This window comes from Euphorbia lathyris, chromosome 1 (assembly GCF_963576675.1).
Source record: "Euphorbia lathyris chromosome 1, ddEupLath1.1, whole genome shotgun sequence".
Classification (NCBI taxonomy): domain Eukaryota; kingdom Viridiplantae; phylum Streptophyta; class Magnoliopsida; order Malpighiales; family Euphorbiaceae; genus Euphorbia; species Euphorbia lathyris.
In genome coordinates this window covers 114,045,335-114,116,564 of record NC_088910.1, presented here as the reverse complement: position 1 = coordinate 114,116,564, position 71,230 = coordinate 114,045,335, and the positions used below count along the sequence as shown (strand labels likewise).

Sequence of the window (71,230 nt, the reverse complement as noted above, 5' to 3'; positions counted from 1 at the left end):
CAAGTCTTGCTTTGTTTCTGACCACGTTCCCTTGTTCATCCAGTTTGTTGCGGAAGACCCATCTTGTTCCTATGGTCTTCTGGCTTCTTGGTTTTGGCACTAGATCCCATACTTCATTTCGTCTGAACTGATCAAGTTCTTCTTGCATTGCATTCATCCAGAATTCATCATACTCAGCTTCAGCCAAATTCTTTGGCTCCTGGATAGAGATGAATGCTACGTTGCTGAGGTATCTCCTGAGTTGATTCCTCATCATCAGGGTATTCTCAGCGGCATCAAGAATGTCAATCTCTGAGTGACCTCTTGGTATCCTAATCTCCTTTGGTAGATTGATGTCTTGCGCTGGTTGTGTTTCAACAATCTCTGCAGGTGTAGATTGGTCAGTGAAAGTAATTTGAGTTTCACTTTTACCTTTGGTCAGCCCTTGAGGAAATGACTCAGCGGTAGTTTCTTGGTCAGCGGGTGCTGAGTGTGGATCATCCTCGGTCAGCGGCTGGTATCTTCCTGTAGGGTTAGTTTCATCGAACTCAACATGTACTGACTCTTCTAAGACTTGAGTTCGTTTATTGAAAACTCTGTATGCTTTGCTTTTTGTTGAGTAGCCTAAAAAGATAGCCTCATCAGCTTTTGAGTCAAACTTAGCTAGGCTGTCTTTAGTATTTAAGATAAAGCATTTACAACCAAAGGCACGAAAGTATCCAATGTTGGGCTTTCGTCCTTTCCAAAGTTCGTAGGGGGTTTTCTTTAGTATAGGTCTAACTAGAGCCCTGTTAAGAATATAGCACGCTGTGTTGATAGCTTCTCCCCAAAAGTACTTTGGAAGCCTATGCTCACTCAGCATTGTCCTGGCTATTTCAACCACGGTTCTGTTTTTCCTTTCAACAACCCCATTTTGTTGAGGCGTTCTAGGAGCAGAGAAATTATGGTCAATGCCGTTGGTTTCACAGAATTCAACAAACTGTTGGTTCTTGAATTCTCCACCATTATCACTTCGGATGTGAGCTAACTTAAGGTCTTTATCATTTTCAAGTTTTCTTACTAAATTTGATAACGTCTCAAAGGTTTCATCCTTGCTACTCAGCAAGATGATCCAAGTGTACCAAGAAAAGTCATCTACAATGACCAAGGAAAATCTTCTTCCACCCAAGCTCAGCGGCTGGACTGGACCGAAGAGATCCAAGTGTAGTAACTCTAATGGACGCTTAGTTGAGATAATGTTTTTACTATGAAAAGATTGTTTGGTTTGTTTTCCAGCTTGGCAAGCGTGGCATAATTGATCTTTTTCAAACTTAAGTTCTGGCAGTCCCTCAACCAATTGCTTTCTTGCTAATTTGGCCAGGAGGTCCATGCTTACATGACCAAGTCTCCTGTGCCATAGCCAGGAATTTTCTTCCTTTGACACTAAGCATACAGTTTTTGAAAACTTCTTTTCTAAGTTCAGCATAAAGACATTATCAATACGAGGGGCAGTTAAAATTAACTCATTTGTTTTACCCTCGAATATTTTATATCCAGTGTCATCAAATATAACTTTTCTCCCATTGTCACATAGCTGAGCTACGCTGAGTAAGTTATATTTGAGTCCGCTGACTAGGGAGACTGACTCAATAGTAGGATTACCACCAATGGTTCCTGACCCTACTATCTTACCCTTTTTGTTGTCTCCAAAACTTACACTTCCTCCTTGTTTACGCACAAACGTGATGAACTGAGTTTCATCACCAGTCATATGCCTCGAGCATGCGCTCTTAATGTACCACATCTTTGACTTCTCAGCACACCTCAGGCTTACCTGCAATATAGCTAGTTGCTTTTAGGTACCCAATTATTTTTGGGTCCTTTCTTGTTAGGTTCAACAGGTAAAGCATCATATTTCATTTTATGACGACATACTTGGACAGTGTGTCCATTCTTTCCACAGAAGTCACAGCTGACCTTCGGTTTAGGATGTCTCACTGACTGGTCAGCACCCCAGTGCTGAGCATGCCAGCACACCTTTGTGGTGTGTCCTTTCTTCCCACAGAAGTCACACTAGACATTCCGCTGAGGATTCCATCTCTGCTGACTAGTACTTCAGTACACAATGTTCAGAGGAATATTTCTTTTATTCGGAACCTTAAGTTGGTTCTGAATTGATGTGACATCCTTTCTCAGTTTCTTAGAATTTGATTGGACCTCAAAGACAAACTTTTGCATAATTTCCACATTACTATGCAAAATTGAAGTGTCCTGGAGAATATATCGAAGGTCACTCAGTTTGACCTCCTCAACCTCGTCACATCGCCTGCTGAGTGCTCTAACCTTTTTATTACACTTTTTGACAAGTGTGTAGAGGTCACTCAGGGCATTAACCATTTCATTTCTGAGCAAGGGTAGTGACATTACCTCAGTTGAGTGTTCCTCATCGTCAGATGCAATGGAGGGGTCATCATGCTCAGAAACACATGGCTCAGCAAGTTCGTCAGCCATGAAACAAATCTTTGCTGACTCAGTGGCATCAGCTTCTGATGATGAAGACTCATCACTGTCGCTCCAAGTCGCCACCATTGCATTCTTGCTGTTCTTTCTTTCTTTCCTCAGCGTGGGACAACTTGACTTGATATGGCCAGTTTGATGACATTCAAAGCATGTAATGGGCTTTGAGCTGTCCTTCTTGTACTTGCTGTCGATGGACTCAGCTTTGTACTTATCAAACTTCTTGTAAGGCTTCTTAGAATATTTGTCATTCTTTCTGAACAGCCTCTTCATCTTTCTAGTGAACATAGCCATTTCTTCATCGTCTGTTGAGCTCCCATAAGTGGAGTTAGCTTTCATGATGAGAGACTTTTGCTTATTGTCTTCAGACTTCTCCTTCACCTCGAAGTTCTTCATTGATATCTCGTGGGTCAGCAGCGAGCCAATGACTTCATCATACTTGTAGGTGGTTAAGTCTTGAGCTTCCTCAATATCAGTTTTCTTTACTTGCCAGCTTTTAGGAAGACTCCTAAGAATCTTCTTGACTTGCTCTTCCTCAGTGAAGATCTTTCCAAGTCTCTTGAGCTCGTTGATGATGTTTGTGAACCTTGCATTCATGTCAGAGATTCCTTCATCATCATTCATTTCAAACAGCTCGTACAACCTCATGTGTTGGTTGACCTTGGATTCCTTCACCTTGTTGGTTCCTTCATAGGTGACCTCCAGCTTCTTCCAAATCTCCTGCGCTGACTCACAACCTGAAATCTTGTTGTATTCTGCAGCATCTAAAGCACAGTGAAGCATGTTTATAGCCGAAGCATGATTTTGTAGCTTCTTGAGATCATCCTCTGTCCATCTAGTCTCAGCTTTGATAATCGTTTGGCAATCAATAGTTTCAACAGGAACAAATGGGCCTTGGACTATAGATAGCCATGCACTCATATTTGTTGCCTGAATGAAATTTTTCATTCTATTCTTCCAAAATGTATAGTTAGACCCGAAGAATAGAGGAGGCCGAGTTATGGACAGACCCTCAGGCAAAATCTGAGTTGTCAGATTTCCTGGGAGAAACCGAGTGCTGTTCTCAGCCATAGTGGGGATCAGCTCAAGGTAGTTAAACCTTGCACAGTGAGCTTTTAAGCTCTGATACCACTTGTTGGTCCCTTATAACGTGACAAGTTAGTTCCAAGGGGGGGGATAGGAACTATTTAAAAATTTGTCCATTGAGGCTGACTTCTTTTCTTATGAAAAGGTTTACACAGCGTCACTAAGTAGATTCAAGACACAAGCTTAGTCAACTTGTGACTAAGTCTGCTTCTTTACTTGAGTCGGGAAATAGCACTTAGAGTCTATTCTTGAACTCAGCTTTTTAGTAAACTTAACTCAGCGTGAGTTCTTTACTTAGTCAGTTTTATAGCAAGCAAAATATATTAAAGGAGTTTAAGGGTTAGAAAGATGTTACTCAGCAGACTTATCCTGGTTCGGCCTCTCCGTCTACGTCCAGTCCCCGGAACTCGTTCTGAGCTTTTTGAATTCTCTACTGAGCTCTTTAATGGTAGAGCATGAAACCTTTTACAGATAGAAGCTGAGTATAACAAGAGTACCTTCCTCTATACCTCTACTCACTCCTATATCTACGCTGAGTACTATAACCGAGTACTCAGCCTCTCCTTTCTATTCTTCTAGAAATGATAAAATGTTTGTCCTAAACAACGATTGCTAAGACACTTTAGATGATTGAAAATCACTCTAGACTTTTACACAAAGATTAAGAATTGGTGTAAGGTATTTGCTTTGCTTTTCTCACAGAAACTTCAAGTATGAATTTGGTCAGCGTTTCGACTAATTGAAGATCTGCATCGATTGAAGCAAATAAACCCCTGTGAAACCCACATTACTTGGGATATTCTCTGATAAAATTTGCTCACATGCTTGAGACTCGCATACTTGAGACTGATTAGGTGACATTGGCATAGGACGAGGCTGCCCTTGATTGTGAACTTGAGGCTGGATATTATAAGATGCTGTTCAGGATAGACAAAAACAGAAACTATGTGAGAAAATTATAGACAGACAACGAATTCAAAAATAAAAAACTTTAGATTCCAAATTCAGCGTCTCTCTCCTCTGTTTATATTGTACCTTTCTGCTCAAGATTTAACATTCCAAATTCAGCGACAGATAGCAAGATAGGAGATATATAGTCACTTTAGATTCTCCAGTAACATAGAAGTTACAGACTACAATTGTTTTAATGTTTTGTGGCCTTTATATAGTGACACTTGAGGCACCTGGTTATTTCGAATTTCGAAAAAACCGTTGGAGGGAAACGGCTTCCTGTCGTTTTCACTCTGGGCGTGCTCAGCGTCGTTGGCCAATAGGATTCTTGCATCTTCTGTCTTCGTCAGTGTTCGGCAGAATGTTTCGACATTTAAGGAAAAGTCCACAAGACAGATTCCTGCGCCTTCTGAACTTTTCCCAAAGTAGAAATACTTTGTCTAGAAGTTGAACATTGTCTGCCACTGTCCAGACTGTATTGTCGTCCAACTCAGCATCTTCCACTTGAATCTTTTGCCTCGAAGGTTTCTCGATCCTTCTCTTGCTGAGTCATCGTTTTGCTTGATACGGCTTCGTTTTGAACTTTTGGGCCGAATGATCTTGATGTGTTGATTTGGGCTTGACTTCCACTTTATGGGCCTTTGGGCTTTTTAATCTTAATGTCTTATAAACAATTAAACTCAACATTGAACAAACACATTAGTGTAATAAACCAAAGCATTTAAATTTAATGTGTTAGAATATTTTTATCATCACTTAAATAATTTTGTCAAATCAAAATCATGTGGAAAGGTGTTTCAACAGTTATATCTTTGAGTAGTGAGTTATTTAGCTCTGATACCACTTGTTGGTCCCGTGTGATTAGTTCCAAGGGGGGGTTAGGAACTAATGTAACTTTTTTCTTTTTAATTGTGCTGACTTAATCAATTCCTTAATTTACTTAACTTGGTTCAGGTCAGCACGGCCGAGAGATGTAAGACAACTTTAGTCAGATGCTGACTAGAACTGTTTTACTTGTGAGTTGGGAATTAACAATTGAGGTCAGCTTCCAACTCAGCACCAAGATTACTTAGTGTCAGCTTTTACAATTTATATTATGAGCAATTTAATCAAGCAACACATAAATAGACATATTGAGAGAGAGTTAGAAATTACTCAGCACGACTTATCCTGGTTCGGCCTCTACGCCTACGTCCAGTCCCCAGAGTCCCTCCGGGCTTTTTTAATCCAATACTAAGCTCTTTAAAGGTAGAGCACAAACCGTTTACAAGGCAGTTGAATATGCAAGAGTACCATCCTCTATTCGTCTACTCAACTCCTACTAAGTGTTATGACCGAACAGCTAGATTTCTCTACCACTGAGTACTTAAAACCGAGTACTCAGCACCACTCTCTCAATATTACAATTGGTACAAACTTGTTCTTTTCTAGATGAAGAACACTTTAGATGATTATAAAAATCAATCTAGCTTTTACACAGAATTGGAAATTTGGTGTAAGATCTTTTTCTTGTTTGAATGTGCTTTTGTATGTTTCTCTTTTTCTCTTTTTGTTTCAGCAATCGGCCAAGGATCCAAGAATGAACTTGTCCTTTTATAGTTGAAGTCTGAAGCTTCTAATGATTTGAATCTGGAATTATCCGTTGGATTCAAACGAATTTATTGCGTCATTGTTCAGGTCAGCTTTAGATTTGCAGGCCAATCCTGTCGTCTGAAATTAGCAGGCGCCAGGCTTGTTTTATTCCCGTAGGTGCATCTTCTAGTGCCAGTTCGTCTTTTAGCTAACGGATAGTTGACCCATGCATCTCAAAATTGACTCTGTGTGTAATTCCAAGGCTTCTGTTATTGGTGCAGACAGATGTCGGATCTTGTCTTTTAACAAACAGATCAATCATGCTGTCCTGACAAATACTCAGCTTGACTTTATTGACGTTGTTTTTGTTCTTTGTGTCTGAGTCATATTCTTACCCAGCTTCCGTGGTCAGCTTCGTCTGCAAGCTTTAGTTTGAAGGAAGACTTTTCTGAGTTGCGTTCCACTCAGCTTCTTTGGTTAGCTTTATCTTTAAGCGTTTGTTCTGAAGACGACTTTCCCTCTGTTATGCTGAGTTGCACTCCACTCAGCTTGTGCTGTGTTCTTATGCTGACTTCGTCATGTCTTACTTTTTATTTCTGTTTGCATTTATATTTATACTCAACATTGAACAAACATATTAGTACAATTAAATCAAAGCACTTAAATTTAATTGCCTCTTAATCATGGTTTAATTTAAATCATTTTGTCAAATCAAAATCATGTGGAAAGGTGTTTCAACAAACTCCCCCATTTTGATGTTGGCAAAATATTGAATTATGGAACTCAGCATTGAGATTCCCCATGATTGAAATTCTTTTTATACTTCTGAAGTTACTCCCCCATGATTTGATGAGTGTCATGACATCTTTTGTATCTCACCAGCCCAAGCAAGAGTCAATAGTGAAGCTGGCTGAACTCCAGCTGATGATGGTGAACCATATGAACTCCATCCAATGTCAACTCAATGCCTTATCAGCTGTGAACTCAACATATGCAACCTCTGCTGAGGTTACTCAACACTTCTCCCAACTGACCTCTGAGCTGATCGGAGCTCGTGACCTTATCTCCTCCTCCTCTCAGTGCTCCATCGAACAGATTGGTGAAGCTATTCGCCTACTCAACCTAAGTAAAGAGGAAATGGACACTGACCAAGTGAAGACCAATGAGATTCTGTAATGCACTCAATCCACCCTTGCACAGGTCCGGCACACAAATGCTCAACGTCAAGCATACGACACTGCCCTGCTCAGGATGTATCATCAATCCTATGCCCGGATGACAGAATCGATAACTTGGATCGGGAAATCTTAAGAGTATCTACTAAGTATGCTCAGTGCCAACATTAAAATCCCCGCTTCAAGTATAGACGAGGGTATGCAGGTCTTCCAAGGTCTCCGAGAGAGTACGAGTCAACTATAACTATACTCATCCAAACTGACTCGTGCTATTCAACATGGCATCTTCTATGCTCCTTCTCCTCCATCTCATGATGCTGGCAAAATGGGGGAGAAAGAGCGAAAAAAGCAAGCTGCTGGAACTCAGCAGAAAATAGGGGAGATATCTAAGCCAGCCGTCGGAACTCAGCAGAAGCCTGGTTCAACTTCTGCTGACCCGAGCACTCAGACTCAGCAACAACGAACTGTCCAAACCAAACCCAAGTCAAATCAAGTTCAAGCCAACATTAGGAAATAGTGCTAGCAATAATCTATAGTGCTTGTAACTTATATTGTATGGCGTGTTCTTATTAAGCTGAGTTATATAATTTATGAGCATCTTTTATTCAAACTGATCTTATATATGTGATGCTTACTTGTTGTGCTTATATGCTGATCTGTCATACTTAACTACTCATTGAACAACAAATTAAATCTTGTGAACATAAGAAATATACAAGTAAAATATACTTAGAATACAACTCTGATACCTATAAGTGACGCTGAGTAATAATTATATGTTCCAAATATTGACCAACTTCTGAAAACTGACCTAGGCTCATCTGAATTAGATCTTGGAAGGTCTAGAATTGAACTAAGTCAGTAAAAGCATGTCTTAGTTTCACTCAATTAAATCTTAGAAGGTTTAGAGTTAATTTAAGTCAATAGATGCAACCCTTACGGGGGAGTAACTTCAGAAGTATAAAAGGTAAAACAATCATGGGGAACTTCAATGCTGAGTTCCACAATTAAATACTTTTGCCAACATCAAAATGGGGGAGTTTGTTGAAACACCTTTCCACATTATTTTGATTTGACAAAATTATTTAAGTTAATCCCATGATTAAGACAATTAAATTTAAGTTCTTTGATTTAATTGTACTAATGTGTTTGTTCAATGTTGAGTAATATTAATAAATGAGAATAGAAATAAAAAATAAGACAGAATGAAGTCAGCATGAGCCACAGAAGCTGAGTGGAACACAACTCAGCATCATAGAAGAAAAGTCTTCTTCAGAACAAATGCTTGAAGACGAAGCTGACCAAAGAAGCTGAGTAGAACATAACTCAGCCTCGTCAAAAGAGATCTTAAAGGCAACGTCAATTAAGTCAAGCTGAGTGTTCGTTAGGACAACACCAATGATCCATTAACTAAAAGACAAAGCCCGAAAAAGGTCTGCTCTAATTCAGAAGCCTCGGAATTACGCCAAGAGACCTTTTTGAGACGCATGGATCAACTGGCATTTTGCAAGAAGACAAACCTAGCGCTAGAAGACGAATCCTGACGCTAGAAGACGAAACTGGCAAGCCTGACGCCTGCTAAATTCAGACGACACGATTGGGCTGCAAATCTGAATGCTGACCAAATGAATGACGCAAGAAGACCGTTTGAATTCAACAGATATGTCCGAATTCAAATCATTGAAGCTTCAGAGTTTGCTATAAAAGGACAAGTTCATCACTTGGATCCTTTGCCGAATTACAAAAAGAAAGAGACAAGCAAAATCTTCACAAGAGTGAAAATCCAAAAGAGAAGCTGTCCAATTAGAAAAAGCAAGTTCTTACACCCAAATCCAATCTCTGTGTAAAAGTCTAGAGTGAATTTGTAGTCATCTAAAGTGTTCTTCATCTAGAAAGAACAAATTTGTATCAATTGTAAAGATTGAGAGAGTGGTGCTGAGCACTCGGTTTTAGTACTCAGCGGTAGAGAAAATCTGAGTGTTCGGTCATAGCGCTCAGTAGGATTGAGTAGACGAATAAAGGACGGTACTCTTGCATACTCAATTGCTTTGTAAATGGTTTGTGCTCTACCTTTAAAGAGCTCAGTAGTGGATTGAAAAAGCCCGGAAGGATTCTAGGGACTGGACGTAGGCGGTGAGGCCGAACCAGGATAAGACTGCTGAGTAATCTCTAACCTTTCTCTTGATATATATATATGTATGTGTTGCTTAAATTACTCAGTATATAATTTGTATAAGCCGACGCTGAGTAATCAGAGTGTTGAGTTGGAAGCTGACCTTAAGTGTTATTTCCCAACCAACAAGTAAAACAGTTCTAGTTAGCCTCTGACTAAAGCTGTCTTACATCACGCTCAGCCTTGCTGACCAAAACTGAGTGAAGTTATTTAAAGAATTAAATTAAGTCAGCATAATTAAGCAAAAAAGTTACATTAGTTCCTAACCCCCCCCCCCCCCCCCCCCCCTTGGAACTAATCCTATTACATTACACGGGACCAACATCTCTAACTAAGCTCCAGTCTCTTACTATAAAGTTTGATACCTACAAGAAGAAAGTCGATCACTCAATGAGGAAGCATTTAAGAGAAATGTCCAACATGATCAGTTCCCTCGATGAAGGAGGTCACAAACTGACTGATGAGCAGAAAGCTCAAGTTGTTATTCGCTCATTGCCAAATAGTTGGGAGCATATGAAGATGCACTTGACTCATTCCACATCGGTTAAAACCTTTGAGGATGTAAGTTGCCACTTTAAGCTGAAAAATGACCGGTTATCTGCTGTCATCAGAGTAAATTTTGAAGCTAATCATATCGGTTCTCATTCCAAAGGGAATGTCCCTAAAGCTCAAGGAACAAATCGTAAGAGTTTCTATGGCAAGGGCAAAGAGAAAAAAAAGAGCCCAAAGAAAAGGGGAAGAACAAAAAGAACAAATGCAAAGTTAACATTTCACGTGTGAAATGTTACAACTATCATCAAAGAGGACACTATGAGTTTGAATGCAAAGTTCCTAAGGTACATGTTTCTAAAAGGATTGTTATTCATATTTATGTATCTTATACTGTTCTTTTGATTGAATTAGATCCTTTCTGGATAATTGATTCAAGTGCCACAGATCATGTGACGAAGGATCGTGAAGCTTTCATAGATTTTAGGCATTTTCCAGAGGGATCAAAGTCGCTATATGTAAGAAACGACTCGAAGGTTGAAGTTCGAGGGATTAGTACTTGTAGGTTGGTTCTACGAGGTGGTCGGACTCTCTTCCTACATGATGTTCTATTTGCCCCTGATATTCATCAAAATCTCATTTGTATTTTAACGATAACAACTTGAAGTTGTGTTTGCTAGATACCTTTTATGGATCTGGTTATTTTACGATTGGTTTAATTTCCATGGATGTTGAGTTAAGTACTTATAACAATTCCATTTCCTTTAATATTGTTTCTTCTTCTTCTATTTATAAAGATGCAGTATTATGGCATGCTCATTTGAATCACATATGCGAAGATCGTACAAATCGATTAGCTAAAGAAGGCCTTTTAAGTAGTTTGAACTAGGGGTGAGCAAAATAACCGGTAACCGATTACCAAACCGAAGTTTTAGTTTGGTTCGGTTATTTTAACATTCTGGTTCGGTTCGGTTTTAATTTTAGCTTAGTTTGGTAATCGGTTATCGGTTCAGTTAATGAAAAAAATATATCGGTATAACCGATAACCGAACCGATCTTATTATATAAATATAAAAAATATAATTTTATATGTATAAATAACTTATAAAATATAAAATCCAACCCCTAAAAAATATACTTTTATCTTTATATATATAAATTTTAGTTCATTAGTCTTTAATTTCTTCAATTATAACTTTTATACAATAGTGTTATTTGAAAACCAATTAAACAAAAATATATAAAAATTAAATATTATGAGTTTTCGGTTATTCGGTTGGTAACCGAATCGAACCAAAAATTTCTGGTTAAATAAAATTCGGTTACCAATCTTATTCGGTTCGGTTATGAAAATAGCAACAACTTTGGTTCGGTTAACCAAAAGTTCGGTTCAGTTAGTAATCGAACCGAACCGATGCTCACCCTAGTTTGAACCAAGTAGAATTAGGGTAAATTACATAACTGTTATGATTTGGTAGACTATTTACAACTTTCTAAAAGTCTGAAAAGAATTTATTAAAATGTCAAATATTTTGAAAAAAATTGGTTTTATCATTAAATCGTTGCAAGTTGCAACTGCTGTTTTTTTCTTCTTTTTTTTTCTAAAATAACTGAAATATGACAAAAACATGAATAAAAAATGATAAAATGATAAAAATCCAAAAAGAAATCAGAAAATGATAAAAAACAGTAAAAAGGGTTATCAAACTGTAAAATAAAAATGAAAATTGATTTTCTATGTAATTTTCTCATAGAATTACCACTATATGAGACTTGCCTAAAAGGAAAGACGTCTTGAAAACTATTCGTAAAGGCTAAACGAGCAGACTACCTTTTACTAGGGGTGCACACAAAAATCCGAAAAATCGGAAAACCAAACTGAAACCAAACCGAAAATAAGATTAACCGAAACCAGTGGACTAGTGTACGGTTTTTAATTTTAAAAATAATGGTTAATGGTTACTGTTACAGTTTCTTTATTCCAAAAAATACGTTAACCGAAACCGACTGAATCTCAATTAAATATAAAAATAAATTTATTTATATGGGTAAACAATTATTTAGTCCTTATAGTTTTTCATAACTCATTAATCAATCCACTATTTAATTATAAGGTCTCTAATTTTTTTCACTTTTAATGGTTTAGTCATTCTATCAAATATTAACATCAAATGAGACGAAAATATATAAATAACTCTCAGTTAATTTGTTATTGTCTCTCTAATTTTAGTTTATGCATTTTTTTTCTTTTATATTTTTGGATGTAGAAACAATGATAACATTTTATTACTTGTTTTTCAAAACTTTAAAGCCAGAAGTTTTATTAGGGGCATTTTGCCTTTTTTTTTATCCGTTTAATTGTTCTTTAACACATTTTCAGACGAAGATTTGATATAGGGACTAAACAATTAAACAGAATTAAAACTGAAGGATCATAATGCACGTACATCTTCGTCTCCGCAGTTAATCTCTTCAACTCGTCATTGACCCGCCGTCTCACTCACAATAAAAATTAGAATTCTTTTATTATTTTTATTTACTAGAAACCGAAATAATTGGTTAACCGATTAGTGGTTAACCGAATTTAATGGATTAGTGTATGGTTAGTGTTTTTAAAAAAAACCGATTAAATGGTTAACCGATCGAATTATCCTTAATGAACTGGTTAATCGATCACGTTCACCCCTACCCTTTGCAATTAATCCATTCAGATGTTTGTGATTCAGTGAATGTGAGGGCAAGGCACGGGGCCTACTATTTCATGACTTTTATTGACGACTATACGAGATATGGTCACACCTATCTTATGTCTCATAAATCTGAGGCATTAAGCTGTTTCAAAAAGTTCATGAACTTAGCCGAGAATTAGTTGGACAGAAAAGTCAAAGCTTTGAGAACTGGCCGAGGTCGAGAACATCTTTCAGATGAATTCAATGCTTTATCTGATGAAAAAGGAATTGAACATCAGTTGACAATTTGATACACTTCGCAACAAAATGGTGTTACCGAGAGGAGGAATAAAACTCTTCTTGATATGGTTAGGTCGATGATGGCTGAGGCCAACTTACCCATTTCATTTTAGGGAGATGCGTTGCTCATGGCAACCTACCTCCTAAACCGAGTGCCCTCCAAATCTACAAATTCCACTCTATATGAGCTATGGACTAGTCGCAAGACCGTTTTAAACTGTTTAAAACCTTAGAGTTGCACGGCTTTCTCCTACGACACCTCAAGCAAGTTTGGGAAACTATGGCCAAGGGGTAAGAAATTTATCTTTATAAGATACCCATAACTATCAAAAGGATATGCTCTAGTGGGAGAAAAGGAAGATGGAAGAGTCACAGAATTTGAATCATGAGATGTCATTTTTCTGGAAAATGAGTTTCCAAAATCAGATGATGTCGACCAAGATAGAACTCTGTATGAGGAATTAGAGCCTAACAGAACTCTCGATTCGAGTGGAAGAATTTTTTAGGAACCTGATAATGTTCAAATCACTCAGGAATTCGAGGAACAAGATCATGTCAATATACTTCAGAATGTTATGAATACTCTAGATCTGGATGAAAGTGGGAGTGTTATTCTCCATTATTATGAAAATATGGAACTTGGTCTCAGTGAGAACATACCATATTATGATGAATATATGAAATTCGTCTATCAGGACTCGGAACTGTTGGGGTTTGGTGTCCTATAGTCAATTGTTGCAGGATACAAACTTAATGTAAATGAATTGTTCTTTATATCATTTGTTTTAACGAGATATATGTTTTATAACTATATAAAGGCAATCCCTTTTAAGCACTATATAAAGTCTAATAAAAGGAAATCCGTAAGTTTGTTTAAAGCGATTATAAAGTGTTCATACAAGCATGAAGTGAGACAAAACTTTATAATAAACTAATAAACTTAAAACCACCCCAAGCCAAGTGATATGTTTAGGATTGATATATCACTGTTGAGACTTGTATGTAACAATGTCTTCTGTCCGACAGAAAGCTGATCTCACAAGCTTCATATATATAGATATCTGGACAGTTACATAGATCCGATGAAACGTCGTTCATTAGGATTGGGGATCCGATTTGAGATAACAAGATGGGTAGATTCATCCTTGTCACCTGTTCATCTCATTGGTATTAATAGGTATAAGTAATCCTCAGACTCAAATGAATGTTAATTGGTCATCCTGAATTACTGAATGTGAGACTTTGATCATGTGGTCCCACGATCCTTAACAGAGATGACTCTGGGGTGTGAACTGCAAAGGTTGGGCGTCACAGGAAGTAATGTCAGGGTAGTTATACATTGGATTGAGCATTTATCACTCCCGATTAATGGGAGATATATCCAAGGATCGCTTGTGGAAGACTCGACTCTAAATCCTTGCAAGGTGATAGCTTAAGAGTAGAAATATAGATTTCACTTAACCTGTCTATTTGAGTTGACTCGGCCTGTACAAGTAAAACGAACGTCTCGCTATATGTGACTTGACATCACCCATAGTCATAAGATTCAGTTCAAGGATATAGTTGATAAAGGATCGAATTATACTGTAACTAATACGGAAGGGTTAACGACAGAATCAACCTGTCTTCTTAACGGACTCTGGGGGAATGATTACAGACTTGCCTATAACATACTCAGTACATCATTCCGTTATGCAAGGATTAAATATAATTCTTGAAGAAATTAATTTAATAGTTGCATACGGCCAGAAGTAGTAAGAACCTAATGGATCACACATAAGACTTGGAACCAAAAGAGAGATGGATATGATTAATAGATGGAAGCCCAATTGAGCCCAGTAAGGCCCATTTATATAGAGGGGGCCGAAATTTATATATAGTAAATAAGGAATTATTTTAATTCCATTAATCCTAATTTGATTAGGTTTGTGAATTAAATTAATTAAGAGATAATTAACTTAGGAGTTTTAATTAGATTAATATACTCCTATTATTATCCAATTAGGTTATTTATTATTATCCTAAATGTATTTGATATATTATAAGATAATAATTAGGAATCCTATTCCGAATGGAATTCCTATTAAGTAACCTATTCCTATCTAACTAGGGTTTAGATACAAGCGACTATATATACCCCCTCCCTATGAGAATTTCGACCAAGCTAATCCCCTCCCCTTATTGTGATTTTCGAAACCTACATTAAGTAAGAGAGAGTGAATTCGCATCCCCTAGTTCGTGGACAAGAATTCATACGGCTTCCGTCAATTGATTAATCTCATCCATCTCTTTTTTCTCTTTGATCTTGTGTTGGTTAATTAGAGGCAATCTAATTTGGTTGCATCTCATAAGGGTTGATTCCATCTTAACCTCACTGTATTATACTTTGTGGTTGGAATCTCGGAGAAGATTTGTGGACGCTTTTTTAACAACGGTAGATTGTTCATCGAAAGGTATTCCTTCTTATCCCTCTTTATATGAAATAACGATTAACGGATCCTATGGTTAAAAGGAAGTAGACTAAAATTTTTATATTTTCGCTGCTATACCTTAGCCTTAATTTCCTTCAGTGGTATCAGAGCCATCGTTAAATCCGTTATTTCATATATGAAAATTTAGAAGTTTTCAATAGGATTGAATAAATATTTATGGTTAGGATTAATTAACAAATTGTTTGATTAATTAATTCTAAAGATAAATAAATTTTAGTTAATTGTTAATTAAAATTGATTATGCGTATGTTCCTAATTATTTCGATTGATAATCATTATAACAAAATCTATTAGTTTTATAGTTAGGTTAATAAAATTAGTTTTATTAATTCTAAATGATAAAACGGAAATCTATTGTAGTTTTTCCTATTTTTGAAAATCGTTTTTAAAACCGTTTTAAAATTTGATATATATATATATATATATATATATATATATATATATATATATATATATATATATATATATATATATTTTATAAAAAAAATAAATACGACAGCGGCTCGGGTCGCGCCTCACGGCGCGACCAGCCGCTGTCGCGCGGCTGCTGTCGCGCGGCTGCTACCGCGTGCGCAGCCGCGGGGCTGCTGCCAAACGGCAGCAGCCCAGTTTCGGGCCCCGGCCCGAATCCCACTTGATTTTAATTGTTAAAATCGCTTGAATATAATTTATATATATATATATATATGTTTCGGAAATTAATAGTTTTCTGTTTTGATTATCGAATGAAAAATTCGTTTAAAAGTTTGTTTTTACCAAGTTGTAAATCAAAGTGTTAAATGAATTGAAATCAAAATAATTGGGACATGCATAATCGACGTTTTATATGGTTATGTTAATCTAAGGATTAATATAAAGATACAAAACGATTAGAAGTAAAATTGGATGAAAGTTAATTTGACGAGTTAATGTGATTAACCTAAATATTACATAAGTCGGTTATGTAATCAACCAATTAAATTTATTTAATTGAGTCTATGCATGTTTGGAGTTATGGACATATTTTGGACCCTCTTTTAGTCTTTTGGTATTTTTGAAATAGGGCATGCACGTCCTGCCTTTCTACTATCTATTGTAATTTCTCCTCTCATCTGATTCCCTTCAATTCAATTGAAGTTTTCTTATAGTAGTATAGAAATTAATATGTAATTTCAAGGCGCCATGGAGAAGACGGAGGACCTAAAGAGAAATATGTAATAGTTAGTATTTCCTTAGGTTTGGCCTTTTATTCCGTCTCTGGCTCGACAGAATAATTTAGATGATATGTCCATAACGCCAATGTATGTGAATGTATGTATGTCTGATGTATGGTAAAGCAAATCAAGACTAAGTTAGATTATGAGACTTAAATAAAATCCCTCGTTAAAAAGTTAAGTAAATAAGCAAGTTATTAAAATCGGTTGCCCCTCCCTAATATTATAATTCAGCCGGCAGTACTGGGGGCCTTTGGGTTGTTGAGCAAACTCAAGCTCGGGGTCTTATGGTAACACCTGAATTATCGAAAGTTATTCTTTCATGAATATGGGGTAATACTTAAATTAGATTATGATAATTGGATGAGCAAACTCATGTTGTCATAAACTAATGGGCAATATGGTTGGGATTAATGTGAATAACATATTAGTTACTAATGTAGTTAGTAACCCAATAACCTAGGAGTCACATTCGAGATGTGATTGATTACATGAATCTACCTAACAAATGAGACTAGCTTGTTGAGCAAACTCAAGGCGAAATCTCAGGAGTTAGGATCCTAGCTCACTAAAGGATTTGTGAAATTCTTCGAATTAATATGGAGGGCTATTAATTTGGCAAAATAGTGGGAGCAATCTGAAATAAATTAAAAGGCCTATAATTTTAGATTGTTATACTTTAAAGCAAATGAATGACATACGTCTACTCTTTCTCACTCTCAGGTTTTGTTTAAACACACACTCTTAAAATCATGACTAAAACCAATTTGCAAAACATTCTTACCGATAACAAACTGAATGGTTCAAACTTCACCGACTGGTTTCGCAACCTCAAAATTGTTTTGAAGTTCGAGAAAATTGGGTATGTACTTGATACATCGATACCCCCTGTCCCTGAAGATGATGCTCCCATCGAGGAAATTGATGCTTATCAGAAGCACAAGGCTGATGATGATCATGCCGGATGCATCATACTTGCATCGATGACATCGGAATTACAAAGGCAACATGAGGAAATGAATGCCTATTCCATCATCATGCACCTAAAGGAATTGTTTGGGAAACAAACCAGGTGCGAATGCTACGAGATATCCAAGCTGTTATATCGTTGCAGGATGCAAAAGGGCACATCAGTCATGACACATTGTGTCAAGATGATTGGCTACATTACCAAACTTTCTAGTATTGGATTTGCGATGGATAACGAATTAAGTGTTGACTTAATTCTTCAATCCCTCCCAGAAAGTTATTCACAGTTCATTATGAACTATCAGATGAATGACTTGCAAACCTCTCTTGAAGAGCTTGCAAACATGCTCAAGTCAGTTGAGCCCAATATGAAGAAAGACAAGACCATACCGGCTCTTGTAATTGAGGGATCGAAGAAAAGGAAAGGGAATTTTCCCAATCCTAAACATCCCAAGAAAGGTAAGAAAGATGTGTCCAAGGGAAAGGAAGTGAAGAAGCCCAAAGGAGAATGCCACTTCTGTGGTAAAGACGGGCATTGGAAGAGAAACTGCAAGGAGTATCTAGCCACCCTCAAGAAGGGAAAAGGCGGTGCTTCTACATCTGGTATGTTTTATATTGAAATAAATACAGTTTCACTGTCTGAATCTTGGGTACTTGATACCGGATGTGGATCTCATATTTGTACAAATATGCAGGAACTAAATCAGACTAAGGAACTAAAGAAAGGAAGCATAAACTTGCGAGTTGGAAATGGAGCAAGAGTTGCCGCTCTCGCAATTGGAGATTATGCTTTACCTTTGCCCTCTGGGCTTGTAATAGAATTAAGGAATTGTTTATACGTTCCTGAGATGTCTCGTAACATTATTTCTATTAGCCGTCTTGTTGACGACGGTTTTCATATTTCAATAAAGAACAATAGTTGCAATTTTTATAAAGATTCGATCTTTTATTTTTCAGGAATATCACAAAATGGGATTTATGTGTTAGATGATAAAACTCCTGTTTTTGCAATTGATACCAAAAGACATAAGCTAGATAATTCAACTTACTTGTGGCATTGTCGTTTAGGCCATATAAACAAGAGACGCATGCTAAAGCTACATTCAGATGGGCTTATAGATCCAATCGATTCTGAATCATTGGAAACATGTGAATCATGTTTAAAAGGTAAAATGACAAAGACACCCTTTAGCAATAAAGGAGAGCGTGTATCAGACACTCTAGGACTTATTCATTCAGATGTATGTGGTCCTATGTCAGTCCAAGCAAGAGGAGGATTCAGATACTTCATTAGCTTCATAGATGACCATACTCGATATGGCTATATCTACCTGATAAGGCACAAATCAGAAGCCTTTGACAAGTTCAAATGCTTCAAGAATGAAGTGGAAAATCAATTAGGAAAGAAAATAAAGACGCTTCGATCTGATCGAGGTGGCGAATATCTTTCTGATGATTTTCTGAATTTTCTAACTGAATGTGGGATATGCTCACAATGGACACCTCCCTATACACCACAACACAATAGTGTATCCGAGAGGAGAAACCGTACCCTATTAGATATGGTACGATCCATGATGAGCATGGCCTTACTTCCAAAGACGTTCTGGGGCTATGCCTTAGAAACTGCCCTCTTCACCCTGAACCGAGTACCAACTAAATCTGCTAGTTCCACACCATATGAATTGTTCGTTGGTAGGAAACCCGTGTTCTCGTTTATGAGAGTTTGGGGTTGTTCAGCGTATGTCAAACGCATTGCGTCTGACAAATTAGATTCTAAATCTGATAAATGTTTCTTCATTGGATATCCCAGGGAAACCGTAGGGTATTACTTCTATCATCCAGATGATCAGAAAGTAATAGTATCCAAGCACGCAACCTTCTTAGAGAAAGAGTTTCTTGAAGAAACACAAAAGGGAAGCATGATTGAACTCGACGAAGTTCAAGAGGAAGAAACACCGACTGAAACAACAGAGGCGATTGAGGTACCCGAAGAAGTCCCATTAGATGAGACTCCAGTGGCACCTATTCGTAGATCACAAAGAGTTCGTGAACTCCCAGTTAGATATGGTTTTCTAGTGGGAGATGATAACGAGGTTCCCGTATTAGACGACGAACCCGAAAACTACGAAGAGGCTCTTACTAGTCCAGATTCTAAAGCATGGCTTGAGGCCATGGATTCTGAAATGGATTCCATGTATACTAACCAAGTGTGGACTTTGGTTGATCCACCCGAAGGGATAATTCCCATTGGGTGCAGGTGGATCTTCAAAAAGAAGACTGGCATGGATGGAAAGGTTAGCACCTACAAGGCTAGGTTGGTAGCGAAAGGATATCGTCAGAAACAAGGTGTTGATTATGACGAAACCTTCTCTCCTGTTGCTATGTCCAAATCAATCAGAATCATGCTTGCAATTGCCGCTCATTTTGATTATGAGATTTGGCAAATGGATGTGAAAACAGCTTTCCTAAATGGAAATCTGCTTGAGGATGTATACATGATGCAGCCTGAAGGTTTCATATCAAAGGATGCAAATAAAGTTTGCAAACTTCAGAGATCCATTTATGGACTCAAGCAAGCATCTAGAAGCTGGAACAAGCGTTTTGACGAAACCATAAAACAATTTGGTTTCGAACAAAATTGCGAGGAAGCTTGCATTTACAAGAAAGCAAGTGGGAGCTTTATAGCATTTCTCATACTATATGTGGACGATATACTGTTAATGGGAAATGACATTGCTCTATTACAATCGGAGAAAGTATGGTTATCCGGTAACTTCTCAATGAAAGACCTTGGTGAAACAGCCTATATACTTGGTATAAAGATCTACAGGGATAGATCGCGTAGACTGTTTGGTCTTTCACAGGCTACATACATTGAAAAGGTGCTAAATCGGTTTAGCATGCTTGAATCGAAACGAGGTAACTTACCCATGGTACATGGAGTAAAGTTAAACAATCATCAATGTCCTAAAACTGATGATGACAAACGACGCATAGCTGTAGTCCCATATGCCAGCGCGATCGGTTCGATTATATATGCTATGCTATGCACTAGACCTGACGTAGCGTTCGCGTTATCTGTAACGAGTCGTTACCAAGGGAATCCGGGAGACGAGCATTGGATTGCCGTCAAGAACATTCTTAAGTTGGATTACCAAGGGAATCCGGGAGATGAGAATGATTTTAAATCCCAATCAGGATACCTGTTTATCTTGAATGGGGGCGCGGTCAGTTGGAAAAGTTCCAAGCAGGGAAGCGTAGCTTTCTCTACGACCGAGTCAGAGTACATCGCTGCTGCGGAAGCAGCAAAGGAAGCAGTTTGGATTAGAAAGTTCATTACAGAACTAGGAGTGGTGCCTGACATTGTCAATCCCATTACTCAGTACTGTGATAACAATGGAGCCATTGCGCAAGCAAAGGAACCACGGTCTCATAATGCATCCAAGTACTACCTAAAGCGATACCACATCATAAGAGAGATTGTGGCTAGAGGAGATGTGAGAATAGAAAGAGTACCTACAGAGGACAACGTTGCAGATCCGTTGACAAAGCCTTTAACCCAGAAAGTACATGATCATCATTTAACTTCTACTGGGATAAGTTTTAGAAACAATTGGCTTTAGTCCAAGTGGGAGTATGTTGGGGTTTGGTGTCCTATAGTCAATTGTTGCAGGATACAAACTTAATGTAAATGAATTGTTCTTTATATCATTTGTTTTAACGAGATATATGTTTTATAACTATATAAAGGCAATCCCTTTTAAGCACTATATAAAGTCTAATAAAAGGAAATCCGTAAGTTTGTTTAAAGTGATTATAAAGTGTTCATACAAGCATGAAGTGAGACAAACTTTATAATAAACTAATAAACTTAAAACCACCCCAAGTCAAGTGATATGTTTAGGATTGATATATCACTGTTGAGACTTGTATGTAACAATGTCTTCTGCCCGACAGAAAGCTGATCTCACAAGCTTCATATATATAGATATCTGGACAGTTACATAGATCCGATGAAACGTCGTTCATTAGGATTGGGGATCCGATTTGAGATAACAGGATGGGTAGATTCATCCTTGTCACCTGTTCATCTCATTAGTATTAATAGGTATAAGTAATCCTCAGACTCAAATGAATGTTAATTGGTCATCCTGAATTACTGAATGTGAGACTTTGATCCTGTGGTCCCACGATCCTTAACAGAGATGACTCTGGGGTGTGAACTGCAAAGGTTGGGTGTCACAGGAAGTAATGTCAGGGTAGTTATACATTGGATTGAGCATTTATCACTCCCGATTAATGGGAGATATATCCAAGGATCGCTTGTGGAAGACTCGACTCTAAATCCTTACAAGGTGATAGCTTAAGAGTAGAAATACAGATTTCACTTAACCTGTCTATTTGAGTTGACTCGGCCTGTACAAGTAAAACGAACGTGTCGCTATATGTGACTTGACATCACCCATAGTCATAAGATTCAGTTCAAGGATATAGTTGATAAAGGATCGAATTATACTGTAACTAATACGGAAGGGTTAACGACAGAATCAACCTGTCTTCTTAACGGACTCTGGGGGAATGATTACAGACTTGCCTATAACATACTCAGTACATCATTCCGTTATGCAAGGATTAAATATAATTCTTGAAGAAATTAATTTAATAGTTGCATACGGCCAGAAGTAGTAAGAACTTAATGGATCACACATAAGACTTGGAACCAAAAGAGAGATGGATATGATTAATAGATGGAAGCCCAATTGAGCCCAGTAAGGCCCATTTATATAGAGGGGGCCGAAATTTATATATAGTAAATAAGGAATTATTTTAATTCCATTAATCCTAATTTGATTAGGTTTGTGAATTAAATTAATTAAGAGATAATTAACTTAGGAGTTTTAATTAGATTAATATACTCCTATTATTATCCAATTAGGTTATTTATTATTATCCTAAATGTATTTGATATATTATAAGATAATAATTAGGAATCCTATTCCGAATGGAATTCCTATTAAGTAACCTATTCCTATCCAACTAGGGTTTAGATACAAGCGACTATATATACCCCCTCCCTATGAGAATTTCGACCAAGCTAATCCCCTCCCCTTATTGTGATTTTCGAAACCTACATTAAGTAAGAGAGAGTGAATTCGCATCCCCTAGTTCGTGGACAAGAATTCATACGGCTTCCATCAATTGATTAATCTCATCCATCTCTTTTTTCTCTTTGATCTTGTGTTGGTTAATTAGAGGCAATCTAATTTGGTTGCATCTCATAAGGGTTGATTCCATCTTAACCTCACTGTATTATACTTTGTGGTTGGAATCTCGGAGAAGATTTGTGGGCGCTTTTTTAACAACGGTAGATTGTTCATCGAAAGGTATTCCTTCATATCTCTCTTTATATGAAATAACGATTAACGGATCCTATGGTTAAAAGGAAGTAGGACAAAATTTTTATATTTCCGCTGCTATACCTTAGCCTTAATTTCCTTCAGGAACCGCGTCGTACTAAAAGATAAAAAGTTGATTGCCAATGATTCAGTGTTGAAGGCCCATCTTTTTTAGTAACTTTTTATGATGATGCGGAACCAAAGAATATTCAACAAGCTCTCTAATGTCCCAAAAAGGACAAATGGATTAAGGCAATGGAAGAAGAAATGACTTCCCTGCAAATAAACCATGTTTGGCAATTGGTTGACTTACCCAATGATAGAAGGGCAATTGGAAACAAATGAGTTCTCAAGATTAAGCAAAAGTCTGATGGCAGTATCGAAAGATACAAGGCTCGCTTAGTCTCCAAGGGCTATATAAAACAGGAAGGAATAGACCTTGAGGAGATATTTTCTCCTGTTGTGAGATTTACTTCCATAAGGCCCATACTCGCAATTATGGCAAGTTTGGACTTAGAGCTACATAAAATGGATGTTAAGACTGTATTTCTTAATGGAGAATTGGGAGAAGAAACTTACATGCAACAGCTTGTAGGTTTAGTTCAAAAAGGCTGCAAACAAAAGGTTTGCAAATTGATCAAATCGATCTATGGCCTTAAACAGTCTTCAAGGCAATGGTACCTTCATTTTCATAATGAGATGACATAGAATGGCTTCTATCAAATTAAAAAAGACCACTGTGTCTATATCAAGCGCGCATGAAGTAAGTTTATCATTCTATCATGAAGTAAGACTTTTGTAAATCAAACCAAAGTTTGGTTAAGTTCAAGTTTTGAGATGAAAGATATGGGAGAATGAGCATTATCCTTGGAGTCAAGATCACAAGGGATCGCTTTGAGAAATTGTTAGTCTTGTCTCAAGAGGTTTACATCAACAAAGTTCTTGAGCAATTTAATATGTGAGACTGCAAACCCATAGATAGCCCAATAAGCAAAGATCATATTTTAAGCTCAAAGATGTGCCCTAAAACACAACAAAAAAAATCCAGAAAATGGAAAATGTTCCTTATGCAAATGTGGTTGGCAGCCTTATGTATGCAATGTTATGCAGTAGGCCTGATATCTGCCATGCTGTCGGGATGGTAAGAAGATATCATTCCAACCCAGGTCAAGCTCATTGGTCTGTTGTAAAGAGAATACTCAGGTATCTCAAAGGAACGACAAACTATTCTTTGTGTTACCAAGGAAAGAATCTTCTACTCGGAGGATACACAGATGCAGACTAGGTAGGAGACTTGGATTAAAGAAAATCCACGTCTAGCTATGTCTTTTTACTCGAAAATGGGGCAATTTCCTGAAGCAGCAAGAAACAGTCATGTATAACTTTATCCTCCATGGAAGCTAAGTATGCGTCTTACTCATTTGCAGCCCAGGAGGCCGTTTGGTTGAATAAATTCATAAATCACCTAAACATTGTTACTGCAAACTCTCCAATAATAATTAGCAGTGATAGTCAATTTAATATTGCTTTCTCTAAGGATTAAAGATTTCATAGCAAAGCAAAACATAGTATCACTTTGTTAGAGATTTAGTTGTATGCAAAGAAATTTGTATGAAATATGATTCAACTCATGACATGGTTGCTGACCCTCTAACAAAACCTATCAAGAGAGATGTTTTGTGAAACATATTAGATCTCAGAGATTGCTTAAGATCTAAACATATTTTTATTACATGTAATTTCTGTAACATGTATTTTGAATTCAATAAAGTAACTTTTGAATCAATTATAATACATGTATATGTAAATGTTTATGTTAATATTTGCAATTGAGCATGTCAGATAGAGAAGTAGATCACTCACACAATCATTTACAGGGGCGGATTTAGGGGGGGCATAGGGGGCATTTGCCCCCCTTCACCCGGGAAAAAAAAAATTTTTTTCTCCCAAAACGACGTCGTTTTGGTTTAAGGTTCTAAACAGCAGAATCCTACAGCGATTTATTAATATATCGCTTTCTCTTCTCTCTCACTCGATCGACCCTCCTGTCTCTTCTCCTCTCCCACTCACAGCAAACGCACACACTCCTCTCCTCCTCTCCTCCTCCACCGTCCGACGCGCTCCCATGCCTCCGGCTGGCCGTCCGCCCCTGATCATCTCCAATCTGCTGCTGCGGCTGTCCCTGCCAGGTTAGTTTACTTATTTTTCTGCTTTAATTTAAATGTTATGTTAAATTAATTTTAGGTTAAATTCATTTTAGGAAAATGGATATTGATTGATAGTTTGTTTTGTTTGTTCTTAATTTTAGGTTAATGGATATTGATTGATAGATTGTTATTAATTTTAGGTTATTCTTAATTTTAGGTTAATGGATTGAATTGGTTGAATTGATTTGGCATTATTGATTGAATTGATTTGGTATTTATTGAATTGAATTGAATTGATTTGGTATTATTAATTGAATTGATTTGGCATTATTGAATTGAATTGGTTTAATTCATTTATGTAGGTTAATGGATAAATTTGTGTTTAAAAGAGCACGAAGTTCGGTTGATGAATTAGCTAGCAGTAGTAGTTCTAATGCACAAACACTTCTCAATTCAAATACTAGTGTTGAGTTTAACCCAGATGATATAATTAGTGATCCTGGACTAAGAAAACAGATTGAAGAATTTGATGTTAACCTTAGGGATCGTGTTCGAAGAGAGTACATATCTAGAGGTCCTTGTCGACCACTTGGTACATTTCCTCAACGTCAATTTGGTCAATCTAAAAGGAGTTTTGCATAGAGTTTTGCCCCCCCCCCTCCCTCAAATCATGGATTCGCCACTGATCATTTACCCTCATTTTGTTAATTGTGGTGATAAAGATAAGGATGAGGTAAATTTTTGAGTAAGCGAGAACTTGCTCAATAATTAATGTCGTCTTGCAGTAACAATGGATCTAGATTCATTAGTTTGCAGGATAGAGATATACATACAAATGGATAAGTATGTATACAAATGATTTTTTATAATCTCAGATTTCAATCAGAGATGTTTGAATGAGATCTTCTGTCTAAGATAGCCGAAGGTAGTCCTATAATGAGAGAGACTAAGGTTAGATGGTATGGCACATCAAAACTGAAACTTTGATATGGTGTTATTTTGAGCACAAACATGCGCTTCCTTCAGATGAAAAAAGGGCAATCTCACTTTTTTTTTCCTGGTGTGAGACTCTCTTCGTGAAAAACAAGTTTTTCTCGAAAGGTTATCCTTAATACCCTTAACTAGTTCAAGAAGTGTAATTCATTTTGGCTACTTTGGAAGGTCGCTCTTAAGAGCTAGGTGCTAATTCAGCCCGGAGAGGGGCCAACTGGGCAAGTAAAATGAATTATTATGGAAAGAACATATTAAGAGGGAAATACTTTATCAAGTTCACATCTTGTACTTCTATGTTTCGCGAATCCGGATATTTGTGCATGTGTGCACGCTTGTGAAAATAGATAAACGGTTGAGATGATGATGGTTACAATGGATGTGATATAAAGTCTAGGATAAAACATATTATTTCTTAATTACACACATAATTCTAGAGGTTGTATATCTCCAATGAGTATACATCGTTTGAGTTCTCAGTTGTATGCTGATCACACGAGCTATTTGTGAGTATGAACAAGACAGAGTAATGGAGTATGTTTCCGTTACGTGCGAGTGAGAGATATAGGAATAAATGGAGTAAACGGGTCTGTTCCATTTACCGACCCATTTATTGGCCGCCCGTAACTTGATATGTTAGGGTTTGACCTTTAGTTTTAGCCTAGTATAGCTATGAAGGCTAACCCTAACACCCAAAAACACTGTATACACTAGTTTACCCTGGGCAAAAAATCAGAGACTGCACAAAGGCAATTCCTTTGTTCTCTCTCCCTGTAGCCGCCCCATGTACTTGGTGTGCGCTCTTAGTTTGTGGAACAATGGAGATTTCTCATCTGGTGTAGTAACCTCCTAGATCGGTGATACAAAGCCAATATTACTTCCGTTGTTGTTCAAGTGATCTGTGTTACAAGAGGTAAGTCTAACAGATTTATTTATTGATAATTCTGGTTCATTACCTGCCTTTTTGAGATTAGAGAAATCCATTATAGCCTTGATTGAAGAAAGAAAAATCATATTAATTATTAGTTAACCAAAGAAAAATAATTTGCAAGATACCTATTTGTTAAGACACAAAAATGACTAACCACCATATATATTATATGTAGGTATAGAAGAAGGGGGTGGGGTCCAGTAGTAGCTAGTTAACAACAAACCATAATATATGATAGGAAAATTTCAACCGTTGATTAGTCTTATTCACATTTAATAAACAACTACTATGATAGCTTTATTTCTTTCTTTTCCATGTATAATTATTCAAATTTTGAATAAATGATAGTATCTTATTATATGTATATGATAATGTTTAATGGGGGTATATGAAAGCCTATATAGATAATCTAATGATGGTAAGTCTGTTTTTCCTTTTTCTATTTTAGGGAGAAAAACAAAAAGGAAAAAGAAAAAGAAAAAGAAAAAGAAAAAGAAAAAGAAAGTGGTTAGGAAAAGTATTATTGGAGAATTGAACTTAAATTAAAAAAAGAGTTGAAGTTAAGCAAAGCAACAAGATAAAAGGGGAAAACATTTTTGTATTTTATTCATTTCTTACTTTTCTTTTACGTGGGAAATTTTTGTTGCGTTCAAACCAAGAAAGTATTTTGTCTAATTATGCTCATATCACTTTCTTCAAGTAATTCTTCTTATTATTATTAGCTAATGTATAATTATCTTCATGGACTGAGTTGGGTCGGACTCAAGTCGGGTCCATCGGGGTTTTTATCTAAAAATACTCAGTCCAAACCAAGTCCAATCCGTTATTAATTTAAGCGGATTCAGGTAGGACTGGTCTCGGGTTCGAAAATCAAATTCAACCCATATAAGCCCACTTAACTTAACATGTTGGTTGAGAGCTTACCTATGACCCTAAAGGTCATGGGTTCGAATCACATGGTGGGATGGGTTGATGGTTTTCCTTTGTCTTTAATGTAATTTTCTTTTGTTTAATGTAAGTGCGTTGCGCACAACTTTTAAAAGAAAAAAAATATGTATATATATTTATAATTTTTAATAATAAAAAATAAAAAATTATGCTTAAAAATAAATATTAGTATATAAATATATAAATTTATTAACTAATATGGGCTGGACCAGCCCGTGCTATTTTTAAAAATCTCAAACCCGCCTAAAAAATAGGCGGGCTTTAACGGGCCTGGGACTAAGGATAATTTTTTGGGTCAAATACATGAATATCATAAATAACTACAAAATTACAACTAAATCATATTATCAAACTTAATTCTTAATATGTCATTATTTTCTATATATTACACAAAAAAAATATGATTTTACACCATAATTTAAAAATTCTAGACCCAATTCATAAATCCTAAACCCTAGAAAAGATATTCTAGATACCTAATTTTTAAATTCTAATCCTTAAAATATATTAAAAATGTTAATTTTACTAGTTTGATATAATTCAAAATCATTAGTTGACATAGTTGTAAATAATTTTTCAAATCTGAATTTCTATGTAAATCTCCCTAATTTTTTTATGTCCAAGTCCGGTCCAAAGGACACGGGTCTGGGCGGGTACCTGGGCCGTGAACAGGTCTAGTATACACCTAGATTCCGAATGACTAAATGAATTTGGTCGTTCACCTTTATTAAATCTAAATTTTAAGATTCTAATAAGTTTAAATCTAACGGTAAATAGGTCCAATATAAAAATCTAGTTAGATCAAGAGAATTGAGGGAGGAAAAATTAGAAACTCTTTATTGAAAAGATATCAATTATTATCGTTAACCTATTTATTTATTTATGAGAGTAAACTCTATACCATAAGTGAATAGAAGTTTTTTTTTTTGTTTTTTGATAGAGTGAATAGAAGTTTAAGCAAAGTAAAACTTTATTTCCTATCACCCTCCTTTTAAGTTTTAGCAAGAACAAAAACAAAAATGAATCCTTTCAAAAGATGTTTTGTGAGAGCATCGATTACCTAATATTGAGTAGGCATATAAAGTACAAATAACAATTATTTTGCAACCTAATCCACATAGAAATAAAATCAACCTCAAAATGTTTATTTCGTTTATAATAAACAGGATTATAATAAACAGGGGTGGAGACTGATAGGGATGCCATGGAGCCCCATCCCCAATCTCCAAAATCACCTTATCAACAATGATTTTGACCCTGTAGTTAGTGTAAAATGCCTTCCGCAGAGTAATCTGTATTCACTACTGATTATAAATGTGATGACCAATTAAATTATTAGTTTAAAGATTATCGCACCAAAGTCATAGAGAGCGAGGAAAAAGGTAGCTAAGTATCCACAACAAAATCTGTAACCAACTAATTTCAAATGCACAGGGGAGTAGGAGAAGGGTGTACAAGGTGCTCTCCCGCACAGGCCCCAAATTTAAAAGGGCCCAATTTTTTTTATTATACAAATCTAAATAAATTTATTATTATTAATTATTACGTGAAAAATTAAGTAAATGTTAATTTATCCAGAAAATTAAAGCTCTAAGAGTCTTTTTTTATAGCTCTAAGAGTCTCAAGAGGCCCAATTTATTATTATTATTATTATGCAATATCTAATTTAATTATATTTATTATGTTAAAAATCAAGTTAAAAGTGTTTTGGTGTTTCATTTTGTAGAAACATTATATGAAAGTATTATTTTTTTAATGAACATGATCCAATTTTTTTCATTTAGCACAGGGCCCCGAAAATATTTAAGACGGCCCTGCAAATGCACCAATTGCTAAAGCTCGATATTCTATCACGGTAAAAGAATGTGCATTTGATTTCCATGAGACTAAATTGCATCCCGAATAAACCGGATAGCATGTTATCAATTTTCTTTCATTAAGACGGTATGCCCAATTTGTGTCATTTTAACCATGAACACAAAAGGAAGAATCTTTTTGGAGGAACAAACCTTCGATTGGATACTAGTATTGGATAGGTAGAGCAACAAGCTAACAGATCATTTCTAAATTGGCATGCAAATTATTGTGTTGAATTAGCATTGACTTGCTAATTCAAAAACGACATGAATACTTAAATTATTATTAAATCTTTTCATGTTTTTACATGTCAACTAAATTAAAAAAGTTCATTTAAGAGTATCACCGGAGATATAAAATGTCTCTTGAACTTGTCCAAAAAGCTTGATTGTTCCTAAACTTTTAAAGTGTTCCGATAGCCCCCTTATCTTGTTTAAAATATTTTGATAGTCCCCTCACTTGATTAAAATGTAATCAATTAATGATTTGGTTGCAAAAAAGTAAGATGCATGCGGAAACTATGTTGCAAGCGCCTTGGAAAAGTAAAACGACCAAGATTGGGGCTTGATGTTCTAATACAGAGAGGAGAAGTTTTAGAATTGAGCAATTAAAAACTTCATTTTTAATATATTTTAATCGATTTTATGAATTATGTAATAATTTTCCCAAAGCGCGTGCAACACACTTTTTCACATAGCTTACTTCTTTGCAACCGAGTAGTTAAACTAATTATATTTTAAGCAAGTTGATGGAAAGATCAGAACATTTTAAGCAAATTGAGAGAGATATCATGACACTTTAAAAATTCAAGGATCGATCAAACTTTTTGAACAAGTTCAACGGGCAAATGATGTGTTAGACCTAGATTTTAGATCAAAATTTTAGATAGTTAAAGTTAAACCGTTAATATAACAAAATGAGATAAAAATATGTAAAAGTAATATTATATCATTCCCCCTAGTTTGGCAGGGACTCCATTGTCTTTCTATTTCCGAGGCATTCCATAAGTATAAGCCAAGTCGTTCTTTTTTTAGCAGACTCTGTTACCCCTCTATTTTATAAAGTCTCAATTAAACTTGATAGTAAAATTACATATGATTTGTTAACACAACACAAAATGAACAACAACCCCATTGGATTCCCACGATTATGACACAATATTTTCCGGAATGAGTTTAGATTGATTCATTTAACACTAATCCGATAATTAACATGAACACGGAACTAACCCGATAATTATCACCTCTAAGTGTACTTGATAATGTAGACTTTCACTACTCAAGGTAAGATTGGTTGGAAAACGTCTAAGTCAGCACGCTACTAATGATTTCGAAAAGCCTTTTATTAGCACAACTAGTACTACCATACCATCAACATTTGGCATCTTTAGCAACATGTGATCTCAGTGAACATGACTAACCTATCTTGTCTATGAGGTTCCCTTAAAGTAGTCTCGACATCTTATCTCGTCCAAGTCAATGGTAACTCTTTTATGGTTTTGGTAATCTATGTTGACGCAGTACTTGAGTTTTTAAATTGCTACATCTCAAAGGCATTGAATTGCTACACGACACTGGCTTTCTAAGGTCAAAATCAATTGATACCTAGAACACATAATCTTCAGATAGTTTAAGAAAGCACCTAGTCAAGATCTATTTTTCCAGTAACAATAACATTCAGCTAAAACCCCATCACTGATTCAGACTAGGCCACTGAAACTAAACCAGGAGATCAATCGCAAGTTTCTGCATCAGGGAAGATGCCACAATCATGGCTAAGCAGAGATTAACATTACTATACATTATCTCTTCTTAGCTTAGCTCACGCTTTGCTCATCAGCTGAGCATTTTTTACCCTACTGAATTTATATAAATAGGATTTCCTGTTCATTTTCAAATGATAAAGAATAGAATAATTAAATTTAAATTCTCTCATAATTCTGTAATTGTGATAATGATGAAAAGTTGTATTGAGTCAAAATAATGTCATAGAACATTATTAGGCCGAAAGGGGGTTATTGGATGAGGTGAGGTCCACAGCTAAATCCATGCAGAAATTACTAGCATATGCCGATAACTTGATAGGAAAAGACAATGAGAAAATGAGAAAAGAGCTCCTCAAAATATAAAATCGAAACTGCTTTTGTCCAATTGTTCCGCCATATCAACATCAGAACAGCACTTTGAAAATAACATGTCACATGGCTTTTCATGCGTATCCTAGGCTTTACCGTGACATGAATAGGCTATTTTTACAACAGAACAGAATCACATACCTCATCTTCTGCCCCTCCATTCCATACAAATTCCACTCACTTTTTACTTCAAAACTACTCACAAACAGAACCATTTGTTGTACAACCTTTGTGAGATAACAAGACGTATGTATTGTCTTGCATATAATTCCAAAATTAGAAGTTGCTTCTAGGGGTAGTTATAAATGAGAGAAAGTGACATCTCACAAGAAAAACGACAGGTCTAGTAATATTTTTCAATTTATATACCTATATTTATTTGTTTTTTTTTTTACAATAGAAAACCTGATCATGCTGGTTACCGGGGTTTATTAATGTCATTGGTAAAGTTATACAAACCATTTACACTAGAGACTTCCATGACTCCTTCAAGCAAATCACATCACAATACACTTGTCTTTTGATTTTGCTTCAGGTCTGGGTGACGAAGACGAAGACGGATATTTCCCGCTATTTCTTGGCACCTGCAAAAAATCCATGTGGCTACTGTTAATATTTTATTGGCTATCCAGCTCATTAGAGATTAAAGAGGTTTAAATCCTGGACTTGCTCAAGTATGCAAGTAAAAAGCCAAATTAATCGAACGCGTCTTGAGATTATTTATTTTTCATTTACCTTCTTTGAAAAACCATCATAATCCTACAACTACATGTTATTAAAAACCAATGTTGAAGGAACAACTAACATTAGGCAATTCACACAATATTCAAACATCCAAGTGTAATGCTTCAACAGCCTACCTGGGGACCTGTAACCAGTCTCGAACTGCCAGTAGTAGCAGGTTGCTGCGAATTATGGCGCGGCGGCGGGGGCTGTTGCTGTTCAAACTCCTGTTGTTGTAGAGCTATTGCAAGTTGCAGATCAGAGCTGCCACAACATGAATTTACAACTATAAATATTGATTGAACTTGAGACAAGCTATCATCGAAGTAAAAGGCAAGAAATTTAACAAGCTAAAAAAATGTATAGGAAGATGCATTAGAAATAATCTACTCTGCTATGAGTTCTTTGACAAATTACTATTGATCAAACAGACCAAAGTCAGAGCAATTACTTTATGTCCAAGCCTGCTTCTGCTGCACTGTCAATGCTGGCAATATAGTCCTGAAGAACATAAATCCAATATAAAGTTTTACTACGGATAAGAAAACTAGAATGTTCGAACATAATTTTGACAAAAGAATAAATACATACAGCAGTATTGGTCATGGCATTGTGCTCATCCCATGCATCATTACCATGATTTTCCACCTTGAATTCTTTAAAGTTGCCTGTCATGAACAGAGTATCCCCATTGACCTAAAAAGAGAATAATTTTGTGAGGATATAAAGGAAATATAGTGTGAAATAGAGAATTGAAGCCATCATGGCTGTATTATGCTTTGAGTTCTTATTAACGAAAGAATAAGGTAAAAAAATTCCTCAATATCTTCAATACCTAATGATTTAATTCCAAAATTTATTTTATTTTTGTTTGCACAAATAGAATATCTTGGTTTTGAGTGGAACCCGGATGTGTGAAATCAGAGACCAACAACAAAGACATGTCCCAAAAAGAGATGTTTATAAATAATAACAATTTACCTCATTTAGTTTCTCCCACACCAGATCAGGCTGATTTAAGTAACCTTGGTCTGTAGCTAAAAGATAAAGTTCACCATCATACTGCAAATCAAATGGCAGTAAATACATTATACACTGGGAGTTAAAAAAAAAATACAAAAGAAAACTAGAATCAAAATATTTTGGATAAGTTAAAAAATCCTGTCCACATATGTGAAAACCCACAATTGGCTGCTCTCTTTTTTACAAGTGAATCAGATAGTAAATTTTTCAAAAGGAAGAATACGGACCTCATTACCTCAAGTTAAAGAAACTATCTTTTAAAACGTCTAATACAAAATGTAGGGGAATTTCAGACCATGACCCCATATGCCGAGAGCTAAAAGTTTAATTACATCAAAAGATGGAATGAGCAAGGAGAGCAGAACATTTTAAAGGCAAAAAACTAAGGTAATGAATTTTAAAACTTGACCTTAAATTTGTTTTTAAAAAAAAGAGCTCGTGCATGAAAGTGTGAAGAAAGTTAGAAAGGCTTTTCTTCACCCTACTACGTTTCCATATTGGTAAAGTAAAAATCATTATGTTTGGAAAACCAGAATCAACAGTACAACTATACTGCAAAGCACAATCACATTAGCAACTAACCTTAAACATGGTGCTGAAATGATTATTACGGAAAAACACACAAAGCTCACGTTCTTTGAGCCCATCTTGTAGGCAAAAAAGGCTGCACAAGAGGGAAAAAAGAAATATATCTACATCCAAAACAAAAGAAAAAGAATCCAATGGCTGCATAAAAGAACTCACGCAATCCACAGAAAGTGGGAAGAGGAAAATCCTGAGTAAATTAAAACATTCTACAGCCAACAATTGGGTTACATACCCATAAAAAGTCAGCTGACTAGCACTATTCTTCAAAAAGTTCCTTATAAGCTCTCCTGTAGTGAATTAAAAAAAAAAATGAATGTGTTACAATTAAAATAACATATATAACTGAGCACATGTACATCAACAGTATGACTGATAATAGATAAAATTCCATGACGTGATGAACTCACCCTGCTGTGGAGTGATTTCAACCTTTGATCCCACAGTTTTATCACCTTGTTCTGCTAGGATTACCTCGCCTTCATACATAGGCTCTCGGTCCTCATAAATCGTAGTTCCTGGATCTAAAATGCATTCTTCTCCTTCATAAATGGGCTCACTTCCATCAACACTTGAGGTAAATGCATCTGGTACATCTAAACCATGGAATCTACCACTAGATGAATCTGACTCCGGGTTTGGTATCGAGAACCCTGATACTTCTGCTGTGTCATGTTCAATTAAAGTATCTTCCGGTTCATGACTATCAGATATGGAGATTGATGGAGTTTTAACCATCTCATCCACAGGAGTAATATTCATGTGGTCAACATCTAGAGATATTAAATTTTTTCCAACAGATTGAGGCAGTGCACCTTCATTGTTTAATGTCTCAACAGCGCGGTTTGAAGTTACATCATTGCAAGAACTATGTTCTGTTGATTCTGTATGAGTTGACTGAACTAGGTGGTTACAGAATTCAGTCTTTGAGGGAGAACATGTCACTTCCCCCGAGAAAACTTCCAAAGATACTGGATGATTATGATTGTTATTCAAGGCACTATCACCATTATCAATGCTAGTATTCCCTTTTAATGTATCTACAGAATTTTTAGGCATAGCCCCCTCTGAACATGCATCTTCATATGGACCAGCAGATACAACTCCACTAACATCACCCGTCGAAGTGGGTGGTTCAGACTCTGACATTTTTAATGCCCTCAGTAGCTCTGCTTCTTCTTCTAAGTCACCTTTCCTTGGTTCGTGATCAGATATGGATCGAGGAGAATCAAAAGATCTAGTTCTGGAAAGTGAAGGAGAAGGCACACCCAGAGTTGCAGCAGTAGCAGCAGCAAAATCAACAGAATCTTCCTCAGGGCTATTCTTATTTTCACCTTCCATAACTTGTGTTTCCAGGGCAACAAGGTCCCCAGTAAGAGCGTTATAGGACTTCACCCCAACTGCATTGGCAGTATCATAATCCTAGAACATGTGCAAAAGCGAGATTGGTCAGCTTAAAGAGTAGATGATAAAATCAAATCAGGTTTGCATAATTGCACAACATTTTACAAAATTCAGGGCATAAAGGAGAATCATGAAAAAATAATTATGTCTTGCAAACTACAAATTTTGCAAACATTCGTAAAAGCATTCAATAAAATCATATTCGCTGGCACCAAATGCAAAATTACGAACAACTATTCAAACAAGGTAATTTAATAATACAAACACAGCAAAATACATACAAAATATCAAATGAATAATCCTTTTTGAGATATAACATAACTAGTAAGATCTCTCAAACAAAGACAATAGGAGAGTGCTAGACATATGAAGACAGTATCCATCCAATCAAGAGGCAGCTGAGCTTTGACATTGGAACTTGGTAGGTAAAACTAGAATTGCAAACCAAATACTTTCCGTCTCTTGAGAATATCTAAGCCGAAGGCAATAGAAAAATAATAATAAGGGTCCCAGAGAAGCAAAACCAGAAATGCCAAAGTAGGCCCTAAGTCCTAGGCACAGGCATGTCAGTAAAGCCTGCAAGTTGGTCTTCTTTAGGAGATTCCTTTTATATCCAAAAAAGCTTTTTACCTGGCACAATCTATGTTGAACAACTACAATCAAATGGAAGCAACGAAGTTAATAATTTCAGGTAAGGCAAAGCTTGTTGACATCGTATAGAGAATTACTGATACACAAATTCTTTGTTCGTGTCATGTTTGCTTAGTATAATAGAAGCCACAACCGGAATAGAGACCTGCATGCATCATGGGGGACATTAAGGAGAACTAGACATGAATAGGTAATGCTACACATCTTCCCAGTTTGAATGGAAGTAAACTATAAACAGATACAAGATGGAAAAAGAAAAAGAATAAAAAGAATGCATACACAATCAAGAATAAAAAGGTTACCAACTTAAATTTAAAACACAAATTGATGCCAAGATTCCAAAACAATAAAAACTTCTCATATAGAAGAGCCCAAAAATTTACCTAAAGAGGAGAATAAAACTGTTATGCAAGTGCAAGCAAATAACCAACATTCCTTCATTTTCACTACTTAAGCTTGGTTAAAACCAACAGCACAATGAGCCACAAAAGCATATCTAAGACGATATGGTATACTTTTTCGTATCACGAACCAAATTTCCCAAAGTATCAACAAGACACTGATAGTACTAAAAACAGGCAGAGTTCAACTTAAATAGCACAAAATTATAATTGGAGTTTGAGAAGAGCATACTTGAGGATCAACTATCCAACCATGATAGAGAGGGATGTCAAGCAAATCAAATATTGCACATTCTGGGGTGAACTCGAAATCATCTATCCTGCAAGTTCCAAGCACATTTGTTAAAATAAGACAACACGGACACAGAGCCCAAGAAGTTGCATCATGCATGGGTACAAGGAGGGAGAGTACGACCTCCTAAATTTTATATTTACATCTATCCCGGTTGCTAGACGCGGAAGCAAATCAATAGCATCTGCAATATTCTGCTGTTGGTTTTCAACATAACCTTCATCTTTATTCTACACAACAAAATGGCACCATAACTAATTTAATCGAACAACTACATAACCTTTTATGCAAAAAAGAAGGGAAGTTTTGGTTCTTACATTAACATTACTGTTGGAATCAATCAAGCGTTCCGCAACCAGCGATAATAGTTTCTCCTGCGAAACTTCAGCTATATCTGGGCTCAAATTTAGATTGTTCCTCAACGAAAGAACATTACCTATCGCAAAGCAACATGTTGACAATCAAATAACAGAGTTCTAATTCTAACACAACCAAACAAATAGGCTTTCTATATATATTTATTGCACAACTCATGTTTAAATAAAATACTCCTCCAAAATCATAATTAAACAAAAATAACAAACAACAATGCTAACAAATTAATATTTACTTCTTGAAATAAATGACATGAAACTTGCATTATATAAGATTGCTGGGGAGAACCCCAATAAGTAACTAGGAATAAATATCAACAATAAGCACATTGACACAAAAGAGAAAGTACTCTACTGCTTCTTAGTTAGCTTGCATGGGCTATATATCTCACTGTTTTAAAATTTAAAAGCATTTACAAATCAGAAGCAAAGAAGAGGTTCACTAATCAATATTTCATTTTCCTCTGAAACTAATCAGAATTGTGGATGAGATTAGAGGTTTTCCACATAAATTGCAGGGACATTTAAATAAACTGGACTTCAAATCTTATGACATATCAAACTTGTGTTTATTTTCTTAGGAAATAAGGAAAATGAAATTCAACTATTTTATTCTAAATAATCATAAACTCAAAGTAAAAACCACTTTCACAGTGCACATTACAAAACATCTATTTGGACGGGTTTATACTTTTATTAATCCATAGTAAAGAGTGGAGGAAAGAAGAAACTGTTATCTTAGAATAAAATAAAAAATCTTACAACAAAAAATAATTCCACATTTAGTGTAATCTTAAAGCTACAATTTGAAGTTCAATGCTTCTTTTGGTTCTCAATGCAACTACAACAAGAAAAGAAGTCATCAGTAAGACTTTAAACAAAAATCCAAGTTCTTGTTTATGACAATTTCCAATCACCCGTGCTCAATGAAGTACCTAATTTTTGGTGCTAATACATCACCATTTAAAGCATGGGAATCATTTTCAATTAATATTTAGGTTTAGCGAAATGCATCCAAATCAGCAACAGTACAAGTAAAGAAAATGCATTATCAAACAAGAAATTGTGATAAATAGGCTGAATCCATGCCTATAAAGAAACAGAATCAAAACTGAGAATCCTCAACCAGTTTTATCTTCCTCAAGGAGACCACCATTGAAAATATTAAAAGAAAAAACTATTTGGACAACTCAACTATATAAAAGAAAACTCAGCACCATAAACTGTTACTCAAATTGCCAAATCAACTAATAAATTATCCAATTGCCATATCTTACTTCTGAATAAATAAATAGCGAGTCTAAACAACCAATCAAACTTCATCTAATAAATCAATTTCCACTAATTACCTAAATCACTATACAACAATCTCTCCACTTCTTAGGAAGAACATTTGCAATTTCCGAAGGTCACATCAATCCTAGGTCCGTGTATAAATACACAAACCGAGCAAAACGAGTCAATACTATGTAATTCATGCATATGTTCCATGAGCGAAACAAATTATTCAACCTAAACATAGCAGTCAAAATTTTATTTCCATTTCTCAATTCAGTTCTCTCTAAAAACTTCAAAAACAAATGAGAAACCCTAACAAGAAGCCAAGTGAGAGATAATTACAGATAGCAAGAAGAGGGCAAGGTCCATTGTCATTTTGAAGAACAATAGGAGTAGTTCGGCCTAAAAACTGAATCGTCTTCGTTTTATGTAGGCACTCTTTTTCTTTCACTGGCGCCGGCGCTGGCGCTGGCGCTTGTTGATTCTGTTCTTCGGTGGATGAAGAAGTGGAAGCCATCTCCATGGGAGTTTTAAAAGAAGGCTTGTTCAATCTCCAGAAAACGCGAGTTAGGGAAAATCTTTTGGCCTGCCAATACCCAAGATTTTATAATAAAATCAGATGCAGAAATGGAGAAAGGGAGAGAGGATTATGAGACTTTTATTACTAATCATTTTCTGTTCGTCGGTAACAACCAAGTCGTTTGGCTAATTGGCTTATCTGTTTTGCAATTGTTATTACTTCTCTTTTTCACCGTGTGTCTGTTTTCCTTTTCACATTGGTAATTACGGGGTAGTGTTAATTACCGAGTTTTAAACTCAAACTAAATAAATTTAGTGTCAATCAATCTAATCATAATTTGTTTGCACGTAGCATGTAATTTTACTATTAATTTTATTTTAGCCGTGATATTAAAAAATATTAAACAAAGTAAAAAAAAAAATGTTTGTCGTTTGTCTTATTTGTAAATAAAAACTCGTGAATTAGAAGTTTGTGAATAAAGAGGACAAGCCGTGGGTAGAGGTGCGAGAAGAGTTAAAGGATGTTGTTTTTACTTATTTTTACCACTTTTTTTGTTTATGACAGCACTGACGTGATCTGAACCTTAATGTTTTGCACCCTTGCATCACTTCTGCCATTGATGAATTGTTGGTTGTTCCTTTCTCGTTAAACGAGTTTTAGGAGACATCGTTATTAATGCATCTAGATAAATCATCGGATCATAACAGGTTGAATTCGACTTTTTATCAACACTTTTGGCCTACCATTAGGCATGATCTTTATGAGGCTTGTAATCATTGGCTTTAATTAGGTGTGTCCTTGTCTTATCTTTCTAATGCTAATGTGGCTCTAATTCCTAAGGTTGATTCCCCGATGTCTACGAAGGACTTCAGGCCTATTTCCTTGTGTAATGTCATTTACAAAATCATTCGTAGAATTGAAGGTGTCTAGCGTTGTCTTAGAGTTAATGACGAACTTCTTCGACTTGAGCACAAACTTACTAATGAATTGAATGTTGTATTACATCACAAAGAAATTTATTAGTATTAGGAGTCTAAGGTTAAATGTCTTCGATTTAGGAAAAGAAACACTTCTTTCTCTCACACGTCAACTTTGATTAGAAGACATCATAATAAAGTGGAAGGGTTACAAAATGATAATGGCATTTAGATTTGGGATCGGTGTTTGGTTTGGTGGATGGCCTTTGAGTTTTTCAGAAATTTGTATAAGGAGGAGGTTGAAAGTCGGTCTAGTCTAGTCATGCGCCATTTGTTTCCTAACTTGGATAATTGAGTTCTTTTTCAACTGGCTGGTTGTTTTACTAGTGAGGAAGTTTGTGTGGATTTATTTAATATAAGCCATTTTAAATCTCATGGACCAGGTGATTTTCAAGCTATGTTATTTCAAAAATTATAGGCTAAACTGGGTGGTTAGGTCTGTGACTCTGTTCTGCTTGTGCTCAACTCTGAGTCTTTAGTCTTGTTTGGAATAAGACATTAATTACTGTTATCCCGAATGTGACTTCACTAAAAAATTTAACTCGGTTCGGACCTATTAACCTTTGTAATATGCTCTATAAGGTCATCACTAAGTGCATTATGAATCAGTTGAAGCCCTATCTGAGGACGTTTGTTACTCCTACTCATAGTAGCTTCATCCAGGGTCATCATATTTCTGACAATGTGATCATATTGCAATAAGTGGTTCATTCTTTTCAACGAAAGAAAGGTCATAGATGGAGCATGGTAATGAAGTTAGATTTGGAAAAAGCGTATGACAGGGTCAACTAGAGTTTTATGCGTGTGACTTTCAATGTGTTAGGGTTGGAAAATCACCTGATTGGCTTAATTATGAATTGTGTCTCGGTTTCAACTATGCGAGTTTTATGGAATAGGGAGCAACTTCAGGATTTTACTCCTTCTTGCGGCCTGGACAAAAGGGACCCCTGTCCTATTATCTTTTTTCTCTTTGTTTAGAGAGCCTCAACCATCTTATTCTAGACTTTATTATAACAGTAAGTGGAAACCTGTGCATTTATCTCGGAATGGTCTTTTGCTTTTTTTATTGATGACATTCTGCTCCTCTATTAGGCTAGTGATTAACAAGCTATTGGCTGTTACAAATGTTCTTCATCATTTCCATAATAGTTCCGGGCAACATGCGAGCCTTCTGAAGTATCGGGTCTTCTTCTCCATGAATGCTTCAAAGGTGGTTAGTAGTGGTATATATGATGTTCTGGATTTTGCTAAAACTACGGATTTAGGCATGTACTCGGGGATGTCGCTTCTTCATATAAGGGTCACCAACTATAAGCATATTATTTTATTGTACTCATACTAGACTTGTCGATTGGAAAACTAAAAGCTTGAATTTAGCGAGGTTGGTAACTCTTATGACATTTGTTATGTCTGCCATTCCTAATTCTGCCATTCCTAATTATGCCATGCAAGCCACCCTCTTGCATAGTAGAATTTTCCAAAAAAACATTGATGCTTACAATAGAAGTTTTCCATATGGAAATGTGGGTAACATGAGAAAGCAACACTTAGTGAATTGGTCTAATGTCTATAGTCGAAGAAGGATGGGGGCATTGGCATTCATAACACTAGATATTTTACTTTAGCAATGATTGCTAAGTTAGGATGAAGCTTGATTATAGGGAAGGGTTCTCTTTGGATTGAATTTGTTAAGGCTGTGTATATTTCTAACAAGAAGAGGATGACCATTTTATGAACTAATGTCACGAGTTCGTCTATATGGAGGAGCATTATTGTAGGCTTTATTATGCTTAACAAAGGTGTTGGTCGTTTAATTTTTAATGGCAAACATACAAATTTCTAGCTTGATACGTGGTGTGGAAAGGACCCCTGATCCCTTGTGGTATATTCATGATATCTTAGATAACCTTCTATAGTGCACGGTCTATGATCTTTGGGATCCAAAGGCTTAATGGAGCTAGAGCAAATGTAGAGCTTGTTGGTGAGTGAAGTATGAGACAGCTTTAATCAGACGTTGACTAGAGCTGTTTCAATTGTGAGTTGGGAGATAACACTTTAGGTCAGCTTCCAACTCAGCACTCTGATTACTCAGCGTCAGCTTATACAAATTATATACTGAGTGATTTAAGTAAGCAACACATACATATATATCAAAGGAAAGGGTTAGAGATTACTCAGCAGTCTTATCCTGGTTCGGCCTCACCGCCTACGTCTAGTCCCCAGAATCCCTCTGGGCTTTATCAATCCACTACTGAGCTCTTTAAAGGTAGAGCACAAACCGTTTACAAAGCAATTGAGTATGCAAGAGTACCGCCCTCTATTCGTCTACTCAATCCTACTGAGCGTTATAACCGAACAATCAGATTTTCTCTACCGCTGAGTACTAAAATCGAGTACTCAGCTTCACTCTTCTAACCTTTACGATTGATACAAAATTGTTCTCTCTAAATGAAGAACACTTTAGATGAATACAAATTCACTCTAGACTTTTACACAATGATTGGAAATTTGGTGTAAGAACTTGCTTTGTTTTTCAGACAGCTTCTATTTTGGATTTTCACTCTTGTGAAGATTTGCTTTTTTGTCTGTATTGGCTTGTATGTGGCGTGAGGATCCAAGTGATGAACTTGTCCTTTTATAGTGAATTCTGAAACTTCAAATCATTTGAATTCCGACATATCCGTTGGGAGTAACGGTCTTCAAACGTCATACATTGGTCAGCTTCCAGAATCGCAGGCCAATCCTGTCGTCTGATTTTAGCAGGCGTCAGGCTTGCCAGTTTCGTCTTCTTCCGCCAGGTTCGTTTTCTAGCGCCAGTTTTGTCTTCTTGCCAAATGCCAGTTGATCCATGCGTCTCGAAAAGGTCTCTAGGCGGATTTCCGAGGCTTCTAAATTGTTGCAAACCTGTGTCGGACTTTTTCTTCTAGTCAACGGATCATTGGCGCTGTCCTGACGACTACTCAGCTTGATTTGATCGGCTTTGCTTTCAATCTATTTCTTTATCTATGCTGAGTTACATTCTACTCAGCTTCTTTGGTCGGCTTCGCCTTCCGGTGTTATTCTGAAGAAGACTTTTCTCTTAACAGCGCTGAGTTACATTCTACTCAGCTTTTGCTGTGTGTCTTTGCTCATGCTGACTTCGTTCTGTCTTTCTTATTGAACACTTAGTTTCTGTTCTCGTTAGTAAACTTACTCAACATTGAACAAACTCATTAGTACAATTAAATCAAAGCACTTAAATTTAATTGTCTTAATCATGGGATTATCTTAAATAATTTTGTCAAATCAAAATCATGTGGAAAGGTGTTTCAATAGAGCTTACATGAGCGTTGTTGACCCACTCCAAGTTGTGATCCTCACTATTTGTCCTAGTAGTAGATAGAATGACTAATGCGCCTTGAGTTGACGCTCAAAGACTCACTAAGGGATAAGTGTAACTCATCGTTATCAAGTAATAAATCTGGAAAGTCCAGGTATCGAATCCTTAGGATTTATACTACAAACACCAAACTACTCGATTCCTAATTGATATTCAAGCGGTAGAAAGTGTAGTTAATTATTTTTCTAAACTAATTTCTAATTCTAAGTTTGATCCATATTAAATGTTAATTCCTATGAATGTAAATGGTGATGATACAATAATAAGAATATTCAAATGAATGTCAAACATAATTATGAATTGGATTATTATTACATAAACATAATAAGATTAAATCGACTTATCCCATAATAGTTCTTTGTACATGATTCCCTAAACGGGTCATAGCTAACTCTAATGGTTTAAAAACTCAGGTCTGTATACTATGGTATTGTTAATACCTACAATTTTCGGTATAGAATACCGTTAAGACTAACAATATGAACTCAAGGCAAATATTCAGACATATGAAAGATATAATCAAATACCCAAACACAGTCAATAATTAGAACATAAACAGTGGAATGAAAATAGAATAAAATTCAAATTAAAGATGAAAAATAGTCACTGATTACAACCAATTTAAAATCTAAAAATATCTTACAAGTTGAACAAGAGTAAAGAAAAACAATATCGCCTTTGAAACTCGTCGACTTAAGCAATCGTCGTTCTGAATCGGAGGTGGATCCTTGACCGCCTGTGTATCAATGACAGGTGGAAGCTTTTACATATGAGGATGGAGAATGACATAAGTTCAGACTCCTCTCAAGGGGAAGGAAAATTTAACAAGTAATTACTAAGTGCATTGGAATGGAAATTCCAAAGTCTTTAAATAGAAAATTCAAAATCCTATCTAACATTTACCAAATATTTTGCAACAGCTATAATATTTTTATAGATTGTCAAATTCATAAATAGAAGAATGAGTCAAAATGAACATTTTTATCTGGCCAGCTCGCCGAGCTGGCCAATATTTGGGCGTTTGGGGAGTTCCTGACCCCCAGTTCGGTGAGCTAGGGGCCAAATCGTGGCCTTCTCTCTTTAAGTGGCCAGCTCAACAAGCTACCCTGTAGTAGGGTTTAACGATTTGAAATATGTATGGTCTTGGTAAACTTGCTCATGATGCTGAATCCTTGAAAATCTCCAAATAATCTCACAAAATCCCATTAAATATAGGGTAATTAATTTATTAGTCCCTATATTTTGACAAAACACGCTGTTTAGTCCTTGTATTTTAAAAAACACACGGTAAGGTCCCTAACCTTTTTCTCGATGAACTGTTTAGTCATTCCGTCTGTTTGTTAGATTTTTTAGCGTTTATGAATTTGGAAATGACTAAATTACCGTTCATGTTTACTGCCAACTGCTTCAGTGATGACGAAAGATGTTTCTACTAATTTTGTTATTGTTGTAAACTTCATTGCATTTCCCTTCCATTTCGTTGCCCTGTTAGTGAAATCCTGTGAAGAGAAAATCCAATTTAGAAGAAGAAACTATTTGTATATAGAACAAGCAAAAGAACACAGATCCAATGCTTACGAATTTGAATAATTAAGAAGAAAATCAAGAAGAAGAATACTCAGAGTTGATTTCAGATGCAGTAGAGTCTAAAGGAAATGAAAATAAAGGAAAAGAAGAACGTAGAGATGAGAAACAATGAAGATAATGGTCTTATATATCTGATTTTGTGGTAAAGGATAGTTAAGCCATTACATATTTATTTTAAATAGATTTTGACTCAAATCCAAATTGACTAACAGAATCTCCATGAGAGTCTAACGGCAGGGACTAAACAGTTCACTGAGAAAAACATTAGGGATTAAATAGTTCATCGAGACAAAGGTTAGAGACCTTACCGCGTGTTTTTGAAAATATAGGGACTAAACAGTGTGTTTTGTCAAAATATAAGGACTAATAAATTAATTGCCCTTAAATATATTACCAAAATCAATTAATTAACTTACCAAAAACCCTTTTAATTACCAAGTCAAACTTGATTAATTTTGGTAAGTTAATTTCATGAAATTGGCACAATAAAAGCTCTAATTTAAATGTGACAATCTTTTAATTAAAAATAACCAAAACTTGACAGAAATTAAATAAATGCTACAAAAGTAAATAAAAACAAAAAGTTGATAAAACAAAGATTAAAAGTAATTAAATTACACAAAACGACATGAAATGACACGAAATAATCTCGAAAACTGTACTAAAAGATAGGAATAAAATATCCTATCAATAACGTCTGGTATTGGTACGAGAGTTCAAAAGGAGCTTACACGGTGGTTATGGGTTACCGGTTTATCGGGAAAAATGGAGAACACTTATGTTTCTCATTAGAAAGAAATATGGTAGCTTAATATCCCCAAAAAAAAAATTAAATACATTTTTTGGCTCTTATAGCATAATCGTGTGATGTGCAATAAAATTGGGTGGAGAATGCATTTGTATACTGATGATTTTTGCAAGGTTTATGGGACAAGTGTGTCTCAGATTCACTTACTCCGAGATTGTAGAGTCATGACCAACCTTCAGAATGTTATCATGTTGTCTAACCTTTAGGCTTCCATTTTCTCTTGAAACTTTTCAAGACTAGTTGATTGCTACTTGTTTGGTGCCTTTCTTAGGTGGATTGGATCGGATGGTGAGCGTGCCAGTAGCTTTATCTAAAACTACAAAAAGAACTGTAAATTGGATCTAACTTCTAATCAAACGAAAGTGTAAAAGACTTAAAGGACATAAAAGAGCCTAAAGTTCGTAGCAGAATCTAGAAGACTGATTATGACTACACTGAGACTATGCTTAAAAGAGAGAATTCGAAGTTAGAACTTGCTTGCATTGCATTGAATAAGATTGTTGACATGATTGGAAGACTAGAGCTAGAACTTACAAGTTGAAAGTTAATCACAATGAACTAAACTAAGGCTGTAGAATAGCTAGAGTCCATAATTTGGGAATTGTTTGAATTCCATTTGGATTGAGTTTGATTTTGATTTCATTTGTTGAATTGGTTTGAGTTGGATCTTGTTCCCTTCTTTTTCCCTTTTTTCAATACTTCAGCTGCTAGTGCTGATAACCGCCACGCTCCACGTCCTTGTTCCCACTAACCCACGTCTCCCAGCTATTTCCTTCATGTGATGGGTTTTGTTTCTCCATTCGTTTTAATTGTCCATGTTCCCACTTGCCACGTTTCCTGTATTCAAGATTCTATAAAATTGGTTCATGGGGTGTTTTTACCGTTTCCCCTTTAAACTGTACCCTTTCTGTCGTTTTGGTCAGCCTGCTCCACTTCGTGTGATTAGTTCCCGTTAGGCCATGTTTTCAGGCTCTTTCTCTACTTCGCACCTTTATACATTGACCCCTCTCCAATTATTTCTAGCATAATTGTGGGGGAAACACTACTCTAAAGTTTCATGGTAATTATAAAGATATTCCTTGACTTGTCTTCTTTTCCAATTATGTTTGGTGGTTGTGGAAATGGAGGAACAAACTATTTTCAACAATGTTAATGTCTCAAGATATAGATTGGTTTTTTTTGTACTAGCGACAATGAGATTGTGGCTTCCATTATTCTTATATGGGCTGATTTGGGCCTTCTCAATCAAGGCATATGGATTTCTTGAAAGCCACCTCATAGTGGGTGGTTAAACTTAACATGGATGAAACTTGCAAAGGGAATTCGGGCATGGTCTCTGGGTGAGATATGTTGAGAGATGCATTGAGTAATTTGTGTTATGGATTTGGGGTCAATCTTAGATACTGTATGCCTATGTTACCTGAGCTTTGGGGGATCCATTTTGGCCTTAATGTTACATAGGACAATAGGGTTCAAAATTGTCGTGGTTGAGTTGGATTCTTAAATTGATGTGAACTTCATTACTAGCTCGGTTGAGTTTCACCATACCTTTGTTTGGTTGATTTATATATGTTTGAATGTTAGGGATCACCATTGGGATGTTCATTTTATTCATGATTATGGAGATGGTAATAGAGCTGTTGATTGGTAGACAAATGGACTATACGAGTGGGAAATTGGAAGGCTATTTGGAACTTAAATGTCCCCTTAAGATTCAACATTTCCTACGGAAAACTTTAAAGAATAATCTCCCTTGTTTTTTAAATCTACAAAAGCGGGGCTTGGCAGTAAATACCATGTGTGGCAGATGTGGTCAGATGCCAAAACTATTCATTATGCTCTCCTCAAATGCCCAAAGATTAAAGAGCTATGGCGTTTAACTACATTACCGGTCCAATTGGATAAAATTAACACTAATGATATGTGGGATATTTTTCAATTTTTATTGCATAATTTTTCCTTACAAGAGAAGCAACTTGTTTCAATCGCTTTATTGTGGGCTTGGTATAAGCGTAATCGATGGGTGTATGCGAAAGAGGATATACCGATTACTGTTATTTTGTAGAAAATCGATGCATTACTGGTGGAGTGGAACCATAGTAGTAAACGACTGCCAGTATTCTTCTGTCAAACGACAGCTAACTTGCCTATAATTGACAAAGTGCGAGTTAAATGGAAGGCCCCTAATGTTGGAGTTTACAAACTCAATTGCGATGCAGCTTGAGATCTTTCAGGTGGAAAAACTCGGATTGGTATCATTGCTCGTGACAGTCAGGGCTTTATCCTTGCATCTGCAGGAATTCCTGTTTCTGATTGTGCTTCGACAGAGGAAGCTGAGTTAATGGGGATTGTGGAATGTTTAAAATTTGCCCAAGATTGTTGTTTGAATCCTATTGTGATTGAGTTGGATACAGTTAGCTTTCTTATATTCTGATGCTTTATATCTAAGTTTTCAGTTTGGTTCATGCAATTTTTCATTTACTTATCGGGAAGGAAATAAAGTTCACAAATAAAGTTTTGTGCAATATATTGTTAATAAAGCACACTATTTAAATCACACGGTTAAGTTTCAATCACAACAAAAGACATTTTATGTTTAAAAATACATATTGACAAAACACAACCCCCTAAATCAAATTACAACTATGTAAAATGAATTTAAGCGTGAATTTAGTTCATAAACTATGAAATTATAGTAAAAAAAACATTAAATGTCTACCATAAGATATATGGTTTCAATTTGGGAGGACTATATTTTTTCGATATGTAAATATAATTTTTTTCAAAGACAAAAATGCTCTTGATCGCAATAGTTCAACTCATGAAAACTTAATATTGTAGTTTAAATATTGTGATTTGTTAACAAAATATACCAGAGATCTCTATTTGTAAACTTTTCAACTACGGACATGTGTTTGAAAATAAGACAAACCACAAACATTTTTTTACCTTTCTTTTTTTCATAAAAATATTTTTTAAGAAAATTTAGTTTCTACCGATCATTAACACTATGTTTGGATTGAGTGTTATCAAAACAAGATAAAATAAGGTAGATAAGGTGGAATATGGTAAAGTATTATGAAGAACCTTATTGCGTTTGGAACAAATGTAAGGTAAAATAAAGGTTATGTTATACACATCTTTCAATTGGGTTGATTTTGTAATTAATTACCTGTTTAGTCTAATTAAATAATTTAGTTAAATTAATTAATTAATTGATTTTTTTTGAAACAAAATGAAAGCTTTATTCATCAATTCTCAAAACATTAGGGAAGGGAGGAGAAAAAGAGACTCAAGCTCCACGATCTGACTAAAAAAATAACCACCCTAGCTAAACTATGAACAGGTTGATTCACAGATCTACGAATAAAAGAGACCGAAACATCAACAAATTCCCCGAGAAGGAATTATAATAAGCTATTATAAGATCGAAAGGAGAATATGGCTCTAATGGACTATTGATAACACAACTATAGGTTGAGAATCAGATTCGATCACAATATTTTGTAGCCATCGTTCTTTAATCCAGCTCAAGGCTTTCTGAACACTAAGACCTTATGCAAATAACAAGTCTAAAGAGAAGGGAGTGACACTATTTCGAGCTTCCACAAACGACTAAGATCATCTCGGATGATCCGACCAACACTAGAGTTACTTACTTCTAGAAAGATGGAGGTGTCAACATTACACTTCAAATCACATTGGGAAAAGGGGAAATGGTTGAAAAAGATGAATAATTTGGCAGATTAGCTGCTTTCCAATGAGATAGGAATATCGTGAAATTACTAAAGATCACACCTGCAAACTCAAACGTTCGATTCCAAACTCTTGAATTCTGATTGCACAATATATCCCAACAAAGCATTGGAGTTTGATCAATAGATTTACTATTTTTACTAGACAAAATAAATAGCCAGAAATCTTTGAAGTTAATAAACATACTATTGACCAAATCAATTTCATAGAAGCTCCACACCTACCTATCCATAGGACAATGCACAAGAATATGAAAATCATATTCTTCCATCTCCGCACAAAGAGGGCAAATATTCATCACCGAAATATGATGGTGGTTTAGCGTTGAGAGAGTGGGGAGGCAGCTAGAAAAAACTCTCTAAATAAAAATTCTCACCTTGAGCAGAACACCCGACTTCCAAATCTTCTGCCACATACCACTGTTATTGGACGAGGATCCATGTGATTGACTAATGAGCTCCTTACAAGCACTTTTAACTGAAAAAAATACATGTATGTCATAAACCCAATACCAACCATTAGTGATACTTCTCTGGCTCATGGGAATCTATAATAAAAGGTTACGGTCTCTTTCTGAGAAATAACAATTAAGCACAACCCTATTCTAACCATAACCGGAAGGATCCAACAAATTAGCCAGATAGAACAGATGAGCATCATCGGGGACCGGGATTTCAATAAAAGGAATGAACTTGTCCAGAAGAGAATGGCCTTCCCAAATTTTAATACTCGTTCCTGACATTAGAAGGCAAGAAACCCCTGCTCTCACAAAGCTCTGGGCTGCCAAGAAACTACACTAGAGAAAACTAGGATTAGATTTTAAGGAGGCTTCCAAAAAAAGACGATTTAGGATAATACCAAGCTTTATAGACTTGGGCTACTAGAGAGTTTGGGCAAGTAGGCAAGTTCCATCCTTGTTTGTCTATAAGGGCTAAGTTGAACAGATGAAGTTTGCAAAAACCCATACCACCTATGCTTTTTAGGACACAAGACAATCCTAAGCTTTCCATCAAATCCCCTTTTGTAAATCACCACTCGAACCTCACTAAAAAGAGTTCATAAGATGCTCAACCTCACACAAAGAATCTCCAAGGTAAGAAAAAGAGACATAGCATATGAAGGAATGGCCTGAAAGATAGATTTGATAAGAATATCTTTTCATGCCACAGATAGGAGCTTAGACTTCCACATATTTGGGTTAGCTTTAATGTACCTAAAGATATCCACTTTCTTTCTTCCAATAATGGAAGGAACCCCAAGATTCTTGACAACCACTTGAGTAGATCGAATACCAAAAAATGAACTCAAATCATGTTGCATAATAGGAGAGCAATTTCTACAAAAAGAAATAAAAGATTTCTCAAAGTTTTTATAAGTTGACTTAAGTAATAGCATAATGATTCAAACAATCTTTAATGACTTCTATCTCTTGCTTTGAAGCCTTGAAGAAAAGGTAGATATCATCTACAAAGAAAATGTGAATGATTGACGGGGAAGAACGCGCCACCCTATACCTATGAATAAGACTTGTGCTTTCTAGTTTTGAAAAGGAGGCTTATAGGCCTTCAACACATATAAAAAGGTAGGGAGAAACATGGTCTCCTTGCCTTAGCCCCATCTAAGGAATGATATGGCCAACTACATGATCACTAAAAACCACATGATACTTAACTTTGCTCACACAGTGTATCACAAGATTGATCCATGACTGATTGAACCCAAGCTTTAAACATCATACTTCGAAGAAAGGATCATTCCACCCAGTCGTAAGCTGATGCGCCTCCCGTTAAGAAGGCTCACTAAGGGATAAGTGTACCCCGTCATTATCAAGTAATAAAATCTGGAAAGTCCAGGTATCGAATCCACAGGATCTATTCCTGCAAGTATCGAACTACTTGGTCTCAGGTGTTATCTAGGCTGTGTGGGTTTTGAGGTTGTTTTGATTAAGTTAACCTACTCCTAATTAAGTTACTTCTACTCCTATCTAAGTTATTCTACTTCTAGGTGATCTTTTACAAATGTAATTACCCGAAGGAACATGAGGTGATACGATAACAATGAAAATAGATTGTTTAGACAACGGAATTAAAACCTAATTTGAGTCACTTGTGTCCGAGACGATTAACCCTACCTATCCTTCTGAGGTCCCTAGTTCGTGATTCCATTGTAAGGCCGAAACTAGCTCTAAGGCTCAGCAATTTGGGCTTAATCTTCTATAGGGTCGTCAATCCTATAGGCACTGACTAGGTCAGATTCAGCTCGCAATATGTGCCAACTTAATTTTGGGATTATCGAATGAGTTAAACCAATCAGACAAAGCGTAAGACAAAGATTTAAGCAATAGAACAATAAACAAAACTATAACATATATTAAATATGAAAAGTATTGTCACGAAGATACAATGAGCCTAGGATTCATAACATGGATCAGAGGCTAGACAGAATATAAAAGAAGAAAAATCCCTTTCAGGGAACTTGTCTACCAATGCAGGCGTCTTCCTAGGACTTAAGGATGGAACTTGAGCAATCCTCGATGAACGGAGCTTCGGAGATGTCTTCAATGGAAGTTGAAGGAGATGGATGAGGTGGAGAGGATTTCTCAAGGTGGAAGCTAGGGTTTTTACAAAAGATAAAAGATGTCCATAATTCCTAACAAATGGAACTATTTATAATGAAAAACTAAAACCTATTCCTAATAAAAAACTAATTAATAAAACATATTCCTAATAAAAGACTAATTAATAAAAAACTTTCTTAACGAAAGACTAATTAATAAAGAGCTATTCTAATGGAAAAATAACTCTCCAATTATTATCTAATAAAAACTAATTTATCTTTGGAAAAAAAATCTAATTATTTAAATACAAAAAGCCCAAAGATAATCGCTAAAAATCTGCCAAAATATTCTACATGACTTTTATTTGCATTTGATGCACCGAGTGGGTTCTTGATTCTGATCCTTAAAAATCTCCACCTTTATCTCTAAAAATCTGCACATAATCTCATAAAATATTATGTAGATAATTCACTCAAAATTAATTAATTATCCTACCAAAAATCATTTTTTAATCACCAAGTCAAATTTGATTTATTTTTTGTAGTTTAATTTCTTAATTTTGGGTACAGATAAAGCTCAAAATAACATATAGAGATTAATTTATTAAAAGTGACAAAATACTTGACAAAAGTTAGGAATATTTAATAAAAAGCTAAAAAGTAATTTAAAAACCTAAAATTGACAAAACAATAATAACTTGCTATTAAAGTAAATAAAAAGAAAATAAAAGATACAAAATAGTCCCTAAAACCGTACTAAAATATAGGGGTTTTTGACCCCCTATCAAATCTCCTCACACTTTAAAGCTTTACTTGTCCCCAAGTAAACTAAAAAACTAAACCCGCAATCACAAGCCAAGCTAGAAAACCTCCTGGTTTTACTAGGTGCCTAACACAATTTCGAGCATCTGTAATTATATGCATTCAGAAGTACAAAGTAGAGACACGATATCCAAAAGCCGCATTTCAATTATCACAGGTCATATTTTTAAGAAAAGGATACATGTTTAATTAAACGAGCTTAAGAGGATAGTTAAGTAAAACACCTCACCATAGGTAGTTCACTCAATTCACACAATTTTGGTGGCTAAAGTGTTTACTCTCGGCTTATGTTCTTGCTTAGGATTATGTTGACTTTGCACGTTCATTCGAGTTCCTCTACTATGCTACATGACTCCGATGATATCAAAAACAGCCTCGAATTGGGGTTGTAATATGGTTAGAAGATGGCTAAAGGTACAACAAGGGTTAATAGTTCTAGCGCTAGAAAAACAAAGTTAAAATGACTTTAGCAAATATGAAGTGACTGAGTTTTTTATTCATTATTTTTTTTTTCTTGAGGCGTTCTGATTTTAAGAACTGGGGAATGAAGTTCTCCCCTTTTTGTTCGTCTCTTTTCTTTTCTTTTTCTATTTTTATAGTGATGCTCATTCACCTCTTAGCCTTTTGGCTTGCTACTATAATGCCATAAACAAAGAAAAAGCGCTAGAAGAAAACAAAGGCTCAAATTGAGCTTTGCAAAAACTTGGGTTAGGTAACAAACTAAGTGATAGTTTGCAAAAAATAAGGGTTAGAACGAAAGAAAAACTATAAGCTACAAAATACATGCTCAAAGGGGCTTCCTAGAGTAGATGAAAAAGAGAAAATAAGGTAAAGAAAATGTTAGTTCTAATGAGGCTGATTCATCGTTTATCATTTCAAATCAGTGCATGCAGGTTCAACTCAGTATTAGGTGCAAAATCTATAATCTTCCACAAGTCAAAGCATTCACACAAAAATGTCAAGAAAAAGAGCTTTTTGATGTTCGCTCTTAGGTTCAAATTCAACTCACAATTCTTTGGGTTTCAATTTTGTACTTATTAGTTCTCCCCAAGCTCAAATTTAATATCACATGCATTCAATTCTTAAGTTATCTACCTAAGTACTGATTTTAGCATTTCTTCAAAAGTAGGGTCTAAATGCAATCTTTAGCTCATGCGCTTACAGATACAAGGGTTCTGTCCCACACCTAAACTAGTTGTCATGCAATTTTAGATTCGGTTCTCAGTCCCTAAAAACAAATAACGAAACTTTAACTTCGGATAGATAATACAATTCTTGGGATTATAACATACTAGAACAAACTAAAAACGAAACACAACGCAACACAATTTATTTAATTATGTAATTTTTTTTCTAGCTCGCCGAGTCAGCTCGGCGAGCTGGACGGCAGTACCTGGGGAATTTTTTTTTTTCGGGAAGAAATTTTTTTCCCAGCTCGACGCGAGTTGGCTAAGCTAGCTCGGCGAGCTGGCAGGCAGAAGGTCCAGAAAATATATATATATATATATATATTTAACCCGAACACTGAAAGGGAAGAAAAAGAAACGGAAAAAAAACTAAGGAACTAAACATAAATTTATAATCTAAATAAAATAAACCTGAAAAGTTTTATAAAAACTTGGGTTGCCTCCCAAGAAGCGCTACGTTATAGTCGGTGAGCTCGACATAGAATTCTCTCTTAGGTGTATGCTGACATTCACGTTAGGAATTCAAATTCCTGAATAAATAATCCGTACCTGCAAAACAGATTATCAGTTTCAAAGAATTTTAATAAAAACAAAGGAAAAAATTTAAATAAGTTATGAAAAAGTTTAGTTTGCTCCATTTTTTATTCCCTTGGTAAATCAAAGAGAATGAAAATTTCTGGACTTGGAGCAAAACCGAACTCTTCTATTTTTGGATTCTTCTCTAGATGCTCAATTTCAACTGATTCCGCAATTAATATTGAAACTTTTGATTTCTCATAATTAGGGATCAGTTCTTCATTGTTAATGGAAAAAGATATTACCTTATCAACCTAACCTACCAAATTGGGTTCTTTAATTGATCCGTCTGCGGTTGAATCAACTAGGATCCCTTTTTGTATGCATAAATTTTTAATTGAGGCATACAAATCATCAGTTTGATCTTCGTGAGTAGATAGGAAGTTAAGCAAATGCGTAATAGACTCCTTATTTCCATTATTTCTAGTCATTTTCTCAAAAAAAGAAGAATCATTAGAAATAACAATAAAAATTAAAAACAAATATTCACACAAAAAGTATAAAGACTTATATATAAACAAGTATAAACGATATAGACAAAGGATATTCACAAAAGAATGCCTAAACTAACAAATCGACCTTTGGTTCGATATTGCAGAAGAAATAAATCCCGGGCAACGGTGCCAAAAACTTGATGCGCCTCCCGTAAGAAGGCTCACTAAGGGATAAGTGTACCCCGTCGTTATCAAGTAATAAAATCTGGAAAGTCCAGGTATCGAATCCACAAGATTTATTCCTGCAAGTATCGAGCTACTTGGTCTCAGGTGTTATCTAGGCTGTGTGGGTTTTGAGGTTGTTTTGCTTAAGTTAACCTACTCCTAATTAAGTTACTTCTACTCCTATCTAAGTTATTCTACTCCTAGGTGATCTTTTACCAATGTAATTACCCGAAGGAACATGAGGTGATACGATAACAATGAAAATAGATTGTTTAGACAACGGAATTAAAACCTAATCTGAGTCACTTGTGTCCGAGGCGATTAACCCTACCTATCCTCTTGAGGTCCCTAGTTCATGATTCCCTTGTAAGGCCGAAACTAGCTCTAAGGCTCAGCAATTTGGGTTTAATCTTCTATAGGGTCGTCAATCCTATAGGCACTAACTAGGTCAGATTCAGCTCGCAATATGTGTCAACTTAATTTTGGGATTATCGAATGAGTTAAACCAATCAGACAAAGCGTAAGACAAAGATTTAAGCAATAGAACAATTGAATAAACAAAACTATAACATATATTAAAGATGAAAAGTATTGTCACGAAGATACAATGAGCTTAGGATTCATAACATGGATCAGAGGCTAGACATAATATAAAAGAAGAAAAATCCCTTTCAGGGAACCTGTCTACCAATGCAGGCGTCTTCCTAGGACTTAAGGATGGAACTTGAGCAATCCTCGATGAACGGAGCTTCGGAGGTGTCTTCAATGGAGGTTGAAGGAGATGGAGGAGGTGGAGGAGGTGGAGAGGATTTCTCAAGGTGGAAGCTAGGGTTTTTACAAAAGATAAAAGATGTCTATAATTCCTAACAAATGGAACTATTTATAATGAAAAACTAAAACTTATTCCTAATGAAAAAATAATTAATAAAACCTATTCCTAATAAAAGACTAATTAATAAAAAGCTTTCGTAACGAAAGACTAATTAATAAAGAGCTATTCTAATGGAAAAATAACTCTCCAATTATTATCTAATAAAAACTAATTTATCTTTGGGAAAAAATCGAATTATTTAAATACAAAAGCCCAAAGATAATCCCTAAAAATCTGCCAAAATATTATGCATGACTTTTTTTTTTTTGCATTTGATGCGCCGAGTGGGTCATTGATTCTGATCCTTAAAAATCTCCACCTTTATCTCTAAAAATCTGCACATAATCTCATAAAATATTATTTAGATAATTCACCCAAAATTAATTAATTATCCTACCAAAAATCATTTTTTAATCACCAAGTCAAATTTGATTTATTGTTGGTAGTTTAATTTCTTAATTTTGGGTACAGATAAAGCTCAAAATAACATATAGAGATTAATTTATTAAAAGTGACAAAATAGTTGACAAAAGTTAGGAATATTTAATAAAAAAGTAATTTAAAACCCTAAAATTGACAAAACAACAATAACTTGCTATTAAAGTAAATAAAAAGAAAATAAAAGATACAAAATAGTCCCTAAAACCGTACTAAAAGATTGGGGTTTTTTATCCCTATCATAAGCCTTGGACATGTCTATTTTAATAGAAGCAATCCACGACTTTCATTATGTCTTTCGCTGTAAAAAAATGATTTAATTCAAAGGCATGCATTATATTGACAGTAATTAGCCACCTAGGAAAAAAAGCACTCTGGTAAACCGAAATGATACTAGGGAGGATTCGTTTAAGTTTGTTGGCGAGGACTTTAGAGATAATTTTATAATGATGTTACGTAAGGCTATATGACGAAGTCATAAAGTTTCTCAGGAGGATTCTTTTAGGAATCAATACAATAGAGATATTATTAATATCATTAGGGATCTGGGCTGAATTGAGCCAAAAAGACATGAATTTGTAATATGGTTCCCTAAAACACCTCAAAACGTTTGATAAAATAGAGGATTGAAACCATCAGGACTTGGGCTCTTCTTTGTATGCATAGAAAAAATAGGAGATTTAATCTCACAAGGAAAAAAGGACTTAAAAGATCATCACTTGAGCAACTGTAACTTTCGATTCAACATTATTCACAATATAATCATAATTGCAGCCTTTTGAACTAAAGATGTTGTTGAAATAATTAAGGATTATAGAATCTAAACATGTATCCTAGCCACACTAGTTACCACTGTCATCCTGAAGTTGAGAGATATGCATCCAATTCTATTCTCTTACCCCCTCTACTACCCCTAGTCTTTACACTTTGTTTTTTGTGCATTCCATGGAAGACATATTTTGGCTAATATTTATCAAACTTCTACTTCATTCTAACACTCATTGTTCTCAATCTTTCATCATCACTATTGTTCCAAAAATTTAATACCATGTACAAATTACTACTTTCATCCCAAAAAGTATTAGATGCGACATATTTTGAATCTGAAATTTGAATTGTTACATTGTAAAATGCTTTCAACATGATAGCAAATTTTCTAACAATTTCCCAATCTGTTGTCGTAGGCACCCCATCACGAAGTCTCAACTAATGGGAGAAAATATGATCTATTATGGCAAACCTATCAAAGGTCGTCTCAAAATTTTCAGTGGTAGACACCATTAAATAGGTAGAATTCAACCTAGTATGGGAGATCCATGCATAATAAGCTCTTACTCACTATCTGTTTTTTTTTATATTTCATACACTCCTTACATCTTGAAAGTCTAAGTGGAGAAAATCTAACAAATCTTATGGGATCTCTAACCCTTATCACAGATAAATCAACTTATTTCAAGTCATATTGTACAACTAAATTGATTATGTGTGTCATTCATCTCACGTGTGTGTAGTGATAGGATGAAACAGAAGCTCCTCATTGCATGAGAATAGTTTTCACATAATTAACGACAACATACATAACTAAAAGCAACATTATTTGAACTAGCACTGTCAATAGTAATAGTAAACAATCACTTAATATCTCAACCAGTCAAACAATTCTCAATTGACATCCCAATATAATTTTCTTTGTGTGAATCTATCTTAACAAAACTCAACACCTTCTTTTGTAGACCCAATTCCCATTCAATAAAATGACAAGTTATAATCATGTAATTATCCCTTGCTAATGAGATCCATGTATCAGTTGTTATGAAAACTCTTTGACCATGTTCTTTCAGATAATTTTGTAACTTCAAATTTTCATTATAAAATAGTTGGGAACAATCTCTATTAACAGTCCACCTAGAAGGAACTTTTAATTGAGGACAACAAATTGTAAACATCTCCCTAAATCCTCAAATAGATAAAAACTCATCAATAACGAGATATCCTTAAAAACCCACGCCCTTGTTGAAATTGCTTATTATTGATTCTTGGTTAATTATATTGACAACCATTAGTTGGTTAACTAATTATATTAATTAGTTAATTAAAGTAAATTAAATTAGTACATGTCGGATCTGTTTATGGAAGTTGGCAGAAGTAGTTGGTTGTACATGGATTCCGTTAAAGGAGGTGGCTTGGGAGAAATTTTTGATCATGGAGAACCCTTTGGGATGTGGATCTAAAAAGCAGTTACTTGGTTGAAGCAACTACATTATAAATTCCAAAAAATGCATTAAAGATGGCTGTTAAGCCCAAAATATACCTAAAATATCATCAATATTTACATCAGTTCTGCTACGGATTTGTGTTGTTTATATCTATTTAGAGTACTTTTACGTCCGAATGTGTTTCTTTCATACAAGGTACCTAAATATTTGGTAAAATCTAAATAGGAGCGAAAAAGGTCAAAAACGAAGGAAAAACCCTACGAAAAGAGTCAAAGACGAAGAAAACCAAACGCACCGAAATGAAGACGGGAAACGAAGTCGGAGACGGGAATAATCACCCGTGTCACGACCGAGATTCCCTAATCTCGGTCGCGACATGCCTTTTCCTGGTGTCTTCTTCTTGCGTTCCGAAGGATAAAAATTGCTCCCTAATCTCGATAGAGATTTAATTAATCTCGGTAAGATCAGCAGCCTTTGCAGCACTAAATTCACATGTTTAAATTCCAAGAAACGCGTTCGTTCAGGTGGATAGAAACGTCTCTTCGCAGCGGATACGACTCTTCACAACGGACACGGCCTTTCAAACACGACTCTTCAACATCTATAAATAAAGAGTTAAATTCAGAGTTGAGAGAGAGTTAGATTTGTAAGATTAGTGTAGAAGTTATGCAGAAACTCTGACTCAGAAATGAGTCAGAGATTAGATTTCGATTTTGCGAAAGCAATATGATGTACACACATTGTTTATCAAATAATTACGTACACGGTAGCATTTAGATTTAGATTAAGATCTGTTTTTTATTAGTTTACATTTTGGTAGTCGACGAACCATCTCTATTTCGAAGATTCAGCGAGAAGATTAAGTAGCGGATTGGACCCACGAGCCTGATAAACTCTAAACGAGGTTTGAGGAAAGGATTGACGACCTAGAACTCTTATATCGTTCGAATGCTTCCATGCTTTTTATTCTCTGTAAACTTGTATCAAATTCATACTTCATTTAATAAAGTTCATGCAAATCAATATAATTTTATGTAACACTTCTGTAATTGATCCGAAGTGAGTTCTGGTGTTTTCATTAAAACGTAGTTGAATTCAATATCTTTACAAGGAAACTTTGTTGAACACTTAGGCAAATTCATTCTTCGAGAATTAATTTGGTTAAGGTAGTGATCTATCCCGACCGTAGGAAGATTGTCTGTAGTTCAAAGCCTTTTAATTGAAGGAATTTACGTTATTACATTTTTATAGTTTATACAAAGTTTAAAGTTGTTTTCTTTGCTTAATGCAAACGAATACGATTATTCTCTTATTTTAAACACTAAACGTTTCTGTTTTGTAATTCATATTCAAAACAGAATTGATTTCTAACATTCTACATATTCTAACCTAATTCGTATTCTATCAATTTCAAAACCAAATTTCAAATAACTATTATCTATTTCTATAAACCTTAAGTCGTATTTAAATTACACTTAAATAAGTTTTTGTTAAAAAACGTTCCCTGTGGGATCGATATCTTTTTATTACTACAAGCGAAACCGTGCACTTGCGAAAATCGCTCAACAAGGGCCACATACAACAACAACACAAATACAACCTCAACTTTGAAATTTAGAATGTCAATTTAGCTTGTTTTTACGTTAACCCCACCGTTCCAAGAGTTCTCCTTACTATTTTTTTTATTTCTTGCAAGGTCGAGTACAATTTCTTCAATATACTTTCAATTCTCAATCAATTCAGTTTTTTTTTTGCGCATTGTTATCTCAGCTAATCTTTTTTCATAGAATTAAATTGAAAATTTGAAGTTCTATATTCTTTCAACTTTAACACAATGGATTTGGTCTAAAAAGTTCGATTTAATAACTTTTGAGGTTTTCCCGTAAAATTTATAGCATGCTCGTGTTATAGGAAACAAGAAGGTGAAACATGTTCAATAATATCGGTATGTTTGGTTTGAGGGTAAATAAAAATAAAATTATATTAAAATTATTATTGTGTTATCATGGTAAAATAACGGAGAAATACTTTAAGTTGAAGTCAAAGAATGCATTTTTGTAACATAAAATTAAATAATCTTGGATTATATGAAAATAAAACACACCATTTTAACTATTAAAAACACCCACCCCTTTTAACCCACCAATTTATCATAAAAAAAACATAAATATTTTCTTGCATTTATCTTAACTTACTTTATTAACCTAAAACAAACATATTGCTAGTTAAAATGTTTACAAAAATATTAGATTAGTTATATATATATAAGTTTATTTCTTTTTGTAATTATAGTGTTATAAATAGTTCCATTCAAAGTTAAAGATACTAAGAATAGAAATCCGGCCTTTGGAAGGACAAATTAAAGTGAATTTGGATGCATCTGTTTTCCTAGTGTCTAGTACTGTGGGGTTTGGATTTGTCGTGAGGATTTCTATGGAGTTTATGGCCATATGGAATGGAATTCTTGGCTACCCATATGATCCGTGTGAGAAAATGGCTTTGTTTTGAAGAAAAATGGCTTTGATTGGTGGAGGTATATTTGTCATTAGGGACTTTGCTCTTAAGAGCTCTTTTCCTATCCCACATGGGAAGCTTACCAATATTTGAAAGGGTATATATAGAATTGGGCCTCACAAGCCTTTAAATTGTGTTTAGTGGGTTTTGGCAAATATACCACATGTGCGCGCTCGCTCGTTCATTCGCATGACGCCCGCCTGTCCGGACTGGGACAGTCTCAATTACAAATGCTAGTCACAAAAAATCCTTATATTTTTTGAACAACTCGAACTGGACTATATTGTTGTCCAGGATCCACCCTCTGACCCAAAGGGCCCTACTATGTCTCTGATTGTTCAACAGTATGACACACAGTCTGCAAAATACGAAAAAGACAACAAAACTGTTAGGGGTCATCTCCCAAATCATATGTCGAACCCATTGTTCGATATTTTTGTCAATAAAAAATCTACCAAAAAAATTTGGGATACCCTAAAAGAAAAATATGGGTCTGATGATGCTGGTAAACATAAGTTTGTGGTTGGTAGATGGCTGAATTATCAAATGGTTGATGAAAAACCTATCATTGACCAGATTCATGAATATGAGAATCTTGTTGCTGAAGTTCTAGGTGAAGGCATGATTATGTCTGATCTGTTGCAAGCCAATGTCCTCTTGGAAAAATTTCCTCCTTCCTGGAGTGATTTCAGAAACCACCTGAAACACAAGAAAAAAGACTTCAGTCTCCAAGAGCTTGTAATCCACATGAGAACTGAAGAAGCAAATAGAATGAACGATAAGCAACTTTCCTCAAAAAATGTTTCAATTAATGCTAATATTGTTGAATCTGTTGTGGTGCCAAAAGACAGGACCAAATGACAATCAAGCAAATTCTAGAAAGGCTCAAACCAGAACAAGCCTTTCAAGAAGAATGGAAGAATTCAGAAGAGGAAGGTTGAATGCTTTGTGTGTGGTAAACCTGGCCATAAGGCATTTCAGTGCTACCAAAGGAAGAACCAACAGAACACCAATCATAATCCAAACCAGAGCTGCTCCATAATCCAATCTAGTGAAAAATGAAGAAATTATTGTTGTTGTTGTGCTTGAATCTAATCTGGTGGAAAACAAAATGGACTGGGTGCTGGACACTAGAGCTACAAGGCACTTATGCTCAAACAAGGACTTGTTTTATCACTTTGAGGACGTTGCTGATGGGGAATGCGTCTACATGGGAAACCCCACTACTGCTGGTGTTGTTGGTAAAGGAACAGTTTTAATTAAGTTAACTTCTGGAAAAAGCATGTCTTTAAACAATGTGTTGTATGCGCCCGCTCTTCGTAGAAATATTATTTCTGGTAGTTTGTTAAATAAAGCTGGTTTGAAAATTATTTTTGAGGCTGATAAGGTTATTCTCATCAGGAATGGGCCTTTTGTGGGAAAAGGGTAGGGAAAATTACACAGAAATTCATGTTTTAAAAATCATTTACAACTATGTCAAGTTATAATTTTAGATTATATCAAACTAGTAAAATCAGTACTTTTAATATATTTTAAGGATTAGAATTTATAAATTAGAAATCTAGAATATATTTTCTAGGGTTTATGATTTATGAATTGAAGTCTAAAATTTTTAAATTATAATGTAAAATCATAATATATAGAGAATAATGACATGTTAAAAATTAAGTTTGGTGATATGACTTAATTGTAATTTTATACTTAATTATGATATTCATGTATTTGACCCAAAAGGGTACCTAGCTGATGGCCTTTTATTTTGAACACTGTCTATGTGAATTCTGTTTCAATTAATGCAAGCACTGTTGGTCCCTGGTAATTAGTTCCAAGGGGGGGTTAGGAACTAATATAACTTTTTCGCGTTTTAATTAAGCTGACTGGAAGTTATTTTTGAGAGTTTATTAACTCAGCCTTTGGTCATCTTGGTGAGATATATCATAGGACAGCTTTAGTCAGATGTTGACCAAAGTTGTTTCCTTGATAGTTAGGAATTGACACTCTTAGAGGTCAGCTTCTAACACAGCACCACTTACTTACTCAGGATCAGCTTAGGCAATTTATATGCTGAGTAAATAAAGCAAACAACACATGCAGTTATAAGAGAGAGTTTAGAAATTACTCAGTATCACTTATCCTGGTTCGGCCTCTCTGCCTACGTCCAGTCCCCAGAGTCCTCCGAGCTTTTTGAATCCAATACTGAGCTCTTTAAAGGTAGAGCACAAACCAATTACAAGGCGGTTGAATATGCAAGAGTACCTTCCTCTATTCGTCTACTCAACTCCTACTAAGTGCTACAACCCGGCACTTAGATTTCTCTACCACTGAAATGCTTACAACCAAGCAATCAGCTTTACACTCTCAATATTCCTATTGATCACAGACTTGTTCTTTTTGAACTAAAGAACACTTTAGATGATTACAAATCAATCTAGCATTTACACATAGAATAGAAAAGTCGGTGTAAGATTCTTTTTGTATTTGAGTGCTTTTGAAACTTTCTCTCTTGTATTTTTCTTATGATGCTTCAGTGTATATCCAAGTTTTTCGATTGTCCTTTTATAGAAGGAAATCTGTAGATTTGATCATTTTGAAATGTCCTAACCGTTAACATCAAAACGGCTCTTTTGGGGAACAATTTCTGGAAAGCTTCAGACTGCACCTCCATTCCCTTTCTCTGTTTTCTTCAGGCGTCAAGTTTGTCTTCTAGCGTCTGGTTTGTCTGTTTGTGCCAGTTGTCTGTTTCCAATAATCCAACATCCCATGACTCTTGGAATTAGTCTTTTAGGTGTCTTCGAGGTTCCAATTATTGGTGCAGAAGATTGGCAGACTTTGTCTTTTAGTGAACGGATCCTTCATGCTGTCCTGACTGTTACTCAGCTTCGTTTGTTCTTTTCGAATGTTCAACGTTCATGCTGAGTTCCTTCAAGGTCAGCTCCGTTCTGTTTAACCGCTCCTGAAGAAGTCTTTAACTTTAGTCAGCTTCGTTTTGCTTCTGAATTTTAACTCCACTCAGCTTCTATTCTGTCATGCTGAGTTCCGTTCTACTCATCTTCGTTTATGCTGACTTTTGTCCTGTCTTAACTTTATATATTTTTGCACTCAATATTTAACAAACATATTAGTACAATTAAATCAAAGCATCTAAATTTAATTGCCTCTTAATCATGGATGATTTTGTCAAATCAAAATCTTGTGGAAAGGTGTTTCAATAAACTCCCCCATTTTGATGTTGGCAAAATACATAATTACGGAACTCAGTTATAAGTTGCCCCATGATTGATATTTTTGATATGACTCCCCCGTAATGGTTGCATACAATTTGTCTTAGTTTATTCTAAACCTTCCAAGCTCTAATTTGATTAGACTTAAGACATCTGTGTGTACTGACTCTGTTTTGGAAGGATGTTGTCTCTCAGTTTTTAGTGTTAATGTGTTTAACCTTTTTGATTCGTTTGTTCAAACTTGATTAGTCAGATCAGGAAGAAGACTGATACTTGTGATATTGAATTTAAACAACAACAACAAAAAACATATTAACCTAAACAGTAGACAACTAAGTATTCAAAGACAGGAGACGGGATATGAAGCTAAGTCTCTAGACACTGACTAGCTATTTTTACTTCTTCTTTCTTTGAGCTGAGGGATGAACATGAGCAATGCCTTTTCCTTTGCTTCCAGACGCAGTACCTGCAGGCTGAGGCTGAGTTCCTCCTTTACTTGTCTCCCCCGTTTTGCCATCATCGGGTTTGTAGAGGAAAGTTTCATTCCGTGCTGCGGAGGAGAGATACTGAGAGTAGCGCTGGAGCCTTTTGGTGCTTTCACCCAAGCCATCAATGACTGGCACACTATCGTCCTGGATATGCTGAGGAACCCTAAAAGAGCTGCTGATCATACTGAGGAGGCATTCATGAGATTTGCTCAGGCAGGTGAGGGAGCTGGTGATCTGTCCAAAAGCTTGATGAAACAGTTTGAGTAGAGCAGAATCATAAAACATGCGCTGGCCATTGTTGATGCGCATTGCCTTCATGATAGCTTGTGAAAAGCTCATGAGTTCAGTGTTGGAGATGGGATCAACATCCATTTGGGCTCGGTCAATGTTGAGTAGTCTTACTGCCTCACTCAATGGGTCAATAATACACTGAGAAGAGGAGGATACTAGATCACGTGTACTGGTCAGTGATAGGGGTCAAAAACCCCTATCTTTGGGTACGGTTTTAGGACGGTTTTTAGGTTTATTTGGCTAATAAACGAGCAATTCTCGCATTTAAATGCTTTTGTGTGAGTTAGTTAGAAATTGGAAGCATTCTATTTACTTTTCGTCGTTTAGGCTCGTTTTGTGATCAATTTAGGCAAATACGGCCGAAATAACACGCATAATAGAATTCCGTTATCTTTTGAAGCTAATTGGTCCGTCAAAAGTCGCACCAAACGAAGTGTTTGCTCAAAATAAGCGATTGACGGATCAATTCGGCTTTTGGACTAATGTTTTCTGGAGTTTTTATGCGTGTGCAGGTGTAAATTCAGACGAAAAAGGGTTTGGAAGTCATCCGGTACGGATCGAGCGCGCTTCGGGCAAAAACGCTCGGCGAGCAGGGCCCCCCGGGCCATTTCTGCTCGGCGAGCAGGAGCCTGCTCGCCGAGCAGGGCGCCAGGCGCCTGCTCGGCGAGCAGAAGCCTGCTCGCCGAGCAGGCCACCAGGCGCCTGCTCGGCGAGCAGGGGCTGCTCGTCGCAATTCTGCTCGGCGAGCAGCCTTTCCTGCTCGGCGAGCAGACCTGCGGGAATTGGTCAAAAAGACCAATTCCACCCCCACGAAGCCACGTTCGGCCCCACGTCTTCCTACACCAACAAGGACACGAAATTAGGTCAAAACGAGGCCCGAGACGTGGCTATAAATAGGAATTTCCAATTGTAAATTGAATATCTTTTACTTTTGTAATTAGCTTAGCTTCCACCTTGAGAAATCCTCTCCACCTCCTCCATAACCTTCAAACCTCCATTGAAGACACCTCCGAAGCTCCATTCACCGAGGATTACTCAACCTCCATCCTTAAATCCTAGAAAGACGCCTGCATTGGTAGACAGGTTCCCTGAAAGGGATTTTTCTTCTTTTATATTCTGTCTAGCCTCTGATACATGCTATGAATTCTAGGTTTATTGTAACTTCGTGACAATTCCTTCATCTTTGATATATAATATAGATTTTGCTTATTCAACTGTTTTGATGTTTTAATCTTTGTCTTACGCTTTGTCTGATTGGTTTAACTCATTCGATAATCCCAAAATTAGGTTGGCACATATTGCGAGCTGAATCTGACCTAGTCAGTGCCTATAGGATTGACGACCCTATAGAAGATTACGCCCAAATTACTGAGCCTTAGAGCTAGTTTCGGCCTTACAAGGGAATCACGAACTAGGGACTTTAGGAGGATAGGTCGGGTTAATCGCCTTGGACATAAGCGACTTAGTTTCAATTCAATTGCTTAAACACTCTATCATTGTTATCATCGTATTCCTTCATGTTCATTCAGTTAATTGCTTTGGTAAAAGATCAATTAGGGGTGGAGTAATTTAGTTAGGGTTAGAATAACTTAGTCAGAATTAGATAATCTAGTTAGGATTAGTGCAAACCAACCTAGGAGTAGATTAATTAAACAAAACCAACTCAAACCCCTTAAGCCTAGATAACATCCGAGACTTAGTAATTCGGTACTTGCAGAAATAAATCCTGTGGACGATAACCTGGACTTAAACCCAGAAATTTATTACTTGATAACGACGGGGTACACTTATCCCTTAGTGAGTTCCCATCTCTAACCTTAGGTGGGGACGCATCAAGTTTTTGGCGCCGTTGCCGGGGAATAGTAGATTAATTCTATAAATACCCGACAACCGCCAATAATCAAGTTTTTGGCGCCGTTGCCGGGGAATAGTAGATTAATTCTATAAATACCCGACAACCGCCAATAATCAAGTTTTTGGCGCCGTTGCCGGGGACTGTAGATTAATTCTATAAATACCCGACAACCGCCAATAATAAAGTTTTTGGCGCCGTTGCCGGGGACTGTAGATTAATTCTATAAATACCCGACAACCGCTAATAATCAAGTTTTTGGCGCCGTTGCCGGGGATTTATTTCTTCTGCAATATCGAACCAAAGGTTGATTTGTTAGTTTAGGCATTCATTGTGAATATCTCTGTTTATATCGTTTATACTTGTTGATATATGATTTCTTTATACGTTTCTATACTTGTTCATATCTGTATACTGTTACTTATCAACTTTTGTGCTAGAACTTCACTTTTTCTCAGCATTCTCTGATCAATGAATTGGCAAGAAAAAGTCGAGTGGCAAGCTCAAAAGTTTACTATCCCATCAAGACAATACATTCATACCCTAGAGAATGAGGCTCCCAATCCCTCCATGGCCGACTTAAATGAGAAAATGGATATCTTGATGGCAAATCTGAGCCTCAACACCAATGAAAGTGTAAGTTTTGTGGGTAATCACCAAAGGTATAATTCTAACCCCAATTCTTACAGCTTTTATGGTAGTGATTGGAGGAGACCTCAACACTCAAATCTGTCCTACGGGAACCCTAACATATTGAGGCCTCCAAATAAGTTTGTTAATGAGCACAGGGAAAACGAATTGGGAATGTTCCCTTACGAACAAGCAAGCCAAGTTCCTCCACAACCCTCTAGCTCACGAGATGAGGTGCTGTCCCTTTTGAAAGGAATATCAGCCCGACTTACAATCAACGAGGAGGTTTGCAAGGACTTGAGCAACCAACTGGCTCAAATAAACCAAGAGATGCAAAAGCAATCCCGAGATGCTCTCCCAAGCATAAAGGAAAACATAGAAATCCCACAAAGGGGATCAGCTCAAGCCATCTCTTTGAGGAATGACAAAAAGGTAGAACCAAGTCCACTATCACATGCATCACTCGAGGTAAGTGAAGAACCGGAAGCGGTAAGCAACCCTGGTTCAAAATCTGAAATTCTAAATCATATGGTAGAGATAAAAGATCAAATCAAAACTTGTGTATCTCAAGTACCTTTTCCTCAAACATTAGAAAAGTTTAGGTTTGTTTCATGCTCAGAAGTTTTCATTCTCTTCGACCTACCAAGAGAATCCAAAAGGGAGCAAACCAAACTTTTTCATAATATGTTTAAATTCGGCCTCCTGCTTTCATTAAACTTATTAGAGGCTCTTAATCCGTTTTGTAGGTACGGATTATTTATTCAGGAATTTGAATTCCTAACACGAGTAGAAGCATACACCTAGGCGGGAATTCTATGTCGAGCTCACCGACTATAACGTAGCGCTTCTTGGGAGGCAACCCAAGTTTTAATAAAACTTTTCAGGTTTGTTTTATTTAGATTATACATTGATCTCTTAGTTTAGTCTTTTTAGTTTTCTTTTACGTTTTTTTTAAGTGTTCGTTTAAAAAATAATAATAATAATAAATAAATATTTTTTTTAGTTGTTTAGTTTTCTTTTATTTTTATTTTTATTAAGTTTTCAGGTTTAAAAAAAAAAAAAAAAAAAAAAATTGGCCCCAGGAGGCCCTGCTCGCCGCGCGCTGGGCGCTGGCGCCCAGCACGCCGCTGGGCACTGGCGCCCAGCCTGCCGCTGGGCGCTGGCGCCCAGCACGCCGCTGGGCGCGGGCGCCCAGCCTGCCGCTGGGCACTGCGCCCAGCCCGCCGCTGGGCACTGCTGCCCAGCGGCGGTGCTCGGCCGCGATAAGGAGTTTTTTTTTTTCGAGATTTTTTTTTTAAAATCCCGAACGAAGCTGAAATAAATAAATAAATAAATAAATAAAAATTTGCCACCGCAAATCGTCAAACTTTTGCGATTGCGATAAAATCCGTAAGTTTTCATCTCCACCCTAACTTTTTACACTCGTACTTCATGATTTATGATGCAATGTTGGAACTTATTGCATAATTTTAGTGTGAGGAGGAAGGGTAGACAAACTTACAAAAATTGTATAAATTTTTAAATTTTTATTGCGTCGTGTCTAGTTTAGGTTTGCGTTTTGGTGTTTTATTTCTGCTTTACTTATGTTTTTGCATGTTTAGGACCTAAAACCGTGAACCTCCTTCGAATCTAAACTTCGTTATTTGTCTTTGAGGGCTGAAAACCGAATCTAAAATTGCATGACAACTAGTTTAGGCGTAGGACACAACTCTTGTATCTGTAAAAGCATGAGCTACAGTTTGCATTTAGACCCTACTTTTGAAGAAATGCTAAAATCATTACTTAGGTAGATAACTTAAGAATTGAAGGCATGTGATATTAAACTTGAGTTTGGGGAAAACTAGTAAACACAAAATTGAAACCCAAAGAATTGTGAGTTGAATTTGAGCCTAAGAGCGAACATCAAAAGCTCTTTTTCTTGACATTTTTGTGTGAATGCTTTGACTTGTGGAAGATTACAGATTTTGCACCTAATACTGTGTTGAACCTACATGCAATGATTTGAGAGGATAAACGATGAATCAGCCTCATTAGAATTAACCCTTTTCTTTACCTTGTTTTTCTTTTTCATCCACTCTAGGAAGCCCCTCTGAGCCGACATTTTTGTAGTTTATAGATTTTTCTTTCGTTCTAACCCGTTTTTGCGAACCACAATTTGGTTCGCTACTTAACCTTTGTTTATGCAAAGCTCGAACTGAGCCTTTGTTTTCTTCTAGCGTTTTATCGTTGTTTATGGCATTATAGTAGCAAGCCAAAAGGCTAAGGAGTGAATGAGCATCACTATCCCAAAAGAAAAAAAAAAGAGAAAGGAAAAACAGAAAAAGAAAAAAAAAAGGGGAGAAAAGAAAAGAAAAGAGACGAACAAAAGGGAAGAACTTCATTCCCCAGTTCCTGAAAATAAGAACATCTCAAAAAGAAATCCAAAATAAGGGATGAATAAAAAGCTCAGTCACTTCATATTTGCTAAAGCCATTTAAACTCTGTTTTTATAACGCTAGAACGTTTTAACCCTTTGTTGTACCTTTAACCCTCTAACCACATTACAACCCCAATTAGAGGCTGTTTTTGATATCATCGGAGTCATGTAGCATAGTAGAGGAACTCGGATGAACGTGCAAAATCAGCGTAATCCTAAGCAAGAACATAAGCCGAGAGAGTAAACACCTTAGCCACCAAAAATTGTGTGAATGAGTGAACTACCTATGGTGAGGTGTTTTACTTAGCAATCCCCTTAAACTCGTTTAATTGAACATGTGTCCATTTGCTTAAAACTATGACCCATGATAATTGAAATGCGGCTTTTGGATATCGTGTCTCTACTTTGTATTTCCGAATGCATGTAATTACAGATGTTCGAAGTTGTGTCAAGCACCCAGTCAAACCGGGAGGTTTTCTAGCTTGCTTGTGGTGGCGGGTTTAGTTTTTTAGTTTACTTGGGGACAAGTAAAGTTTTAAGTGCGAGGAGGTTTGATAGGGGTCAAAAACCCCTATCTTTGGGTACGGTTTTAGGACGGTTTTTAGGTTTATTTGGCTAATAAACGAGCAATTCTCGCATTTAAATGCTTTTGTGTGAGTTAGTTAGAAATTGGAAGCATTCTATTTACTTTTCGTCGTTTAGGCTCGTTTTGTGATCAATTTAGGCAAATACGGCCGAAATAACACACATAATAGAATTCCGTTATCTTTTGAAGCTAATTGGTC

At 35.9% G+C, this 71,230-nt stretch overlaps 1 protein-coding gene across 1 annotated transcript; it reads right to left on the bottom strand.

Moving 5' to 3' along the window:
• Positions 1-32,290: 32,290 nt before the first annotated feature.
• Positions 32,291-39,397, bottom strand: LOC136210684 (uncharacterized). Its single transcript, XM_066002058.1, has 12 exons — positions 39,024-39,397; positions 37,347-37,465; positions 37,153-37,259; positions 36,970-37,057; positions 34,692-35,703; positions 34,517-34,571; positions 34,279-34,360; positions 33,655-33,735; positions 33,265-33,369; positions 33,125-33,174; positions 32,811-32,937; positions 32,291-32,534 (listed from the first exon to the last, which is right to left on the bottom strand). Exons 1-12 carry the CDS (start codon positions 39,202-39,204, stop codon positions 32,448-32,450), a joined length of 2,094 nt encoding a protein of 697 aa, XP_065858130.1. The 5' UTR covers positions 39,205-39,397; the 3' UTR covers positions 32,291-32,447.
• Between the last annotated feature and the right edge of the window lie 31,833 nt (positions 39,398-71,230).

Coding starts and splice junctions, on each gene's coding strand:
- LOC136210684 (XM_066002058.1), bottom strand. CDS start 39,204: ATGGAGATGGCTTCCACTTCTTCATCCACCGAAGAACAGAATCAACAA. Junction 37,466..39,023: donor TTGCCCTCTTCTTGCTATCT/GTAATTATCTCT, acceptor GCTTTGCGATAG/GTAATGTTCTTTCGTTGAGG. Junction 33,370..33,654: donor TGTGGGAGAAACTAAATGAG/GTAAATTGTTAT, acceptor TTCTCTTTTTAG/GTCAATGGGGATACTCTGTT.